Here is a 71,622-nt window from a genome sequence, read left to right on the forward strand (position 1 = left end):
TTCCTAATCTCGCGTTAGTTCGAAACCGATCCAAAATTCAAATTCGAAGTTTGGCAAATAACAAAAAGTTTTCAAAATATTAAACTAAAATGTTCGAAACGTGCCAATAATTGGCTAGAGGTTTATGGTGAAGGAACCGTGCTTTTATAAAAGGCCTAAATTTTTAAAGTGAAATAAGTCAGAAAAGAAAATAAATAAAGAAAAGAAAACACAAAACCAGAAAACAAAAGAACAAAAAAAGAAATAAAACAGAAACCCCCCTCCCCCTAGGCCGAATGGCCCAGCTAGCAGGCCAGCCCGCTGGCCCATCAGGCCCACCCCACTCCCCTTATCCCCTGGACCCCGAAACCCTAACCACTCCCCCGTCGCCCGACTCCCCCACTTTCCCCCCTCCCAATCTAGATCGGATCGGGATCGAGCTCGCCGCGCCAACCGTCGCCCAGCGCCAGGACGTCGCCGCCCGGAGCCCGCGCCACCTCACCGGCCTGCCTCCTCCTCCTCGCCGGCCTGCACCTCGTCACCGCGTCGCCGTCGTCTCCATCTCCTCCTCGCCCCCGTTGCCACGTTCCCTATGACCCCGCCGTGAGCACCGCTCCTTCCCCTCAGCCAACCGCCCTCCCGCGCCGTTAGCCGTGGCCACGCGTCGCCGTGACCCCGACCACTACTCCGCCCACACGACCCCGCCACCACCTCCACTATTGCGGCCTCCGCCTGCGTCCCGCATCGCCCCGAACCGCTCACCCACTCCGGCCGTGCTCTGGCCGTTCTTGAGCGTGCCCCCCCGCCGGTCTGCACCCTCCTGACCTCACCTCTGCCTCGCCGCGCGAGCACGCGCCGCTCCGTCCCATGGCCGCGCCCCCGACACGCCCGCGCATCGCCGCCCGCCGCCCATTGCCGCGCCCCTCGCGCCCGACCACAACCCCGCGCGGCTCACCGCCGCTCTCTGGCGCGGCTACCGTTGCCGCTGCCGCTGCGCTCCGCTCGCCGGCCCGCTGCTCTGCTGCTGCCACCGACCGCGGCCTGGCTCCATCGCCCACCCCGTCGCCTCGGGCAGCCTCGACGGGCGCTTCGCCCGCTGCCTGCATGCCCGTTCGGGCCACCCCCGATAGGCCCCCTGGGGGCAATGACACGTGGGCCCCAGCCCCCACAACGTTTATAAAAAAGGAATTAAAATAATGATAAATAAAAATATTAATTAATTAATTAATTAAAGAATTGATTAACTTAATTAATTCTGTATTAGATTAACCTAATCACTTAGTTAACTAATTAATCATGATTAGTTAGTCTAGTCAATGACGAACGGGACCCACACGTCAGTTTGACCAGTCAACACCTCTGTTGACTGCTGACGTCATGATGACGTCAGCATGCACTGTTCTGGATAATGTTGAATTAAATTAATTAAATAAATTCTAAAAATGATTTAAAACTTTAGAAAATCATGTAAAATAAACCGTAGCTCAGATGAAAATACTTTCTACATGAAAGTTGCTCAGAACGACGAGACGAATCCGGATACGCAACCCGTTCGTCCGCCACACATCCCTAACATATCGAAGTCGCAACTTTTCCCCTCCGGTTCATCTGTCCGAAAACGCGAAACACCGGGAATACTTTCCCGGATGTTTCCCCCCTTCGCCGGTATCACCTACTACCGCGATTGGGCACACCTAGCATCACGCTTTGTCATGTCATGCATCGTCATGCATTTGTTTGCATTGTATTTATTGTTTCTTCCCCCTGTTCTCTCGCTAGACATCGAGACCGACGCCGCTGCTACCCAGTACGACTACGGTGTTGACGACCCCTCCTTCTTGCCAGAGCAATTAGGCAAGCCCCCCCTTGATCACCAGATATCGCCTATTCTACTCTCTACTGCTTGCATTAGAGTAGTGTAGCATGTTACTGTTTTCTGTTAATCCTATCCTGATGCATAGCCTATCCTTGCTACTACTGTTGTTACCTTTACCTGCAATCCTACATGCTTAGTATAGGATGCTAGTATTCCATCTGTGGCCCTATATTCTTGTCCGTCTGCCTTGCTATACTATCGGGCCGTGATCACTCGGGAGGTGATCACGGGTATATACTTATATACATAATATATGATACATGTGGTGACTAAAGTCGGGTCGGCTCGTAGGAGTACCCGTGAGTGAATCTTTGTGGCGGAGGGACAGGGCAGGTTGAGACCACCTAGGCGAGAGGTGAGCCTGGCCCTGGTCGGCGTTCGCGGTTACTTCAAAATAACACGCTTAACGAGATCTTGGTATTTGATCTGAGTCTGGCCACTGGCCTATACGCACTAACCAGCTACGCGGGAACAGTTATGGGCACTCGGCGTCGTGGTATCAGCCGAAGCCTTCGTGATGTCAGCGACTGAGTGGCGCGCGCCGGATTGGACTGGAGCGCCTTCTAGGCTAGGTATGCTTCTGGCCGCGTTCGCAACATGCAGGTGTGCAAAGGGCGATGGGCCCAGACCCCTGCGCCATAGGATTTAGACCGGCGTGCTGACCTCTCTGTTGTGCCTAGGTAGGGCTGCGACGTGTTGATCTTCCGAGGCCGGGCATGACCTAGGAAAGTGTGTCCGGCCAAATGGGATCGAGCGTGTTGGGTTATGTGGTGCACCCTTGTAGGGAAGTTTATCTATTCGAATAGCCGTGTCCCTCGGTAAAAGGACGACCCAGAGTTGTACCTTAACCTTATGACAACTAGAACCTGATACTTAATAAAACACACCCTTGCAAGTGCCAGATATAACCCGGTGATCGCTCTCTAACAGGGCGACGAGGAGGGGATCGCCGGGTAGGATTATGCTATGCGATGCTACTTGGTGAACTTACCATCTACTCTCTTCTACATGCTGCAAGATGGAGGTGGCCAGAAGCGTAGTCTTCGACAGGATTAGCTTCCCCCCTCTTATTCTGGCATTCTGCAGTTCAGTCCACCGATATGGCCCTTTACACATATACCCATGCATATGTAGTGTAGCTCCCTTCTTGCGAGTACTTTGGATGAGTACTCACGGTTGCTTTTCTCCCTCTTTTCCCCCTTTCCCTTCTACCTGGTTGTCGCAACCAGATGCCGGAGCCCAGGAGCCAGACGCCACCGTCGACAACAACTCCTACTACACCGGAGGTGCCTACTACTACGTTCAGGCCGCTGATGACGACCAAGAGTAGTTTAGGAGGATCCCAGGCAGGAGGCCCGCGCCTCTTTCGATCTGTATCCCAGTTTGTGCTAGCCTTCTTAAGGCAAACTTGTTTAACTTATGTCTGTACTCAGATATTGTTGCTTCCGCTGACTCGTCTATGATCGAGCACTTGTATTCGAGCCGTCGAGGCCCCTGGCTTGTATTATGATGCTTGTATGACTTATTTATGTTTTTAGAGTTGTGTTGTGATATCTTCCCGTGAGTCCCTGATCTTGATCGTACACGTTTGCGTACATGATTAGTGTACGATTGAATCGGGGGCGTCACATCCAGCAAATCAGCCAACCCAACGTGAGAAGAGGAATGTGCCGAAGAAGGACTGGAAGAGTCCATCCCCATTTCAAAAAGCACGTCCTACGGCCCGCAAGAAGACGGCAGCCGAGAAGCGATCCAAGGATAACGAGGACCGAAAGTCGAAGAGGGGAAGGACGGATTGAAGTTGCTGCCGTGTCGTTGAACTAAAAACTTGCATATTTGCTTCGTGAACCATATGGATTTGCTCGTGAAACTGTTTCGTTAATTTGCTATGTATAACTTGGTGAAAACCTTTATGGATGTCTATTTGCTATGTATCGAACCTACCTTATTTATTGATTTGTGGTGTGTGCTTCATATATCATACATTGTGTGCTTCATATGTCATACATATGCTGTTTAAATGTTGTCTGCCAAAAAATGAAGACAAAAGAAGTTAGAAGGTGCAAAAAATGCTCACTGGGCCACCCTACCGCCACACACTAAGGCGGTAGGTCTGTACATCCTACCGCCATCACACCCGGCGGTAGGGTGCCTCCCCCCACGCCCCCTTCTGTGACCAAAAAATCGAGCAGCACAGCGGTAGGGTTGCACACCCTATCGTCGGGGTACTTGGCGGTAGGATGCTACCGCCTAGGGCCTCGGCGGTAGGGTGTGCAACCCTACCGCTGTGCTGCTCGATTTTTTGGTCACAGAAACTTAACAACATGCTCCCACCCTATCGACGCGCCCTATGGCGGTAGGTTGTGGTCTCCTACCGCCGCGCCCTATGGCGGTAGGGTTTGGGCATTTATAAACCCAACCGCCCCGCCCACCCCACCCCAACCCCTTATCCCCACCCACCCAGCCGCATTCTTCCTCTCGTCCATTTTCTCATCTCCTCCACTTCCCCACTCTGATCTTCTTCGTTGATTCACAGATTTTGCGGATCGAGAGGCTACGGAAAGAGGAAGGTAAGCTCCTCCAATCCCCCAATTAGTTTGAGTCAAATCAATCCGCTTTCTTATAGCCTAAAAAGGTTCATGTTCATGTTCAAAATCATAAGGATCCCTAGTTGATATGATGAACCCTAGTTAATATAATGAACCTAGATGATTGCAATGTGATGAACCTAGTTGATGAACCCTAGGTTTAGTCTTTTTTGACCATATGAGGAACCCTCTCTAGTTGATATGATGAACCCTAGAACCTAGATGATTGCAATGTGATGAACCTAGTTGATGAACCTTAGGTTTAGTCTTTTTTGACCATATGAGGAACCCTCTCTAGTTGATAGGATGAACCCTAGAACCTAGATGATTGCAATGTGATGAACCTAGTTGATGAACCCTAGGTTTAGTCTTTTTTGACCATATGAGGAACCCTCCCTAGTTGGAGATAAAATGTTGAACCCTGAAGATGAGGATGATGTGATGATTTCTTGTGTGAATATTGTAGATATTTGTTTTGCTATATATCTCCATTGATTTAGGTGGAATCTACCTATATCTGATGAATGCTTGCGTTAGAACAAATATTGATGTTTAATTAACTTTATCCAATCAATGCTTATATAAGGAAAATGGCGCCACCACCACCACTTGATGAGGATGATGACTATGAAGACCCACTTGAGGAAGCCATCTGTGCTCAAAGAGCGAGGCTGAGCGATCAGGAGGTGTGCAACCTATGGGACAACTTTCTGCCACGTGCTGACTTGGTCGGGGTGCCATTCGTGACCCGTCTGACAAGTACCATGATCGATCGACATGTCATGGTATGTTATTAGTGTAGAATCCAAGGAACTGTTAATAGTGTAGATAATCCATACTTATTAGTAGAATTCATGCTTAGTAGAAATGTGTGGTACTGTGTCTTTTCATAGTGTAGAAATCTATACTTAGTAGAAATATATTTGCAAGAGTATGTGCGAGGCTACTTATTAATTGATATGTTTTTCTTATTCAGAAATTGCCAATGAGCCTATCTCAGAGTTGTGGCATCGAGGCTGATGAAGAAGGCTATACTGGAATACGCCTTACCGCAAGGGGCTCCGTCACTACCTGTGTGTACGGCGTGGACACGGACGGTCGCACACACTTAAGCTCGGCTGGGTGGAAGAGCTTCCTCGTTGACAAGAATCTTCATGTTGGACAGGCCATCCTAATTACTATCAGGAACACCCACCGTTAAGGCTTGAAGATGATGATCGTCATCGATATCATCTAGAACTATATATGTGTGTGGCTGCTGATGATCATCATGTTTGATTGCTACCTATGGATGAAACCTTTTATGTGGTCGATGACCGTTGAACTTGTTAAACTTCTTATGTTGGCTTCGTGAAACTATTTGGATGTGATCAAACTATGTTATGTGATCAAACTATGTTATTTGGTACTTGTTTCTTAGTCCGTAATGGCAAAACTATTTGGATGTGATCAAACTATGTTATGTGATAAAACTATTTGAATGTGATCAAACTTCTTATGTCTATGAAATTGTGCTTATTGTTTCTTATGTCTATAGCAAAAAAATTGAAGACAAAATCAAAGCAGTTAACTTCATGCCACTATGATAACCTACCATCAGGGCTCTCGGCGGTAGGTTTGTGCTGGCTACCGCCGTGGCCTATGGCGGTAGGTCCGTAAACAGCCGTTAACGTCTTAACAGTCGTCAGCCACACCTACCGCCAGAACCTGCGACGGTAGACTGTGTAACCCTACCGCCTGAAGGCCTGGCGGTAGCAAAAGGGTCAGATCTCGAAAAACTTTTAAATAGGGGTCAGGTTCCGAATTTATATCACAAAAGGGTCAAAACACGAAATTTTGCCGTGTCTCGTCGTCTCTCGATGAAGAGACAAAAGGCATGCGGCCAAATTCAACGGGTTTCCCCCCTCTTTCTCTCAAATCAAATACAAGGAATTACAATTCTTCTGCAAAAAACGGCATGATGATATACGCTTAATCAGAGCGTGCACGTAGGATGAGGAAAGCATATGTGTGGTTTGAAATTATATTTGTTTACTAGCTGTGTACGGCCCAGTACGATGCGTCACACAGCGGTGGCGTCGCCGTGGTTGGTGTACGAAAATAGCGGCCAGATCTTCACGCATCGTTACATTTCTTTTTCTGGGGAGCATTGTTACATAAATAACTGCCCAGTGGCTCATTGTCTAAAAATAATGGCACTCTTTGGCTCTAAGACCACATAATCAGTGGACCCTTAAAATGGACACGGTATTCGTCCGCAAACAGTAATACGGAAGCCAGCCATCCAATCTTGCCCGCATACATTTCAAAACAAATTTGAACATATGATTTTCATGCAAACCAGATGATTTTTATTTACACCGGATCATATTCATTACATTTTCGATGTATTTCAACTAAACAGAAGCGGGCGAGACTTTTGTTAACCCAACCTAAAAGATTGCGGGTTGTGGCGAAGGCCGTGTCCCACGTCCTGCCTTCCCATGTCTGACAAGCTCATCGGTCGTGAGCCCCAGGAAGTGAAGCTGCAGGAGGGGAAGAATAAGATGTGGGGCTTGGCCCTCCTGGGACCCAAGCCATGGCGGCGTCCCATGTTCTACTCTCGAAGTCCACCGTGCCGACGACGCCAGCTGTGGGCGGGCCGGCCTCGTGATTGTGGCGGCGGGGCGTGAACCGCGGTGGCGGTGCAAGCGACATTGAGCTGGCACTGTCTGTGGTCGCCTGCGCCTCCTCTACGTCTGCCTCCATGTCACCTTGTGAACAAGGTGTCTCTCTCCGCCAGCAGGATGCCCAACCACCATCTATGGTGGCGGATCTCGTAGGCGTTGCGCATGGATGGTACATCACCAGCTACCCATCCAGGAAGCCCAACTCCACCACGACCAAGCGCGAAGTCATCGTCGCTCGCCTGCTCGCCGGAGATTTGGCCCTCCGTGAGGAGGTGCTCGTCGCGGAGCTGAAGATTGTAGCTTTGGTCCTCCTACGCCTGCTGGAACACCAACATAGAGGGTGACGCTGCTCTTCCACCATGACGGCGTCGAAGTTCGTCTGTGCGAGAGTCGGCTCGTTGCCGGGAGCCTCCTCCATTGTCTGGCCCTTGTCGATGAGTTTCAGTGAGCTCACCAGCAAGCTAGCCTCGGTCCATCACGCATTGCAACACTAGTGCAGAACCGGGCTTTAGCGCCGGTTCGTAAGGGCCTTTAGTACCGGTTCCGCAACCGGCACTAAAGAGTGGAGACTAAAGCCCCCCCCCTTTAGTACCGGTTCATCACGAACCGGCGCTAAAGTGCCACCACGTGGCACGAGCCAGGCCCGGGTGCGTGCAGGACATTAGTACCGGTTGGTAACACCAACCGTACTAAATGTTTGGGTGTGTTTTGGTATTATTTTTTATTTTTCCTTTAATTTTGTGTTTTCAATTTAATTTAGTGATTATTTTAGTTGTTAAATCATTAGGTGAAAGTACCGCAGATTAGTTTCGACTGGATACATGTGGATCCTAGCTAAGTGATCAAGTATATGCCATATCCATATTATACTTGATCACCTATAATTAAGTGATCAAGTATAATATGGACATGGCATATACTTGATCAGTTAGCTAGGATCCATCCAGCTGAAACTAATCTGCGGTTTCTTTTTATAAATGATATAATAACTCATCATCATCATCATCATATTAATACAAAAACTCTTGCATCATATCATCAACAACAGTAAATTAGCTAGCTAAAAATCATCATAGTCGTCATTACCACTGTTTAATCATCATAGTCATTACCGCTATCTAATCAGCACCAACACTAGCTTAAAGAAAAAACATTCACTTGTACCAGAAGCAAAGATATCATCGAGTTCAACATGGTCATCATATTATAAGCGTTCATAACACCACAAAAGCAAATCATCCTTTGAGATTAAGTTCAGGACGAAGAACACGAACATGAGAGGACAAAAGTACTAAGAGCATGAACTAGCTAAATCACTCCTGCTGCTCTCTCTCAGGTAAAATAGCATAGAACATGTATAGCTCTCCTAATTCATCATACTGGAGCACGCAGATGAACCTGTCTCCTAATCGTGGGCTGCGCTTCTCATTGCTGCCCCCTAGTACTTCTCTGCGATCGTTAACAATTTTGCTCCAATCTTTCACTATTAAGCATTCATCGCTTTTAGAAATCCTGAATGCACTCATGTGCAATGTAGAATATCTTGGCCGTAAGCTAACCATTGACATGTGACCTTTAGTCTTGATCCACTGAGGCACAACTGTCATCGGGAGTCCCTATTGAAGAACATTGTATAGTAATTAACATACTTAGCAATGAAATTTTAGCAAAAAAATAATGTATGCAAAAGATGCACTGAGGACAAATAGTAAAAATCTTACCATCTTTCGTAAATAAATATGACCGTAGTTCAATACGATCACTATTGGTCGCACGTTTTGAGTACTAACATTTTTAAGTGCAGGAAGAAATTTTTTCTTAACAATATGAAGATCCTCAAGCCATGAAACATAATGACTTATCTCCTCGCAATTTAGTTCAGCTCCGGGACAGTAGTAGGCCCTGTCTACCAAGCGCCGGACATGTTTGCTTGAATGGAAATAAGCTGTCAATAGAAATTAGTTGTCAACTATTTTTGAATAAACAATATCAAAGACATAAATATGGTTGAGAAACTCACATAATCGTAGAACTGGAGGCGTCTGCACATCGACCCAGATGTCTCTATTACCTTCAATATCATCTTCCGGACGAATATCAAAGGTGATAACCATATCAGGCTCAAATGCATAAGCCTTGCATAGTGCTTGCCAAGTTTTGCATTCAAAATAGGTGTACGTGTCTGCATTGTATAATTTGACGTTGAAAGTATAACCATGCTCGGTCTTCAGGTAAACTCTCTTTACCTCCATAGTTTCCATAGCACTGAAACCTATCTTATCTAGGACAAAAATTCTTGCATGGCAGGGGATGCGCTAGTAGAATAGTGAAAATTTAAAATTATAAGTTGAAGCAAATGAAGCATATATAAGTCATGCTTAATTACGAAAAAAGACTTGTCGTTGTGACTTACTGTATCCACTTCGAAGGTCTCATCCAGCTTGATGCTGAAGCGCCTATCATCAACAAGGAAATTTCTGTCGCACAGGCCGCGCTGGTCTTCACAGTATTCGCACTTAATGAAATCTTTTTCGTCGTCAGACGACATTTCCTATGTTCATATAGGTGAAACATTAAACACTTACTAGTTCTATTAATTCAACTAATTCAACTACTTCTATTAGTTCAACTAGTTCTATTAATTCAACTAATTCAACTAAGCATTTAATAAAAATAAACTTGTTCTATTAATTTTCTTACTAAAATAAAGTAGCTAGTTCTATATAGTAATATTTTAATTAGATCATCAAATCTCAGATATCTAAATTTTCTTACTAAAAATAAACTAGTTCTATTAATTCAACTAATTCAACTAAGAATTTACTAAAAATAAACTAAGTAGCTATATATAGTAATATTTTAATTAGATCATCAAATCTCATATACCTAAATTTTCTTACTAAAAAAAACTAGTTCTACTAATTCAACTAGTTCAACTAAGTATTTATTAAAAATAAACTAGTTATATTAATTCAACTAGTTCAAATAATCTCATATACCAAAATTTTCTTACTAAAAATAAACTTGTTCTATTAATTTTCATACTAAAAATAAACTAGTTATATTAATTCAACTAGTTCAACTAAGCATTTTCTAAAAATAAACTAGTTATATTAATTCAACTAGTTCAAATAATATCATATACCTAAATTTTCTTACTAAAAATAAACTTGTTCTATTAATTTTCATACTAAAAATAAACTAGTTATATTAATTCAACTAGTTCAAATCTCATATATATATACCTAATTAATATTAGCTAATTCATCGAAAATTAAAATTAATATTTAACATCTTTTTCATATAATTCATCTAACATTAACATTCTAACATTCTTATCTACGTAATTCATCTAACATTAATCTAAACAACAGAAAACAGAAAATAAGTAAAAAAATGTGTGTGTGTGTGTGTGTGTGTGTATGTGTGTGTGTACGAGCGGGGGGGGGGGCGGCGTACGGGCAGCGGCGCGAGACGGCAATGCGACGGGGACGGCGCGACGACGGGCGGCGGGCCGGTGGCGACGACGCGATCGAGACGGCGACGTAGTATGGGGCGGCGGCGACGGGCGGCGGGGGCGACGGCGTACGACGGTCGGCGGGGGCGATGGCGGTGACGACGGGCGGCGGGGGCGATGACGCGCGGCGGGGGCGGCGAGGGTGGCGGGGCCGGCGAGGGTGGCGCGCGATGGGCGTCGGTGGCGATGTCGCACGAAGAAGTTGGAGAAGAAGTGGGTCGATGAAACTGATTTTTTCGTAAGTGCCATATATATAGGAGGGGCCTTTAGTACCGGTTGGAGCCACCAACCGGTACTAAAGGCCAATTTTCGTCAGGTCAAGCGGCGGGAAACGGCCCCTTTAGTACCGGTTCGTGGCTTGAACCGGTACTAAAGGCCCACGCATTAGTACCGGTTGGAGCCACCAACCGTTACTAATGGTTGTGCGTTGCCACCAGTGGTGCACAATGTTTAGTCCCACCTCGCCGATCGAAGGGCAGCTGCACTGGTTTATAAACCCAGCCGCGGCTGCTTCTTCGAACTTCTCTATATAGCAGGCTTCTGGACCTAACTTCGGCGCGCTGCCCTGTGAGCCTGCTGGCCCTTGTGGGCCTGTATTTGCTAACCCTAGGTCTGGCAGGCCCACTAGGCAGCGCCCCAACAATTTTTTATACAATTTTCTTCTATTTATTTCCGAGTAGTTTTTTTTTGCTGTATTTAGCTTCTTTGTGAATATAACAAATTTTTATATAGTTTTTTTCTTTTCTGCATTATTTATTTTCTGCTATTTATTTTTTAGTAATTTTTTATATAGTTTTTGTTTTTTCTGTTTTATTTATTTTCTGTTTTATTATGATGCATACTGAACACAAAAATATGCTGGAGTTCAAATAAGTTTAAAAAACATTGAAGTGCCCGTGTAACAGATGAGTTCTCGTCCGAAACCCTGATACTCCGAAAGAGATTGTCCAGTTTGTACACGAGGTGCGTCCAGTTTTCGCCGTGACCCTCTCTACTCTTTTGCATATGCTATGCGGGTGAAATGATGATACCATGCCAAGTTCCAACATTTTCAGAGTTCATTTTGTAGTGATTTTCAATTTCACCGTCATTTAGCTCTCTAAACAAATCGGTAAATGACTGAAAAACAGCAAATGATGTCAGAACGTGTTGGAAATTGATGACGTCGCTTTGAATGATGCATACTGAACGCAAAAATAGGCTGGAGTTCAAATAAGTTTAAAAAACATTGAAGTGCCCGTGTAACAGATGAGTTCTCGTCCGAAACCCTGATACTCCGAAAGAGATTGTCCAGTTTGTACACGAGGTGCGTCCAGTTTTCGCCGTGACCCTCTCTACTCTTTTGCACATGCTATGCGGGTGAAATGATGATACCATGCCAAGTTCCAACATTTTCAGAGTTCATTTTGTAGTGATTTTCAATTTCACCGTCATTTAGCTCTCTAAACAAATCGGTAAATGACTGAAAAACAGCAAATGATGTCAGAACGTGTTGGAAATTGATGACGTCGCTTTGAATGATGCATACTGAACGCAAAAATAGGCTGGAGTTTAAATAAGTTTAAAAAACATTGATTATCATAAAAAAATACATTGATTATCAATGATCTTTTTGTGTACAATCTGAATTGTCAATATGAGTCCTCAACGGTTTAGAAACCGGTGAAGACTCATATTGCGACCACAAATTCTACACATAGAGTTCAATGAAGACCAAGTGCTTGTGATAGTTTGAGAAGTAACATATTTAAGATGTTAAAAATCTTGCTAGGGGAGCAAGGTGGGACTAAGAACAGCCTGCCACAACCTCTTTACTACCGGTTCGTGCCACGAACCGGTACTAAAGGTGCTGGCCAGGCCCCATTCTCTTTAGTACCGGTTCGTGGCATGAACCGGTACTAAAGGTTTGCCCCGAACCGGTACTAAAGATCTCCTCCCGCCTAGCCGTTTGAACCGGCACTAATGGACACATTAGTGCCGGCTCAAATGCAAACCGGCACTAATGTGTCTCACATTTGACCCTTTTTCTACTAGTGCAATGCCGACGGACTCCTGCTTTTGCTCCATCGAGAGACTCTCCCACATCGCTCTAGAGCTAGTGGCCATGGTGGATGTGGTGCAGTGTTGGTTGTGTCGGGCGGGGAGGGCACATTTAAATAGCAGGTGCCGGCCAGGCCAAGCGGCGGGCGTTGTCAATTCAGGCGTCAGAGCAGGTTTCTCGGCCGGCGCGCCATTGCAATGTCGGCTCCAGTGAGAGGTCGTGTCTGCTCTGGGCTGGCATGAATGTGGCGCCGACCGAATGCGTGGCAGCCGCTTCACGCGGGGTATCTTTATGGTTGGGTCTTGGGGACGAACGCGTATGTGGCAGCGGTCCGGATGCCCGCAAAGCCCTCTGATTTGCGTCCAATTTACGAAAAAACCTGCGGACGGATTGGGTACCATGTTGGATGGCAACAAAGTGCGTCCGGACCGCTTGGTCCGGTCGGTTGTGGGCGTTTTGACGATGCGTGTTGGGATGCCCTTAGGGGGTATAGAGCATATAATGGTGGCTTGTCTAAGCTGCTTCTATTTTCAAAGGGAGGGGGTGATGGATAGGCCGAATGAGAAAAAAGTCAGACATGAGGAAAGTCAAATATGGATGATGGAAAGCAGGATTGGTCGCAAGTGGCAGTCATTTTGGTTCACTGGCTGCACGCGTAAAGAGTGAAAAGCCAATGGACAATTATTCATGTGTTATTCCATCGCAGTACTTCTTGGGATCATCTCATCAGTTTTCTTAATTAAGTTTATCCTTGGAAAGGAACAGCTTACCCAATGAAACCGTACGTAAAGCCATTCCGCACGACTAAACACAACTTGTATACATACATCTGGTACTTGTACGTCCGTACGGACACAATACATGTACTGCTGAGCGAATGGCACAAACCGATAAAAAGTGATCAAAACGATTATATATTTCTTTACAGAAGGAATACAATTTAACCGAACAAACGTACGTTGATCCCAGTTTGCAAAGGTTGAAGTTCTTTCACAGCTAAATGGAAGAGCAAGTTTACGGGTGAGATAGAGATAGATAGATACATATCACCAACTGTGTGCGGCGGCTACATCATTCGCATGTGGGGTTACGGGTGGTAGCGGCCGGAGGGCTTTGCTGTTTGCTTTCTTTACATCCACTATGCAACCGTACGCATATGCTAGCACTAAACTTCACCGGTTAGGACATAGGGCAGGGCATCTCTTCTTTGTGAAGAAGAAGAAGAAGACGGGCAGCTAGCTCTGGTGATCAGAAGGCGAGGAAGAAGCGCTTGTTCCTGCTCCTGCGGCGGCCCATGGAGTCGGCGGCGACGAGGTTCTTGGCGATGAGCTTCTGGGCCTGCCGGCTCTTGATCTCCACCCTCATGCTGTCCGTCTTGCCCATCTGCTGGTATGCCGCCGCCGCCGCCTTCTTCTTCCCGCCGCCACCGGCCCGCATCTTGGACCTGAGCCCGTCCACCAGCTTCCCCAGCTGCCCCATCATCACCATGGATGGATCCCCCTTCCCCCGGACGAAAAACTCTACGCACGTACAAAAAATAAGCAAATTAGCTGAATTCCACCGGCAGCCGACGGCGCGACAAACACATGTTGGACATGGATACCAGAAACGAGCAAGCTAGATACCTGAGCAGGAAGAGGCAGATGAAAGCACGAAGCATACAGAAGTGAGGAGGAGAATACAGGTGGGTATCCGTGGTGGTTAAATAGAACCATGCAACGGAAAAGCCGGCGAGTTGGTGACGTAGCAATAGAAAATGACCTGAAATGGCTCTAGCTCTTGATTGGAGGGAAAGACAGACAAACGGACAGACAAACAGACAAACATGTTTTGAGTGAAAAGATCAACTTGTTTTGATTGATAGAAAGAGTACAGTTTATATATGGCCGGAAGAGATGCGTCGAATAGACTCGACGGTTCGAACAGTCATATCCTAGGTCGGTTGCTAATTAAAGGATGCAACGGTTTGAAAGAGAGACACGTCCCTTGCTATGCAACCGCACGGTGTTTAGGCAAAAATAGATTCCCTATTAATTTAACATAATTAATTAATTCTAATACTCTCCGTAATCTACACTTGTCCATGTAGAATATTCATACGCTTGTCTAGGTATGATCATCATCCCTAAGATTGTCCATTGTAGTATCATCACCTCGAAAAGATCCTTCTCAAAAATTCTTCAATAGGATCCTTGATGAGAACCTGCAACATAAACTCACAAAGAGAAAGAGTACAATATGATGTTTTTAAACAGGAATAGTTCAGGGAGAAACTCCCCCTGATACTTGCAAGTCCCGAAGTCGTCGCATACCAATTCTATGAACATATTTATGGAATGTAGTATTTGGTAGAGACTTGGTAAATAAATCAGCAAGGTTTTCACATGACTTAACTTGCAAGATGTTTATTTCCTCACTTTTCTGAAGTTCATGGTGGAAAACCCACTTAGGAGAAATATGCTTAGTGATATTACTCTTGATGTATCCTGTTTGCATCTGCGCAACACAAGTCGCATTATCTTCGTAGATAATGGTAGGTGATTCTATAGAACCAATTCCACATGACTGTTGTATGTGGTTTATCATTCTGCGAAGCCACACACATTCACGTGATGCCTCAAATAATGAAATTATTTCAGAATGATTGGTAAATGTTGCCACCAGAGTCTGTTTAGAAGACTTCCATGATATGACAGTTCCACCATGTAGGAACACAAAGCCGGGCTGTGATCTACCATTATGGGGATCAGATAAATAGTCAGCATCTGCGTATCCAATCATATTAGAGTCCTGATTTCTCTGGAACTGAAAAAATAGGCCACGGTCCTTTGTGTCTTGGAGATATCGAAAGATATTCTTGGCTCCAGACCAGTGACGTTTAGTGGGAGCTGCGCTATGTCTAGCAAGTAGATTCACTGCAAATGCAAGGTCAGGTCTCGTGCAATTTGCAAGATACGCGAGCTCTCCAACGGCACTGAGATATGGAACCTCAGGTCCCAATATTTCTTCTCCATCGTCCCTTGGCCTGAACGGCTCTTTCTCTACGTCTAGAGAGCGAACCACCATGGGAGTTTTAGATGGGTAGGATTTGTCCATATTGAATTTCTCCAATATTTTCTGGATACAGGCAGCTTGGTGTACCATGATTCCTGAGGGAAGGTGCTCAAGTTGAATACCTAAGCAAAATTTGGTTTTACCCAAATCCTTCATCTCAAATTCCATCTTTAGGTGATTGCGTGCTTCATCAATTTCTTATATGTTGCCAATGATGTTGAGGTCATCGACGTACACTGAAATGATACAAAATCCTATAGAGGACTTTTTGATAAAGACACATGGGCAATCACTACTATTGGAGTAACCTGTATGAAGAAGGAACTCACTAAGTCAGTTGTACCACATCCGTCCCGACTGTCTTAAGCCATATAATGACTTATTCGGTTTTACACAATACATGTTGCGTTTTGCGCTTGTATTCGGCATAGAGATTCCGTCAGGAACCTTCATATACATGTCTGAATCTAGTGACCCGTAAAGGTATGCGATCATGACGTCCATCAACTGCATAGATAGACGGTTTTGCACTGCCAAAGATATAAGGTATCGGAAAGTGGTTCCACTCATTACAGGAGAATATGTCTCGTTGAACTCAATGTTGGATCTCTGCGTGAACCCTTGTGCTACGAGCCTTGATTTGTATCTCACCACCTCATTGTTCTCATTCCGTTTCCGGAGAAAAACCCATTTGTATTTGACAGGGAAAACATTGGGAGGTGTCAGTATTGCTTCAGTGAATACCTTTCTTTTGCTAAGCGAGGCAATTTCTGCTTGTATTGCGTCCTTCCATTTAGGCCAGTCGGAGCGCTTTTGGCACTCAACGATAGTCTTTGGATCATGATCAATGAGAAGGATATCTGCAATTTTTTCAGCAAAATAAATGTCGACAGTCGTAGACTTACGATTGAAAGATTCTCCAGAATCGATATAGTTGATGGAAATTTCCTTCACCCCTAGTGACTCTTCATGATTTACCAATACGCCTAAGTCTAGGTGTTCCGATGGCCTAGCCAGCGTGTGCAAACTGAAGCTAGGTTGTGGTGGTTGCCCTTCCACTGGGTGTATACTACCCATAAGGTATTTGTCAACATTGAGATGACTTGCATTTACTGACTCTGAGGTTTTCCTCCTCGATTTCCTTTGTTGCTTGTTGGAAGCTTGTTCCAGGTCAGAAGCCGTATTACTCCCTCTCTTTTTAGGAACAGGGAGTTGAGTGGTTTTTATTGGCATCCCCACTCTTTCGGGCACATTTCTGGCCGGATTTAAGGACTTTGTAACACCGTTTAGATCAGTAAATGAATCTGGCAGGTTATTTGCAAGATGTTGCAAATTAATGATTTTCCGAACTTGGAGTTCAGTCTCTTGTGTATGTGGATCAGAGGACGAAATGGCTTGAGCATTCCAATCAATTTCCGGGCATTCTTTCTGGTACTTGAAGTCTCCCCTAATGCCGGAAAGTGTTCCTCATTAAAAATACAATTAGCGTGACGGACTGTGAACAGGTCCCCGGTAAGGGGTTCTAGCTACTTAATAATCGACGGCAATTTGTACCCCACATAGATCCCCAGTTTCCTATGTGGGCCCATGGATGTCCGCTGTGGTGGTGAGATCGGGATGTATGTAGCACATCCGAACTTACGCAGACGGGAAATGGTAGGAGGATTTCCACGTACCAATTGCAGAGGGGAAGTACTATGATATGCAGTAGGCCTCAATTGTATCAAGTGAGCAGCGTGTAGGACCGCATGACCCCAATAAGAGGTTGGCAAGTTGCAATTCATTAACAAAGGTCCTGCAATGAGTTTGATCCTCTTAATCAATTATTCAGCCAAATTTGTGTGTGAACGTATGGAACAGAGTGTTGAACTTCAATCCCCAGGGCCAGGCAATAATCACTGAAAGCACGCGCAGATGATTCTGCAGCATTGTCCATGCGAATTGTCTTAATTTGAATTTCTGGATAATGGGTTTGTAACTTAATTACTTGCCTTATTATCTTGGCAAATGCATGGTTTCGCGTGGATAGAGGACACACGTGTGACCATCGTGTAGATGCATCAATTAATTAAGACCATGAAATACCGGGAAGGTCTGGATAATGGTTGGATGGGACCACAAATGTCTCCTTGAATACGTTCAAGAAACTGAAGTGGTTCAACTTGTATTTTGAGGTGGGAGGGCCTCAAAATTAGCTTTCCCATGGCACAAGATGTGCACACAAAGTCTTGAGGAAATTTTGACTCAAGCTTATTATGACCAATGGAATTGCTAGTAATTTTTCTCATCATCCTGATCCCGCGATGGCCTAGGCGATCATGCCAGGTTTGAAATGTGTCAACATTTTGAAAAATTACTTTGTATGCAACATGTTCTACGGGTTTGATGTACGTATAGTGCAAACCAGACGATAGAGAAGGAATTTTTTCATGTACCTGCTTGCCATATCCGTGATCTTTGGTGAAGAGTAGATACTCCTCTTTGTTGTCTTCATGGGTTTCAATGTGAAAGCCATTTTTACGGATATCTCGATAACTGATCAGCGTACGTGATGAGTCGGGATACAACAAAGCATCCTCAATTTTCACTTGTGTACCGCCTGGGAGGGTAAATATGGCACGTCCAGTGCCAACGATTACCGTATCACGTCCAGCGATAGTTAGAATATCTCCATTCATCTTTTTCAGAGTTTGAAAATATTTCATCTCCCTCAGTATGGAGTTTGTGGTTGCACTATCCACAAGGCATAATTCCTCTTCCATCGGATTGTCACCGTAGAGAACTATATATAAGACAAAGAACTATTTCAATAAGAAAATCTCATGTAAATACATAGAATACAATCTTATTTATATCAAATATGTTGGTACAATTAAAATCTTATTATATCAAATGTGCTGATACAATATAAAGATAACAACAATACTTATGTTCTTATTACAACATCACAAATGGACATAGCTAAATAGATCACTAAGGAGATTGTGGGACTAGTAGAAGTCTCCAAACACGTCATTTGAGGTATACTCAATCATCATGTTCTCCGTGTCAGCAAGGTCCTCTGGCTGATGGAACACAATGGTGTTGCTCGGTCTAGAAGGAACATCGTGCGAACTACCGGCTCCATTGGCGCTGTCTGAATGAAGGTTGAAGTTGGCTTTGAACCTCTTCCCTTGAGGTGCTTTGCGTCCCTGAGATTGCTGGTACAACATAACCAGATGCTTTGGGATCTTGCACTTGTCAGTGGGGTGCTTGTAGCATCCACACTTGTTGCAAAGATGAGCTTTATCATGCTTGGGCTTTGCAGTGCCTTTTCCCTTGTCTGAGTTCCCAGACCTCCTATTCCTAATGCGCTTTCGCTTGTTCTGGAAATTTGATTGATTGCCCCTAAAGGCACCATCAAACTTCTGTCTATTCGTGACATTCATGTGAACTTCAGGTAAAGGTTGTGCCCCAACTGGGCGTTGAGAGCCATTCTTAGCGAGTAGCTCATCATGCTTTTCAGCCTGAAGTAACATATGAATAAGCTCAGAATAGACAGTATAGTAGCGAGCACGGTATTGCTGCTGGAGGATCCTGTCCGAAGGGAGCATAGTAGTTATAGTTTTCTCTATCTTCTCCGCATTAGTAGGTTCCTTCCCGCAAAAGGCAATTTAGAACTTATCTTATGAACCTTGTGGTTGTACTCATCGATGGACTTGAAATCCTGAAGACGAAGGTCAGTCCAATCATGGAGTGCTTCTGGCAAGACAACTGCCTTCTGCTGTTCATATCTTGTTTTGAGGGCTAGAAACGGAGTACTGGGAGATTCCTCCTCTAAGTACTCAGACTTTAGATCTGGGTGAATATGATGCCTTATGATGTATAAAGCTGCATAGTTTTGCTGTTCGGTCAGCGGCGTGGTTCCGGCCGGTAGAGGAGTCTCCGGGTCCTGGATTGCACGCGCTATCTCACGGGAAGCAAGACTGATCTTGACGTCCATGGCCCATCAGCCGGCGCTGGAGGCGGAGGCGGAATCCGAAGGGGAGCCGTGAGCGTGGGCTCGGGAATGTCGTCTCTTGCGCGAGCGGGGCTGTCCACCTTTGGGGTGTGGTTGCCGCGAGCAGCGGCGCGATGGCCGTGTCCAGGGGCGCGGAGGCCACATCCAGCGGCATGGTGGCCTTGTCCAGTGCCACGACGTCCAAAACGGCGGAGGCGGTGTACGGCCCGGTGAAGTCGACGGCGCCCGCCTGCTCCATGATGGAGACGGGCGGCGAAATGGCGACGGCGGCCATCCTGGCGGATGAGGCTGAGGAAGAAAAAGCAAGGTTAGGCATCTCACCGTCGGCGAGGCCTTTCGGTGCTCTCGGCAGAGCGTGCGTGATAACGTGTTTTGAGTGAAAAGATCAACTTGTTTTGATTGGTAGAAAGAGTACAATTTATAAATGGCTGGAAGAGATGCGTCGAACAGACTCGACGGTTCGAACAGCCATATCCTATGTCGGTTGCTAATCACAGGGATGCAACGGTTTGAAAGAGAGACACGTCCCTTGCTATGCAACCGCACGGTGTTTAGGCAAAAGTAGATTCCCTATTAATTAAACATAATTAATTAATTCTAACAAAACAGACACACGCTGGGTTTTGAGTTGACGAGATGAATAATAACCACTGATGAATGAGAAACGAAATAGGCGCGAGGAATAATATCTTGGATTGCGTGGGGAATATGGATGGTGCAGCTGCTTCACCAGACCTACAAAGCGTACCGTCACAACCACACACTGTCCCGGCCCAACCGAAGGCAGCTTGATAGACCGTCAGGGCTGCCTCCTTCGGCGGAGACAATGCAGCGACACAGGCGCGCTCCTCCTCCTCCTCTTCCTCCCGCTTCCTCTGCATGCGCTGCTCGGCATCTGCGCGCTTGTCCGCCAGCCGGAGCTGCCGCCAATGTTCGAGGTACATGGCCTCCTGCGCCGGCGTGGCACCAAGCCAATTGGGGGGGGGGGGGGGGGGCTGACGAACTCGTGCACCAAGCCAAATGATGTCTTTAAGGAATATTTCAACTTCTCCACTACCAAAAATAATTGGCATTACTTATTTGCAGGGGTGGAAAGTAATGCGGATAGGAAAAGTTTCTAGTACTATGAACGCTGGAGCCATGTTGGCAATTGACTGTGAGATGGTCCTTTGCCACGATGGTACAGAAGCTGTTGTCCGAGTATGTGTTGTAGACAACAAACTCAAAAAAAAAAAACTGGAGGTAACATATTGTTTTGCTAAATAAAGTGTATTTAGATTTGTTTATCCAGTCCCGCTAACATTCATTTTTTCCCAGGTGAAGTTGGATACACTTGTAAATCCCCTCAAAGCTGTTGCAGATTACAGGACATACATCACTGGTGTATCTAAGAAGGATTTAGAAGGAGTCACATGCTCATTACTTGATATTCAGGTTTTTTTTGCGAGGGAGTTGATATTCAGGTATGTTGTCTGTACGAACATCTTGCATATTTTTTCCCCTTCTTGTGAGTTATATTTGTGTCCTTTTCTTTTGTAGAAATCACTGAAGAAAATATTGGCCAAAGGAAAGATTTTGGTTGGCCATAGCTTATATAGAGATCTATATGGTAAGGTGTGACTGGATCATGTCTGATCTTCTTGAAGTAGTTATATTCAGTGCTTCTATTGTGTTTGTTAGGCATGTTTTTTTCTTAGATAACATTTAACTCAAGGTCCTATTGTTCCTCTCTCTGATTTCAGCTCTGAAGTTTGATTACAGTCGAGTCATTGATACGGCATACATCTTTAAGTATGCGAATTTACCTACTACTTCATCAGCTTCTTTGAACAGCCTTTGCAAGGTATGGTCACAGGGGCACCATATAGCAGTGTTTTCGCTTCTGCTAAATGAGAAACATTGTGCACGCAAGACAAATATAATGACATAAAAGTACTCCTTTGGGATCTCATGCCCCCCTAAACTGTCTAGAATAATGTTTGATTTCAAAATTACAAGATACTTCCGTTCTTTTCTTGGTTTATTTTTCCCTATTGGTGCTGCAAGCCGGTCCTCTTAGATTTTCAGATAGAAAACCCATGGTATGTATCTATGAATGCTAAATTGTTTACTTATGTTTTGTGCCTGTAGTCTGTTTGTGGGTATTCCGTTCGGGAAGACGGAGAACCACATAACTGCTTGAAGGATGCAGAAGCTGCGATGAATCTAGTTACTGCAAAGCTCAAGCATGGATTTAATGATCCCATCGAAATTGCGGAGAATAGTGTAAGAGTTGAAAGGAAGTTCTTAGTCCTTCCCGTTGTTATTCAAGTTGCAACATGACTTATTTGTTTTTATTTCTTAGGTACCTGAACCTAACCAGATGAAGTTGCTTGCTCAAAGAATTCCAGTCTACCTTCCTTGTCAAGTGCTGCTTAAATTTTTCTCTGGGAATCCCAGCATCGATGAGAAGGTTTTCTCAGAGCTTTTGTTGCTTGTTTGATAAACTTATATGCATAAATTAGTGATTTATTCCCTTTCCTTTTCAACAGATTGATTCAAGGATTCGAGGCGAGTTTTACTCTATGTGTATTTCTTTTAATGACATAGATGAGACATATAAAGCCTTTGATGAATTAGATGGCCAAGAGACTAAGGTACGCGTGACATCATAGTTTGGTTCCTTACCATAGTTTGCTTATTCAACTCAATTTCTGGATAGCACCAGTCTGAATTGCTGACACATGCAGCGGCACACGATTAACGTTTGTACTTTATACTTTTGCTAAAACATTCAGGACTCCAGTGTGCGACTCCAAAAATCAGTACTCCTGAAGCGTGACAATGGAGATGTCGCGGGCTTCTTTGTCCGGAAGATGGTATATGGTTCCCGACTCAGCAATTCTGAACTTTTGAAGAAGAGGCCACATCCTACTCAGAACACGGAGCAAAAGAAAGAAGATGCCAATGGGGATAAGCGAAAAATGCAAAGAACTAGCAAGAAGCATGTGAAGAAAGCAAAGGCACCGGTTGTCGAGTGAAGAGCTTCAGGGGTGGGCTGATGCTGAACCCGTCTTGTTACAAAAGGACGCCAATCGATTGGATGAGGTGTTGTCGGTGAAGGATATTGAGATCAGACACGCTGGAAGCACTCGATGTCGAGAGGAACGGTTTTTTCATGACTCGGCAATCATTTTTGGTGATCTCTAACCTCTAGGTCTTGCCCATCTAGGCGGTTGATAGCTAACCAAGGATCATGAAATTTTATTCGTATGGAAGGGTTTGCTAACTGACTTAAACTTGAGTGTACTTTCAACTGAATGTCGTAAGGGTTTAGGAAGTCTGCATGATTGGACTATTCTTGCGCCATGTGATATTGTTGTTTACAGGTAGCATTTGGAGATCCACTAAATTGGAGGTTGGTAACATAAAAAAATCACTAGCAGGCTATCAACATTTGGAGGTTGGTGGATTAATTCCTAGATAAAATTGTGGTTGTGTTCAAGGTTCATTAGCAGAATTTTGCATAAGTAGTAAGATTTCATTATATCGTAAGTGTTCAATGTTTAGAATATCCTATAAAAGAGATTCTTATTCTTCTCATTGTTCATGAAATGTGGTAAACAACCTTTTTTTTAACAAAACTAGCTAAAATCCACATTCCTAGAGGAGTTAAATGTTGGTGTATAGCTATAGAGGATTTTTTTGCGTGTTTTTTTGCAGGTAATATTGCACGTTGTTTAATGCTTGTGGCATCATACAAAAAATATCTCAAAAGATCGAACATACCGCTTCCAACTCAAACCTCTATAAGAATATTAACAAAATGAGATAGTGTCTTTCTACGTTTATCCAAGAGAGCAGAAACCTCCCATATTTCAAGCAAAACATGTTTCATCTCTACATTATCTCTCTCTTAGCTTGAAAACACATCTCACCCCACCACCTTTTTCATAACAACGTGTTTGGCTACAATGGGGAAATGGAATTGGAGTTAACATGTGGGAGTTTGGTAGGGGATTAGGCATGGGAAGTTGATTTTACTCCCAATTCCAAGTTTGGTGTGTGGTGGGAACTAGTAAAGAGAATTTGAGAGTACCCTAAAAAAAGAGAGAATTTGAGAGCAAGTAGCTTTCCAGCTTATCTCACCCCCATTGCAGTATAATAAACTAAGTAGAGAGAGAGAGAGTGAGAGAGAGAGAGAGAGAGAGAATTGAGCCTATTATTGAGAAAATTATCAAAAAAATCTAGCTGGACGGAAAAATACCTTTATTTTAAAGGGAAGTTGATTTTACTTTGCACTTGTGTGGATAGCATCCCTGCTTCTCTAATGTCGCTTATCAAGTTTCCTAAATGGGTCGCGAATGCTATTTTTTTGTCAAATGACTCACTGGCAACCTTGGAGATGTTTACAAATGTCATGTAGCCCATTGGGGCCTTGCGGCAAGAAAAAAGTTTGTGGTTCGGGTGTTCCTAATTTGTGAGATTTTAGCTTGGATTTGTTGCCTTCATGGGGGAATAGATATGTTGTTGGGGGATAAGAGTTGGCAAAAACTTATAGATTTTAAATATGGGACCCCTAAACCCGACATTTTTTGGGTCTAAACCTGGTGTATATTATCTGTTTTGGAAGGGCTTAACATGGGCTTTGTCTGCCTCTAAGTGTTATTTCAAATGGAAATTTGGAAATGATTGTAGTGTTAACTTTTGACATGACATCTCTATTGGGGATTGATCCCTCGGGGTGCAATTTTGGGAGTTGTTTGTAGTTGCAATCAACAAAATAATACAGTTGCAGAGGTTTGGGATGGCTCTGTTCTACGCCTTTGTTGAGAAGACACGTAGATTTGGAACCGTTTAATTCAATAGTAAAAGTTAACAAGAAAATTACAAACAATATGGTAGAGGAATATGTAAACTTGCATGAAAGTAAGGAGTTAAGTTTAATGGATACAACACAAGGAGCTTCACGATGTTTTTCCCGGGCTCATATAGTTGGTGTTATTCTACTTCATGGTGATGCATGCTTCAAATCAAATGGTTCAAAGATCACAAGGACTCCTATTGCTTCACTCATCAGGTGGTCGGCCAAGCACAATCAATATATTTCACCATGGTCTGCACCAAGAAGCCTCATTAAGGGCTGGATCTTGACAAAAGTAAACAATCTTTGAGCCATCAAAAACTTTGAATCCTTCAATACGGAGATGAAGAAGGCTCTCAAGTGATTCATAATTATCTAGGGGGCGCACACCCTCCAAGAGTTATAAGCAAGTCCTGAATTACATTTGATTTTGACTAATTGGTGAAATTAACCCATGTCACAATGGTCGATTTCTGAATTACATTTGATATTCATAAGTTATTGAAACTAATGGCAAAAACACTTTTTCTAAAGAAAAAACTTCCTTTAAATTTTCCTCCAACAACTCTATATTGTAAATGAAAATAAATCACGAGAACTGATATAGTCACAGTTTATTACGTTCCATGGGTTGATTGGTGATCATGATTGGTTTGAGTTGTATTTTTTTGGTGCTGTCCTATGTTGTCCTTCGTTTCGCATAAACGTGCGGGGTTACCGTTGTAGTGTGTTGCAATATGTTTATAATTCGCTTATAATGGTTTTATTGCAGGGTCACTTATAATTGGTTGCGGGAGTGATAGAAACCTAAGCCCGAGTAAGTGAGTTGTTCCTATGAGATTAAAGGGGACTTCACAGTTAATACTATGGTTGGGCTTTACTTGATGATCTTTAATAATTGTGTATACTTGCTAGAGTTTCAACCATAAGTACATGTGATCCAAGAACCGAAAATATGTTAGCTTAAGCCTCTCCCTCATATAAAACTGTAATAAAGATTATCGGTCAGTTGTTAAATACCTAGGGACAAACCTTTTTCTCATTGTTCTCCAAAAACTCTACTAAAACAACTAACTTTTATCTTGCAAAGCTATCTTTTTATTGACGTAAAGTAGTTTTATTTCTTGTTCTAGGTAAAGCGAGCGTTGGTGTGTGCAGAGTTGTATCGGTGGTCGAAAGAACCTCGAAGAATATTAATTCTACCTTTAGCTCCTCACTGGGTTCGACACTCTTATATTTATCAAAAAGCTACAACTGATCACCTATATTTTGGGGTCATCAAGCAGCAGACTCTGAAGGCTGCGGTGGCCTATGAACGGGCATTCCCATGGGCTAAGCCGCCGGTGTTCTTCGATCTCACCCACTCCGACTCTGAGACGACGCCTAGGGCTGCGGGCTAGGGCCGCTAGGCAGTTCTTTTATTAATGTTTAATTATGTTTGAAGTGGATTTTGGCTGCCAATTTAAACATTTTATTAATTTGCATGTTCAATATTTAAATATTCTGTAGTTTTTTGAAGACCACACGGACTAATGTGTCGGTTGAGTTATGCGTACTAATGGACCAAATCAAAACCGGACTCACGCGTCCACTCAACCAATCTAAACAGGCAAAAGCGCACAAAAGCTGCATCCAATTGCGTCGACGGGTTGAAGTTGCCCTAACAGAGCCGAACTCTCATTTGGGAATTGGGAGGTGTATGGAGAAAAGAAATGCCGCCAACAGTTCAAGCAAACTGACGGGGCATTGCAACCAAACTATAAATCCTAGGAGTACTTGATGCCCTCGTTAAACACGAGTAGATCAGTTAATGAAACCAGATTCGAGGCTATGAATTATGTAATTAATTACAGTTTGACAAAAGAAGGCTATTAATTAATCAATGTGGAACATAGTCAAGTTTGCACATGGCGGATCTGTTGTGATGCCCTGTCTTACCTAAGGGTAGCGGGGTCTGCTTCTGAGGGAAGCAATGTCTGATTTAGCATCCATAATTAATCAAGAACGCCATGGCGCATGTGTTCCTCATCGCCGCTCGATGGGGAGAGGAAGACATGTAGCCAAATATTTTAATAAGGTTTCGCGCATCCGTCAACGCACAGGCGAGGTTTTCACCCTTCCTTTTAAAAGAAAATTCTTTTGAAAAATACTGCAAGATATATATACAATCTTGGCTTAATAAGATCACGCACGTCATGCACTGATAATGTTTACCTGACGTAGGATGAGGAAAGCATATCCGTAGTTTGAATTGTTTACTGGCTGTACGGCACCGTACGTTGCGTCACACTGCGGTGGCGTCGCTGTGGTCGGTGTATGAAAATAACGGTCAAATCCTCTCGTATGTTTTCATGACTGTATAATGGCTCATTATCTTGGCTGTAAGCCCACAGAACTAGTGACACCTAACTAGCGAAATTGTAATCTCTTGTATATATTATTCTCTTTTCTACTCCCTTCGTCCGGAAATACTTGTCATCAAAATAAATAATATGGGATGTATCCAGATGTATTTTAGTTCTAGATACATCACCTTTTATCCATTTTGATGACAAGTATTTTCGGAGGGGGGAGTATAAAGTTAAGGTACGCCATTGGCGTATACTCGAAAAAAAATGCCCACAGAATTAGTGGATTAGGTGGGTAAATAGACTATATAGAGCATATAATGGTGGCCTGCGTAAGCTTCTTGTTTCAAAGAGAGGCGGTGGCGACTGACGACGGATAAGCCACATGAGAGAAAAATCAGACACGACTGATATATGAGCAAAGTCAAATATGAGGACGGGCGATCAGCCGCACTAATCCGCTTCAGTTTTGTGGCCACAGTGAACTGCAGCTGCCAGTCAATTTGGTTCACTGACTGCAAGTGGCAGTCAATTTGGTTCACTCAGTGCATAAAGAGCATAGTTTTAAATAGCGGATTATGTCAAATAGCACTGGCCCTTCAAACCAGCATAACTTTATTGTATAATTGTACATAAATGATATTTAACGACACCCTGCTCAAACAGCTATAACCAAACTATAGCCGACTATTAAAAACTTTATGAAAAAAGTCAATAGACAATTATTCATGTGTTATTTGGTTGTAGTGCCTCCTAGGCTCATCTCATCTGTCTTTCAAGTTTGTCATTGGAAAAGGAGTAGTGAGAAACCCTTTCTTCGTCCCGCGCCTCTCCTGCAAGAGGTTGGGCGAACCCTAGTCGACACCCACCTAGCCCCCTCCCTCGGCCCCTCCACCTCGTTGTCGCTAGGAGGCACCATCGGGAAAAGCCTGGTCGGCGTCGGCGGTGGCAGAGGTCTCTCTTTCTCCTCTCATGGCGGATCGCGGGACGGGGCGCAGACGCCTAGCAAGGACGTCGTGCATGGCGCAGGGCATGGCGGCGGCGACCGGCATGCAGTGTTGTGGCGGCCGGGCAGGCACGGAGCGGGGACGAGGGTCGTGTGGTCTAGCTCAGCTGGGTGTGCCCTCATGGCGGCTCGCTGGAGATCCGGATTTGGTGTTTGGTCGATCGACGCAGGTAGCGCGAGCCGACGGCTGCGGCCTTGGTTGTTTGTGGATGCAGACAGTGCTCGGTCCTGGCAGCGTGTGTACCAGCGGCCGATGGCGGTCGGGGGTTGTATTTCGCTCGGTCCACCGGGACTGGCTGAGGACGCATGCGTGGATGCCTCCTACCATGGAGGTGTCAACCCAGATTCCGTGATGGATGCCGGAATAGGAGTGAAGGAGACACCTTTTACTCTTCCTTCTGTTGTGATGCATGGTGATGTGGACGGAGGGCGGCAGCTCCTGATGGCATCCGCATGGTTGATTCTCAAGCAGGCACCATTGTGGTGGTGGTGGCTGCCCCTCTTGGTTGTGTGGGTGGTGAGTGGTGTAGTGATGGATGGCTCAGGATCGCCTCTTTCTTTGGCAGTGGGGATGCCCCGATCCACACCTGGGGATCTAGTCTCGTCACGCTTGTCCTGGAAACCTCATGGTCGCACGGGGGAGCTGCCGAGCAAAAGCTTCGAGCTTTGTCCTTGACGACAATGCCACTCGTGACGACACTCTCTTCCCAATGACGTTGTCGTGGTGCTCCTTTTCATGTCAGGGCTCCGGGTGAAGACCCTTGTCCATCCTGGACTCGGCAGCGGTGATGCTTAACACCGTTCTCCGTCCTGAGGGTGTTGTCATGGAGCTTAGCTGTTATAGGGCGTAGCGTGTCGTTGTACTCCGTCTTCATTTGTACTCTTTCGGTACCGTGGTCGCTTGTGCTCTGTGTGCTCCGGTTATTCTGGGATCGGCGTTGTATGAGGGCTACCTCACCATCTCGTATCGGCAAGCCGGGTAATTTTTCGGTTGTTCCTTTATATAAAGTAGGGCGAAATCCAGTTTTGAGAGAGTCCATAAAGTCATTTCGTACGACTGAAACAACTTATAATTATATATAGCCTGTACTTGATAAAAATATATGTATCTAGAACTAAAATAAGTCTAGATACATCCATTTTTCCGATAAGTATTTTTGGGACTTTTGTATATAATTGTTGAAATAATTCCTTTTTTTATCAATTTTTTGGTTATGCGAACCAAAAGGAAGGTAAAGAGGAAAGGTTTCACGAGACTCTGCTTGGGAAACAGGTGGATTACTCGGGGTGCTGTCATTGTTGTGGGTCCTTCACTTTCATCACATCAATATGAATTACCTCTAAAGATAGCAATACAGATTTTTCAGCTGTTTGTAATTCATGATTTAATCACGAAAGGCGTCACTTCTAATGTCAAGATTGCTAAGTGGCAAGTTCACGGGTAAGACAGATCATAGTACTGCATGTGTGGTTACAGGTGGTAACAGAGAGCTTCCCGCTGTATGCGGTTGCTTTCTTGAGGTTTCTTTACATTCACTACGCAACGGTACGTACTATCTAAAGCTCACATGTTAGAACAGGACATAGCTCTTCCTTTTGAAGAACGGCGACAGCTAGAAGGCGAGGAAGAAGCGCTTGTTCCTGCTCCTGCGGCCTATGGAATCGGCGGCGACGAGGTTCTTGGCGATGAGCTTCTGCGCCTGCCGGCTCTTGATTTCCACCCTCATGCTCTCCGTCTTGCCCATCTGCTCGTAGGCCGCCGCCCCCGCCGCCTTCTTCCCCGTCCCCTTCTTCCCGCCGCTGCCGGCCCGCATCTTGGACCTCAGCCCGTCCACCAGCCTCCCCAGCTGCCCCATCATCACCATCGATCGATGTTCCTTCGCACAGGTTAAATTCCCTGCAAGAAAGGCAAAAAATAAGCAAGTTGCCAGTAGCTGAACTAGCTGAATTCTAAACAGAAACAAGATGGTACCTATCTGAGCAGGAAGAGGCAGATCAAAGTAGCTGGCGCAAAGGGATATAGAACTGGAGAGGAGAATACGGGTGGGCACCAGTGGTGGTTACATATATAGAACCATGCAACGGAAAAGCCGGCGGGGCGACGTAGTCATAGAAAACGACCTGAAATGGCTCTAGCTCTTGATTGGAGGGAAAAGACGGACAGACAGACACAAACACACACCGGCCGTTGAGTTGACGAGATGAATAATGACCACTGATCAATGGGAAATGAAATCGGCGCCAGGAATAATATCCTGGATTGCGTAGGGAATATGGATGGTGCAGCTAGCTGCTTCACCAGCCCTACAAAGCGCTATAACCACGTCGTACCGTCGCAACCACGCACTGTGCCGGCCGGTGCGAGGCGTATGCAGCGTTCAGACTTGCGAGAGATCAGCCGATGAGCGGCAGCTCGATGGCTTCTTTGGTATCCAGGCAAATCTGCGAGGATCGGTTGATCTCTCTCTGCACGAGACAGTGACGCGCGGCCATTATTTTCTCTTCGGTTTGAAATTGGGACGGGTTGATTGGATGGGAGCGAGGATGCCGTGTGGCGGGTCAAAACAGGAGGATGCAGACGCTTGTGGGCTGTGGATGATGTTGGCCGTCCTTGGACAAGTGTGCTCGGACCCTTGTATGTGGCGCCTACTCGCAAGGGTATGGTACGTGCGCGCCATTTGTCAACTTCCTGCCGTTTCTTTCTCTGATCTGAAGTTTGATTACAATCGACAATCGAGTCATTGATACGTGTACATTTTAAGTATGCAAAAAAAAAATTACCTACGTCTGCATCAGCTTCTTTGAACAAATTTTGCCTTCCGCCCCACCTCTACTCTTTCCCTAATACATGTATGTGGAGCATATACACATTTCCAACTTTTACAGAAATGATTGTAGCATTAGTTTCTATTAAAGCCAAATTACCGAGTACATTTAGGCCTTGCTTGGATACACTGGTTTAGCCGAACTGGTTTTCCGTAAACCCGTCTAAGAGTCTAACAAACTAAAACCATGTTCGGGCCCTCCAACAAAAACGTGGATAAGAAGAAATCTGTTTCCACAAAGCCAACAAACTATGTTTTATCAAAAACTACTATTCCTAGGTTAAAAAAAACCACTATTACTCGTTTTGAAATACGATTACAGAAAACTGGTTTTCTCTCTCTGCTCCTTCCTTAACAAACTCAGTAGTGCCAACTTCGCCTTCCCACACCAACCTCCTTCGGCCATTTTTTTCATCGCTCTTATATATACCTGATTCTGGTAAAACAACAGCAGGAAGCAAATCTGGAAACCAATCTTTTGTAGTTCATCGACAGCTGGCTGCTAACACCAAATGGGGATGGAGGAGGAATAACTCCACAGAGGGACGACGAGCCGCCAGGAAGTGCTCGTGGTGGCAGCAGGCAAACGGTTGCAACGAATCAGAGATAGCTGCCGTCCGACCAAATTTTGGGGAAAATGGCCACCAGCTTTGGAAGGCCACGAGCCCACGGGAGAGAAAAGAAAACCATTTTTCCTTGGTCAACCGGTCTCCAAACAAGGAAGTAGATAAACCGGTTTCACGCTTTCCTAAGCCAAACAAAGTTTTCCTTAAACTGATTGTGTGGAGAAAAAGTAGTAATACCGATTTAGCAAAAAAATCAGCTTAAAACTTGGTTTTCCTAAAACCCGATGCTAATACTCTTGTCAGAACCTGAGCAAGGTAGGAGAGAGAGGTTTTGTGCAGCACTAATTACATTGATACAACGAGTTACACGTATATGTAGATACAATGCTCAACTAACTCACAGAAGGACTAGCCGTAAGAATAGGTCGGCACTAACACCACTAACAACACTTCATATACAAGCATCGCTAACAAATCTCAATCCAAACAATCACTTAACTTTGGCGGGTTTCCTAATTAGAAGGCATACAAGACAGAACGACTATCAGGGTTGAACGTGGCCCTGTGGAGAGTTAAAAATGGGAAATACTTTATATCACGCCTCTGATCCTCACAATTCGTCAGACCGATCCATTGCCGTTGATGACTATTTGATCGCATGGCCAGAGATCCCTCAAAATCTCTCTTCCAAAAATCGTTTTTCACGCACCATAATGCCACAACTCCCCTAATCTAGCTAATTCTCTCTCTCTCTCTCTCCACAAAAAAACTCCCCTAATCTCGCTAGCCCAATGGAATCAGGTGTTCCATTAAAAAAAAGCAGTTCTTGCAACGAGCTCTCATTCTGCTCCCCATGGATGCACCCACTCGCCGTACTCTCCTACACCCCGCCGGCCGGCCCTCGCTTTCGTTCTGCTCCCCGTCATTGCAGCTGCTGCCTATCTCCCATGCGCTCCGTTCCGCCCCAATCGCGGAACCTCCCAGATCCAGTGTGCCCCTCTGCTCCCACCCCCACCCCCTTGCCCCCACTCCTGATCCAAAGCACCGCATGGCTTCTCTACTCTATGATGCGACATCCATCTCCAAGGAAGCAGCACTCTCTTGCTGCGGTTCCCACGGTGGGGTCGATGGAAAGTCCGTCTATGTTCTTAGCCCTGCACGATCCACGTATCACATCCTCAACTGGCTAGGTGACCATGCATCTATATTCCGATCTGTTTCAAAATTGAAACCCTTGTAATGAAATTATATGATCTACTCCCTCCGTCCCATAATATAAGAACGTTTTTGACATTAGTATAGTGTCAAAAACGTTCTTATATTATGGGACAGAGGGAGTAGTAATTTCCTAATTCAGTTGTGCTACGGATTGATTGTATTTTGTTCTAATTGATTTATATCTATATTATATGTCATGTCTCGGTTTAGTGTGAGAAAACTAGATGCATTATAATGCAATTTCTTTGCACATCACATGATTATGCATCCAAATGTTGGTGGCAATAATTTATGTTCACTAATCTGAGAAACATATGCTTCCACATGGTATTAGTTATGTTGTGATAACAATAAATCGATGCTTCTAATATCCATGCTTCTATTCTCATAATAAAAATAACATCGATTATTCCTAATCATCATATATTTGTTTCTTCAATCTACACATTTTTGCTTCAACAGACTCATGCTTCTACTTTTATTAGCATGGCATTTTTAGTTGTCGAAAGCATTGATGCACCTAAATCTTGTTGGCAAGAACGAATTTTGGATTTCAACTTTCAATGCTTCTACGACGACTCATATACGCTGTGAAAGCATCAATTCCATTCGACTAGAAAATTGCTTCTACTCATCAACCAAAAATCAGCTCAATTTGTTTGTTGACAGGCATATTTTGAATGGTCTATGCTTCATAAGAAGATTAGTTATGTTGAGTTTGTATTGTTTGTTAACTTTTCTCATCAATTACCAAGCATAACTTCAACCATTACCAAGAATGCTTCATTCTTCCTCACATTTTTATTTCCAACGGGTCGTGCTTCTATTGCTTCATACATAAGCTTTTATTGTAAAGCCATTTTGCTGCATATTGTGATATACATTCTTCCTTTACCTGACATGTTTTAGGTTATTTATCTTTCTATATACGGTTAATTAATATGTGTTGCTAGCACTACCAATGTAATTATGCTTCACTTTTATTTCACATGTGCACCAATGGTTGTGAAATTTTGCATCACCATTGTTATTGTGTGTTCCTTACTGTCCATACATTTTCCATGAACCATGTGCGCTTCAACCACTGCGAGCATACCGTCCTCTGGTAAACTTTCAATGTATTAATATTCTTCTTATCATGATAAATTTTCCATTGCAATTGTGTGTCTCCTTGTTTCTTAATAGTTTTCAACATGCAGACATTGTGCTACAGGTGACTGCAACCATGCTTTGTTTCTGCAATATGCCAACAAGGCTACATTGACGTAGAGTGTGATGTGAATAAGAGGAAATCGCCATCCGCCGATGTATGCTATGTTGGCAACATGGATCTTGCATTGTGTGGAATGCTTACCATTCAACAGGCATTGTAATGTCGGCTGGGTGAAAGTGAAAATAGTGTCTCTGTAGTCATGTTTCTTTTTTTTATTAAACAAGAGATTTGTAGTTTTTTATTCATACTGACTGGATTTGTTCCAATTCTTCTTATTTCTTGTTGGGCTTCCACACCTGCTTTTTTGCTATTAAGATGTTCCATCTCGCTACAAAGTGATGCTTCTAAAGCACTAACGAATGTATTCATCGAACAGAAAGTTTCCTGCCATGCAAACAGTTTGTTCCCATCACACTAGAAAATGATGCTTCTGTGTATCAAGAAGAATGCTTCCGTGGTATAAAATCATGTTTCCATAAGTGAAAAAAATGAACAGAAAGTTTTCGGCCATGTGAACAGTTTTGTGCATCAAGAAGACTGCTTCCGTGGTACAAAAATCATGTTGCCATAAGTGAAGAAACACATATTTAAAAAGAACTTAATTAATTGCTAAATTTAATCGTACGCAAAAAAGGAATTTGACGACATTTCAGGAAGCAATTTTAGGATTTGAAGCAGTTTTAGGAAGCAAATTATTCGAAGCAGTTTTAGGAAGCAAATCAAGGATATGATGAAGCAGTTTTAGGAAGCAAATTGTGGCTGTGAGGTTACGATTAGGAGGCAGCTAGATTTACGGGAGTAATTAACAGGAAACAAGCAATTAATAAGGAAACTAATCAGACGGTTATGATGATTCTAATCCTACGGCTTCGGGCTAGTCTGATCCCTAGCGGCTCGCACCTATTTATATCGAACTTTTATACTTCATCATAACTCATAAGGTCCAAGCGTTCTATTGATATACATCATTTGATAACCTTCAATGCTATTTTTAGGTATAATAAGCAAAAAAACAACGTGAACATGCTCATGTATATTTGGCACATATTTCTTATACCGTTCCAATATTTATCTTTAGCAATATATTATCACAAAAAGTATTTCTCATTGATTTTGGAATTTTAAGAAACCCTTGTTGTTACAACAAATTTCATTCTAAATCAGAACAAAACCATAGCACAAGATGTGTGTGTATGTCCTGGTCGTTAGATACCTCAAAAGATGGTAGAATGTTTAAAATTTATGCATATTGCTAACAAAATTATCAAGCTTTGGTGTGAATAAATAGATACTTCTAGATTGCATGAGATGTCAACTAGTAGTCTGTTTTTTAATCCCATGTTCTTCTTTTGCTTGGTCTGTGTGTTGTCTATGTGGTTGGGGGGGGGGGGGGTACGCACTCTATAACTTTGCATCGGAATAATACAGTTCGTAGTACACACTCTTACATATAATTAAAGATGCTGCTGTTGTGCTATATTTTTTGCATCAACTTAGATGGACTAATCCTACCAAAACTAACTCAACCTAGTAAGATTAGTGAATTCATTAACCAATGTAAAAATGACATATTCCACAAAATAAATTATTTTTTGAGCAAAACGATCTGACTCCATGGATTAAGCAAGCAAAGTGCATGTATGTAATAAACTAGCACAGAAATGAACAACTAAGATTCATGATAAAACTAAGAGTTACATAAATGTCAGTTGAAGCATTTATCTTAAACTTCAACTTTTGCCTCTCGAGCTTCTACCATGATGCTGGTGAGTGTACTGCAGAAATCCAAATTTGCACAAAATTGATAATGTCAATGATTTTGAAAAGCAACATGAGCAATCCACCCCAATAGGTGAAAACCTAGTACTACTGAACATGCCATGGCCGAGGGCACATGCCATAGTTTCCTGACTCAATTTTTTTGAAGTTTCAAAGAAGAGGCGATAACCTACTGAGAATAGGGAGTGGAAGAAAGAAGATGTGAATGGGGATCAGGGAAAAGGCAAAGAATTAGCATGAAGCATGTGAAGAAAGCAAATGCACCAGCTTCAAGTAAAGAATTTCAGGGTGGCTGATGTTTTCTCCATCCTGCTACAAATGGATGCCAAGTGATTGTATGAAGTGTTTTTGGTGAAGGACTTTGAGACCAGACGTGCCAGAAACACCAGATATGTCGTCATGCTGAAAGGAGCATTTTTTTCATGAGTCAAAGACATTTTTGTTGATCTCTAACCTCTAGGTCTTACCCATCTAGGTGATTGATAGCTAAACAAGGATCATGAATTTCTTTTTGGGTGGAGGCATTTGCTACTAACTTAGACTTGAGTGTACTTTCATCTGAAAGTGGTAACGGTTAGGAAGCCTACATCATTAAAATTTCATTGACCTATGTGAAATTGCTATTTTTTTAGTCTCATTGCCCTGAGGGTAGTACTGTTGTTGGATATGGCTTTTAGCGATATGCCATCATGCTATATGCAATGCTCCAGTTACTTAATATTGGAGGTGTATATGAGGATTTCAACCCCCTTTGGTGTAGTATTAGCCGTCAGATTTGGCGTGTGTCGATCTAGTGGATTGTGGACATTCTGCTTACATAAAATAATCCCAACCTATATCCTATTTTATGATTATTTTTATAGAACAATTACATATGCCTATGCTTATATTTATGTGTCACCGCTTTCATGAGAGGTGCTACTAGTGAATCTATGAACCCCGATCCAATTTCCTTCATAAGAAACCTCCAAATAAATATCATTAATTGCACTTTTATTTTCAGTTATTATCTATTATGAAAATAAAGTAAGTACCTAGTACCACATTATCTATTATCTAATATATGTAATGTGCAGGTGTTATATAGGCAATACGTCCATACATTTATAGACCGAGACCCTCTCTTCATCTACAGCTAATAGTCCATTGTTTGACCAAGATTCTCTCTGCATCATCCAAGTATTAAGTATAAAATGGATAATCGCCTTAAGCAGGATGACATATTGTTGATTGCATAATTTCATTAGAGGCATTATGCAACCATTTACCCTTAGTGGAAATCATAAAATGCAAGCCTTTTCCATTTACTGTCACCATGGTAGATTACCTGGATTAAACCGAACTAATGCACATTGCTCCCTATACTGATTATCCATCTAAGTTGGCCAAGAGAAGACAAATAATCAGAGAGAATATGCATCTATAACCAAACATAGAGCATCAACACAATCTGAACATATAGAAATAATTCATCACATGATACACATTACCACTGGGTTTTATATCAGATGGGCGACAATCATGATAAGCAGCCATGAACCCTTAGTTCACAGGGGATATATTACATCTTGGCTACCGCCATGAACCCTTAGTTCACGGGGTGGACTACAGACAACTAATCTTGGAGCAGAGAGGATCGAGTTGATAAAGATGGTGATGAATTCTCCTTTCAACAGAGTATGACATTAGTTATGAAAAACAAAGATCTCCTTCAAACGCAAAGTGGCGGTGGCGAAAAAATGCTCAATAAATATGATGGATTTCGGGGGTATATATAGGCATCCAACAAAATTAGGGAATATGACGGTCCTAGTGGGCCAAGGCAGCCTAGAATTATAGGCGCCTAGAGCTGGCACTCGCACCCGGGGCATCCTAGGTGGCCTGACTCCGGCACAGTACCACCTGTGGATATTATTGAACTCTATTTTTTTCAAATTTTCTGAGCTGCATAGGTATTTTATTTCCTAGAAAAGTCAAAGATAGCATACAAGAGAAAATAACTCTCGACACTAAATTAATAGGTTAGTCCCAAAAAACTTCAAAATTTTGCAAAAATGAAGGATAGTAGGCATGAAACATTAAAATTTATGGACATGTTTCTCACGAAAAGACACCCAAAGACATCTTACATATGATATTTATCAAGGTCGGTACAGTGGAAAGATAACTGGCAAAACGGCCAGTAAAAACTATAGTCAAACCATACTAGCCTTGTTTTTTCTCCAACTGTATGCCACCTGCTAGAGATTGAAAATTGCACTGAACCAACAGTAAAAGAAACGGACACCTACAAATGTCCTCGCCTTACAAGGCTTGAAAGACCGCAATAACCACTCGCCGCTTGGAATGGGATCTAGAAATCGCTGGAGAACATCAGTTGGAGCATTACCTGAGATAGTACATGCTTGTGATTCATAACTACTGGTCCGTAGAGTTGGAGAAACAATACTATGTCGTAGAACAACCACATAAGAAGATGTCGAAGTCGCCGCACCAATAGCCAGCCAATTTCTCTCCTTGATAGACATGCCAACCGCCAATATCCGAAGGGAGGCAACAGATCTGGCGAACAAACTCTCACAAACCCTTGGCTGGCATCAGATCGGATGTCATCAAGGTAGGAAGGACTGAAAAGATTGTATTCCACCACCTTGCCAATACCATCAGGGAACACAAAACTTAAGGAAAACAAAAACAAAACGAATAGGCCCCCACTACTCTTGTCACCTATGAGGCCACCGGAAGGGCAGCATAGAGGAGACCAGTGGCCGCGTCTACCGGGAGGGGGGGGGGGGTCGTCTAAATTATAAATACGTTGGAGATGTATCAAACCTACATTACCAGAATTTCTTCAAGCCGTGTGAAACTATAGACACGTGGGATTAATGAGTACACCCATATAGCCCACTTGTCCCATTTAACTTATTATGTCGATAGCGCTGCGTAGGAGCATCCGGAGAACCACGGGGGTGTCATTATGTGTCCCATCTTGCGGTGTGGATGCCACACTTGCCTACAACGTTCCTGCACATGGGCCAGGCCTAGCATTAGAACAATACGCCCGTGTGTCCCTGATAGCGGCGCAGGAATGCAACGCACAATTTTTGTTCCGTATGTTTTTCTTTTACTTTTTCTCTACTCTATTGTCGAAATCTCTACTCTATTGCGTAAAATAGCTGAAATTTTCATCATGTTTAAAAAAAATTCATCAAGTATATAAATGATTACCAAAATAGCATTAAAACTTTCTTAAAATTATATGAATATTAAATTGCTTAATACATGATTGAACAGTTTAAAATACATGATGAATTTTTTAATACATAATGAATACTTTATAAAAAATATGATGAACATTTTAAATGCCTGATGAACATTTTTCAAAACTCAGCAAGAACATTTTTAAAACTTGCATGATGAAAAAATAATAATACATGCTGAATTGCTTTTCGATACCATGATGAACAATCTTTAAAAAATGAGAAACATTTTTTAAGAATATGATAAATATCAACGCTTCTTCCCTCTCACTACCTGTCCGACCGAGTCATGGGCCGAATGCATGATGCACGAGTGGGCTCCTTACTTCTTCTGTGTGTTGGATGGACCTCCGATCGGAGTTATCGGCCAAGTGACACGCTGGTAAGCTCATATGGTCTGTTTCGACTGGCTTCAGACTGCAAGGGAGTGGTAGAGGAGGTTCACTCGGGAAGTGGTTCCGCTTATGGTGCAATTATTCAGGAGATCAAGATGACATTATCCTCTTTTATTTCTTGTAACATAATTCATGAATTTAGGAGCTCTAATGTAGAGGCTCACAATCTAGCGAAGCATGCTTTAAAGTTAGGGCCGGGCCGCCATGTTTGGTTAGGCCAGCCGGTCGATATTCTCTTCGTTCCTGTAAACATTGTGACGGATTAAATAAAGGCTTCGCGAGATTGTCTCAAGTCTGTTTCGACCTTGACATGGACCTTCTCATGTCGATGAGGCGTGATATTCAGTGCAGCAACCAACTAGACAGGCACCATATGAATAGCTCTCCTCCCGTTCACTATATCAAGAAAACTAGGGCGCGTGTACGTGTACCCTGACCACTCATGCTACAATCCAAACTCAGTCAATACGAGTAGTTAGTTACTCACAAAAGGTGTTAACATGTTTTAATTGTTTTTGTGCCGTTCAAAATGCGTATCTGACTTTTGAAAAATGTTATGTTTTAAAAATAGTTCATGTATTTTAAAATATTTTTGTAATATTAGTAAAAATGTTGACGTATTAAAACAATGTTCGTACAATTTAAAAATGTTCACCCTTTTTATATGTTCATGTAATTTTAAAGAGTGTTCCTGTGCTAAAACATATGATCGTAATTTTAAAAATATTCATGCTCTTTATAGAAGTGCATGTGATTTAAAAAAGTTTTATGTGTTTTAAAAAACATTGTTGATGCATAAAACAAATACACAATTTAAAAGTGACTGGGCATATGAGGATGGGTGTGTGGACTGGGTGTAGGTTGTATCTCATGAAGGACAATCGTCACGTCCAACTCAGGGATATTAATTTTAAAAGTATTAAACATTCGCTTGATGGCACTGCGATGATCGATATCATCCTTGAGATTGACCATGTTCTGACGTATTGTGCTTAGGTGGACATCGCGGCCATCGTTGGTGAGGACAGGACGTATGGAGGGTAAGGACAACACAAGTGAGGCAATATGTTTAAATATATAACGTGGACTTGTAAAAGGGTGGAATCGTTCTGATTGCGCTTGGAGCATTTAATTTTTCTCTATCGTTGCAATGCACGAACATGTTTGCTAGTGAAAATAAAAGAAATATAAAACAAAAATAGGAAAGAACCAGAAGTTAAAGGAAAACGAATATAAAAAGTTGAAATAAGATAAACAACTCATTGAACAAAGAAAACTAACCGGTCCAGGGAGTCCCATTCACTTATTAAGGAACTGGCTATAAAAAATGAATTAATCCTTTATCATTTTTTTTAAATACCCCTCAAGAAAAGGTAGACAGCGAAGTCCGGCACAAGCAGCAACCACAGGGAAGAACAGGAGTTACATGAAGCTTATATCCAAACTACTACTAGTTATGTACACGAAAATTTTATCCACAAAGCTGCTGGGCAGCCCTCGAGTCATACGTTTCTGCGGTACACTACACTCTACAGGTTCAAAAACTTCCGCAGGGCACAGAGCCTAACGTCATCCCGGCATATGGGGCACGTCGTCTTCTTGGAGAACCACGTGGAAATGCACCGGCGGTGGAACGCGTGCGGGCAAGCCGGCAGCTCCACGGCGGGCTCTCCCTCCAGGCCATCCAGGCAGATCGCGCAGTCGTCCGTCGTCCCGGCGCCGTCCAGGTCCAGCTCCCTCTCTTTGCACGCCATCAGCAGGGCCTCCTCGCCGTGTATGATCCGCCGGTGCGCATTCATCGCGAAGCAGAAAGTGAAGCCGTCCTTGGCGTCCTCGCCGCGCGCCACGCGGACGATCTGCGGCACGATGTCCGCGGGCACGACGGCGTCCCACTCGTCCTCGTCGAGGTGGAGCTCCCGGAGCTGACGCAGCTCCGCCAGCATCCCGCGGAGGGCCCCCTGGCAGGCGCCGTCGCTCTGTAGCACGGACAGGTCGCCGACGGGGAACGTTATGGCGGAGTCGCAGCCGGCCTTGGTGTACTTCTGCAGCACCACCTTCGGGTGCCGGCCGCTCCTGCGGAACTCCAGGGACCGCGTCACGCTGCACGTCACACGCAGGGCGAACCGGTGGCTGCCGCCGTCGGAGGCTGCCGGCGCGGGCTCCTCGGAGAAGCATATCGTGGTCGCGTCGAGCCGGCGGTCGACTACTGCGCCGTCCGCGTCGTGCTTCGGCATCGCCATTGCTGCCAACCTAGGATCCGAACGTGCAGATGATTGCGGGTCTGGTGTTGATCAATCGGCGTGTGGTGCGCTATATGTAGGCCGGCTGGGCGGCGCGTGCGCGCCCTCCAGTCGGAAACGGCTTCCCAATTTGAATTCCGGTGGAACGCGATGCCGACTCGTGCCTCCTGGACCGAACGGACCGGAACGAAATAGATTATTTATTTTTTTAGACACAGACCGAAATAGATAGGCTAGTCCCCTAAAACAAAAAGATGTTTTTTTTGGGATTTTTATTGCTTGATCCTTCTCTCCTTGTGCTGATGCAGCAGTTTTTTATACTTTGTTTCTGGTCGTTGGTTGTTGCTCTTTCGAATTCTGTACTGGGTTCCCCTCTTTTTTTTGATAAACTTTCGATCTATTCATCTTCAATCATGTTAGTACAACGAACACTAGAAAAAATAAAAATTACATCCAAATTCGTAGACCACCTAGCGACGACTACAAGCACTGAAACGAGCCGAAGGCGCGCCGCTGTCATCGCCTCTCCCTCGCCGGAGCTGAGCAAACCTTGTTGTAGTAGACAGTCGAGAAGTCGTCGTGCTAAGCCCCATAAAACCAACGCACCAGAACAACAACTGTCGCCCATGAAGAGTGTAGATAAGAAGGATCCAACCTGAAGACATACAAATAAAGACGGACGACGAACAGATCCAAGCAAATCCACCGGAGACACACCTCCACACGTCCACCAACGACGCTAGACGTATCACCGGAACGGGGGCTAGGCGGGGAGACATTTATTCTATTTTCAGGGAGCCGCCGCCGTCTCGCCTTCTTGAGAAGGACACAGACCCTAACAATTAAATCTTGAAGAAAGATCTAAAAACGGAGCTCTCCCATCGGCAAGGGCTGGGATCCACTCCGCCCCTATGGCCCTAAGGCCACGGAAGACGAGGCGGACCGACGCCAGCGGCGGCGGGAGGAACCCTAGCTTTTTGGGTAGGCGGCGGCTGGCTAGCAATGCCCTTTGCTCACCCTTTTTCTTGTGGTTTTGTTTGACTGCACGCTTGGCAGAAACAGTTCCCCTCTTTCTTCTACTTCTAATATATTTACATGCAATTGTCCTGCATGTTCTAAAAAATGTGTGATGCAAAATAATGAACTGATTAAAATCCTATTGTTGTACAATAGCACTATAGAGGCAGTTGTTAGCACGTTAGGGCATCTCCAACGCTAATCCGCAAATCGGACACCGCATCCGTCCGCGAACACCGAGGGAGCTGGACATCCAACCGTAGCCGCATACAATTCAAACCACGTCTCAACAAACCGGGCGAATCACATGCAAACTAGATGATTTTCATATAAACCAGATGAAAACATTTATATTTCGGACATATTAGCTAAGCTATAATGAACTAGGCTAGGCTATTCTAACCTAGTCTATCACCAGCCGCGGAGGAGCCCTATTCCCATGACATGTCTTCCCCATGTCAGACAGCAAGCTCATCGGACGGTCGTGAGCCATGACGGGATATGCTTCAACGGAAGGGGAAGAGTAGCCTCTGCTTTCATGAAGCACCGATAAATGTTGGTTTTTGGGGCACGGGAAGAAGGTCACCATGGGCCCGTGGCCTACGCCCCCGCGAAGCGGGCAAGCCATCGGCTATGTAGGTTGGCAAGACGGTGGTGGTGGCCTTAATAGGACCCAAGCAGCAGCGGCCTCCCATGGTCTACTATTCCTCGCTATCGGCGGCGCTGGCAACGGGTGTGGTCGACGCGAAGTTGGCGACACCGTCGTCGGTGCCCAAGTCAAATTCCTTCGCCGCCACGTTAACCTCTGCAAACATGGCTTCTTTCTCCGCCTATCGGATTTGTTGCCGCCATCGCCCGCGGAGGATTTGCCGAGAAACGACGTTGGACAGCCTGGACGGGCGAGGACAGTCGGGCGATGGCGGTGGTGCCGGCTCCGGAGAGCTTGCCGGCAAGCCAGCCTGTATCTGGCTGGCTCATCGGGCCACCTAGTCGGCTGCAATGCTGAGGAGCTCCTTCTTCTTCTCGCTGGAGAGGCCGTCCCATAAGGCTTTGGAGCCGGAGGTCATGCCGGGTGTGGTGCAAGGAGGATATGGAGAGCGGAGGTGTGCTGTGGTTTTTGCCCGGTGCCTACCGGAGTAGGTTCCTTGGCACACGCGCTAGTTTAATAGAGGTAGGCGGGCAGAGGATGTCGTTTTAATGTGGAGAGAAGGCGTGCGCTGTGAGCATGCAGTGGATGGCGCTCTTGGTCGGTGCGCCGCTTTAATGCCGGCTCCAGTAAGTGCTAGTGTCTGCTCTGGGCCGGCATGAATGGACGCTGACGCTCTGGCAGAAAAGAGCGCGAGCACGGGAGAGGATTTTTGGTGGGCCAGGGTTGTCGGACTCGTGCGTGTTAATGGTCTGGGCTCCCACAAGGCCTCACCCCCGTTTCTGGGAATAGGACGTTTGAATCGGTCCGCGAACGGATAAAGGCTCGCGTTGGATCATAAAACACATTTGAACCGCGCGGTCTAGATAAATGCGGACAGTTTGATGGTCCATGTTGGAGATGCATTTACATGGCTTCCCACGAATTCCAACGATTTGAAAAATCGCATCCTCAATCGGACAAGCCAGTAAAAGATAGGGGACCGTAGCAGCAGAAATGGACCCTAATAAGCATTTGACATACCCAGTTTGAGAGCACAAGCAATTAATCAGGAAAAAAGAACAGGAATCACAGTTTCCACAAGCTGCAGGAGGAGATAATCCTTGCAAGATGAGCCCAAGCTACCCTTATTCCCATCAAGTGGCTACTCCGGGCAATGTAAGTAAGCAGCGCCTAGATAAGCAGCACGCCCTGTCCTTACCAAGGAGGATGAGAACTTGGTGTCGGCCGGCGTAGGTGGATCTGGAGAGCGGGAGGAGACGGCACAGACAAGCATTACCTAGTATGGTTTCCCGAGGAAGCCGCCATTGGAGGCCATTGGAGGCCGGAGGGAGAGGCTCACAAGGGTTGGAGGAAGAGATCGATGCGATGCGGTCGAGGTTACGTATTCCCAACAGTATTGCAGACGGTACCTTTGAATATACAGTTCAGGAGATCTTTAATAGGGGAGCGATGGAACTCCTGGTTACACCTGGTGTGGAGGTTGATGGACGTTTAACTCTCAGACCAGGGAGACACCTTGACCTGGAAGCTAACGAATAATGGAGTGTTTTCAGTTAAATCGATGTATTTAGACCTTATTAATGATTGATACACATCTCGAAAGTTAAGGTTCCCTTGCGAATCAAATTTTTTATGTGGTTTATGCACAAGCAAGTGATCCTTACCAAAGATAACTTACTAAAGCGACGATGGGTAGGTAGCTCTCGATGTTGGTTTTGTGTTCACGATGAAACAATTCAACACCTGTTTATTGATTGCCCTCTCGCGAAGTTACTTTGACGATCCATACATATAGCTTTTAATATTACCCCTCCAGGTAGCATTGATGCGTTGTTTGGGACATGGCTAAATGGAGTGAATCCTGAGATTGTGTCAAGTATTCAGATTAGAATATGCGCACTTCTTTGGGTTATATGGAACTGCAGGAACGACATGATCTTTAACAGACTTTATATAATTAACTTCTTGCAGGTTATCTTCAGAGCTACGGCATGGATCCGTACGTGGTTGCTACTCACGCTTACGGGCTCCAGGGAGCATTTGGCTACTGAGTGCAACCAATAGGAGATTGTCGCACGGGCTATCTTCAACCGGTTTGGATGGCGAGCGCATAATAGGATAGGTCCTTAATGTCTTTTCGTCCAGCCGTTTGTGGCTTTGAGTTGTTTTATCTTTTTGAGCTCCGTACTATGCAGACCAGACTATTTGTTTTTGTTGAACTGTTTTAATAAAGTGGCCGCATGCATCTTTTCAATGTAGAGGCCGGGGGAAGTCCTCCTTTTTTTTTAAAAGATATGGGGGTTCATAGAATATGCGTCAGTGCTCGACTCACGGGTGTCATGAAAATGCGTTTGGTGGTGTTTTCTGTTCAGAGTAAAGCGCCGCTGTACTGCTGGTTCCAACTTGGCGTGTAAATTTGCTGTCAAACAAGCAATGTCATCAATTTTGGCTATTGGTGACCTCTTGCACAATCCCATTAATAAGTTGTTCATTGGTCAATTTTGGGTTATCGATAAGCATTCCAAGGCAAGTAAAAGGAAAGCTCCTCAATTTGAAGTTAAGCATGTTAACTGCCCAAATGCCACTCCTCTAAATCACATGCCACAATCGTAACTTCACTCTTATGATAGTTGATATACATTACTGACACTGCTTGCAAGAATTTCAAATGATATTTGAATCAGATGGCTCCACTATGGTAACAGTATCAACAAATTAGGCACCACACATATAGTAAACGCACCTTGCTTTGCGTTTTCTAAAATCAGGGCTAAAGCATTTACTGACAGATTGAAAAGCAGGGCAGCTGCCTCCTCATTTGTGATTCATTTCAGAAACTTTGAAAGGATGGATCATGCGCGTTGTTAGCGGTTGGGCATATATATAATCCCATAATTTTGGTCAACCAAATTTCCCCAAATACCCGAGCCTGTAATGTTAGGGTGTGGGAGATGTTCTTTTGTAAACTCCGTTTTCAGCTCCCACATGTACCTCGATGACTTCTGGGATCCAGCAAATATGGTCTGGGTGTATGGCCAATTAAGAGAGAAATGATCATCAATCAAATATCTAAAGGACAATGTGAGCTTAAGACTTTGACAATGTAGCATCCAATTTGTCTGCAATCATACCAATCCATGCCTGCAAGGAAGATCACTGGATGATGAGTAACTGTCTGGCAAGTCTAGTGTTCAATGTGTGATGTTCTTTAGCTTGTAAGTTATAGACTGGAGAAATTATTAATTCAACTATTCAACACAAAACATACTAAAAAGCTCATGTTGAACGAAACAGTATACCTGATCAAGATTGGTGAAGCCCCTTATAGTGTCACCACCAATTACTGCAATTCCTTTGTCACCAATTGGCTGCAATATTAGAGCCTGTAGACCAGAAAAATTGTAAAATGCTATGCATTCGCATTTTTAGATAAACGAATTATTTGCATTTTGAATACAAGCATCTGTAAACATGACGCGGAGTTTATTTTTCTGGTATCCAAAACAAAAGGGAGCTTCAGGTCATCTACTGCTCAAATGATACTGTGAGATGTAACCAAGTTAAATCGTCTGAATGCATCCTGACATCGAATAATTTATCCAAAATTAAACGAATTTGCACCTGTGTGTTAGCTGGTAGAAATGGCAACTCAGTCCTTCCAGGATATAAAGCAAGATTTGCTAGATAAGATTCTGCAAGAAGACCACGATGAAATTTCTAAAAACAAACGTCGAAGCTTCTAAATAACAAGCGGCACTCACGCTTCTTGGATTCCATGGCACTCTTGTAAAGGGAACCTTGCATGAACTTCTGTGCATCCACATTAACAGCATTACCATCTTCTGGAGAGGCAGCAGCAACCCCAATTTGAAGTTTGCAATTACCTCCATACACAACAACCAAGGATTTGCAACAAGTTGCAGCCGTCAGGGAGTCCCATGTCCTATTTATAAGAAAATAAGTTTTACCTAACTTCACAACACAAATTCCTTCACACAAAATAAGTACTCAACATGAAAATGTGGATACGCAGATTGTTTGGTTCAGGTTCTATGAAGTCAGCTTCACAACAGAAAATCTAGTTTGTTTCTTGTGTAAAATGAAGATGGATTTTTTTAATCAAAGTAAAATCAAACCATAAACTGCGCGTGAGTAGAATTTAGTTACCAAAGTAGTTCACGAAGAGCAGAACTTGATACATCCGCATCCACTCGCTTACAATCGACACCTCGAGGAACGACCTGGCATAATTTAACATGGAGAAATCAGTATACTAATTAAGTCTAGGAATCCCACTATGAGACAGATCATACTAGAAGATACATAATTCTCACCGGAGAAATGGTTTTCGGGCGGATTGACAGCCAAACAAGGCCGGCAAGGATGTCAGTTACAGAGAGCGCCAAGGTGAGTATGTCGGCCCTCGACTGCGAACTGTTTGGAGAACAAGGAAAGACCAAATGAGCAATCTTGGGTATCTACAAAGACCGAGGACAGAATGGAACTGCAAGCACAAAGAAGAGAAAGCAATTTGGTAGTGCAGGGAGACCTGGAGGCGTCGGAGACGGCGGCGATGCCGGAAACGGCGCGGTTGAGGAGGACGGCGAGGAGTGACGCGCCGCCGACGAGGATGGGGAGGGCGCGGACGAGCGTGTCGTTGCTCCGGACCCAGTCCCCCACCCACTCCTGCCGCTGCCGCATTGCGCTGCTGCACGCCCTGTCCCCTCGCTGCAGATAAGAAGCGAAGAGTTTACGCAGCGGGGGAGAAGGGGAGCAAGGAGAGGCGAAGGGAGGGCGGCACCCACGCTTGGCGGAGGAGGCTGCGGCGGGAAGAATGTTACGGAGGGAAGCCGCCGGCGGCGGCGGCGCTGGGCGGAGACCGGCCGGGGCGTCAATGGGAGTGGAGCGAGGGTCCGGCTTCTCAGCAGGCTCATCTCCATGTGGGTCTGCTCAATCAGAATCCAGTGGAGTTTGCTCCCGGATGTCTTTGGTACGAGTCTGGTTTTTCAGTTCACCAGACGGCGGAGCAGGAGGGGGGCGCATGAGAGACAGGCGAGGTGCGACGGCGAGCGGAGGCCCCCGGTGGTGCTGGGGACGTGGAACGGCTGCGGCCGGTCGTTCCATTGGGTGTTGGATTTTGTAGGATGATCTGGGTGCGCCGCGCCCAGCAACTGTGGCCCAAGCGCTACGATTGCTTACCCGGCCTAGAAATTAAAAGGAGCCCACTCAGAACTAAGCTCTCGTCACTCATTCATACGATTTAGAAAGTAAAAAAGCAAACAAGTTTTGAATTTCCAACATTGTTTGAAACTTTCAAACATTTCTTTGACGTAGTGAGAAACTTTCAAGTATTTTTGAAATTCCAAACATTTATTAACAACGCAAACAAATTTGGATAACATGAATACCCATTTTCATTCCAAATATTTTTTGAAATTTTCAAACATTTTTTTTAATATTACGAACATTTTTTTTAAAATAGAAAAATATCAATTTTGAACTATTTTTAAAAACACGAACAGTTTTCAAACCGTTTAGATTTTCAAACTCCTTTTTTAGAAATGAATATTTTTAAAATTCTAGACATTTTTGGAGAATTTTATATTTTTGAATTTGTGAAAAAGAAAAAATATGAAACCGGTAAAATTAAATATTCAAGAACCTTCCAGAAGGTTTCCAAAACCCGTAGAAAATCAACCCAAAAACATATGTTGCGCTAGCTAAATGGGCCAGCCCACCCAGAGCGCTTGTCTTGATTGTCTGTGCAAAAGGGCGTTTATTGGATGCAGTGAGCGTTCAATAAGATTTGCCAAAAAAAGGGACAAACTTTCAAACAGAGAAAAATTGTCACAATATTTTGGACGGGTTTCGGAATTCTGTGTGAACTTCCACAACTGCTTGCACATGAACTTTCTCAAGATTTGGGGTTAAACTTCTTGAAAAATAACTTTCAGAAAGGAAACTATTGACCACATGACTACGTCTACAGTCACTCATCGACAACAACTCCAGTCAACAGCGTCTGTGTCGTCACTACCATCCACGCCACTCCCGCTGTGAATGCGGGGGGGGGGGGGGGGATAGAGGAGAGATGAGAAAGGCACAAGAAGGGGATGTAATCACCGCCTTAGGTGTCAACCCATCAGAGACGCAGTTTATGATGGCGCAACGGAGAAGATAACAAAAGTGCAAGACTTCAAATTCAGTCGTAATCGTTCGCTTCGCTCACGCTACGACTGACGGGGGATTTTAGAAGTATAAAAGTGTTTGTTAGCGATTAGGAGAGATAAAGATAGATTTCATTTAAACTAACAATGACTTGCCTTGTGCTACAATCATCTTCCCCCGTTGTACTCCTATATATACCTCATATGAGGGTCAGATCAATAGAACACAACAACAGAGATATTATCATCCCACAATTTTCTACAATATTGAAAAAATTTCATTTCTATTTATGTAATCCATTCTTCCTAACATTCTGCAAAACCAATTTAATCTCTGTATACGAAGCAAATGATGATGATGATGATAGGGGAACCTCGAGTTATTTTTAGATAGGAGAGGTGAGCAGTTAAGATATTCACACCAATTTATACCGAACATTTCTACTTCGTGATAACTTATCTTATGGTCAAAGATATGTTTTTTCTTTTTATTTATGTATACAAGCTTGAATACTATGTTTCGATTTGTTTGTTAAATATATTTTTCAACAATTATCATTTAAAAATATTTTCTAGTGCTAAACTGGAATGGTATTTCTTGCAAACTTTTGTTTCATTCACTTTGGATGTTTAAGAAAAACTCTATAATTACATTGGATTTCGCTGAAAATTAAAATAGACCAATATTATCACAATATATGTTTGTATGTATGTATCCTTTTTCATGGGATCATAAGATATCTACAAATTTGTTTTTGACTGTATGATATTGCAAATAAAAAATTCCAGAAGTTTCTAGAGTACAAGACTATCAAGCTTGTATGTGAATACATAGATATTTTCATATTGCATCAAATGTTCGCCCTCAAATCCCATCGTCCGCTCTTGTTTGGTGGGAGACAATAGTTTGCGACTGGCACATACATGTTAATGTACTTTCTTGTGTCAAAATCATTCAATTCGTAATATGCATGATTATTTAGCATTCAAACTTCTGAAAACTTGTAGTGTTGTACACTACATTTTAACATTGATTACATCAAAAACTATGCAACCTACCTAAACTGTGTACCTGTTCCGTACATACCCACTTGATCTCTCCTCAACTCACCCGATACTAATCCTAAAAGAACGAACCCATCCCAGTAAGATATGTGGATGCACTAACTAATTTGTAAAAAACACATACAGTGTAAGAAAAAATAGATTTTTACATCAAATCCAACTTTACTGATTAAGACAACAAAGTATATTCAGATAGACCAAACTGGTAGAAAAATGAACAACGAATTCAAAATAAACCTATAAGTTATATCAAGTTTATTTGAAGCCTTCATCTCGAGATTCAACTTATGCATCTCGATGTTCCACCATGAGTGAAGATATTGCAGAATAGCAAACATGCACAAGCTGAACTAACCGCAATGGCTTTTAAAGTAATCTGAGGCATCCGCCCCAATAGGTGAGAACCTAGTATCGTTGAACACAGTGTGGCCGCCGAGGTGAGACGGCGAGCGGAGGCCGACGGTGGTGCTGGGACGTGGAACAGTTGTGGCCGGTCGTTCCATTGGGTGTTGGATTTTGTAGGATGATCTGGGTGCGCCGCGCCCAGCAACTGTGGCCCAAGCACTATGATTGCTTGCCCGGCCTAGAAAGTAAAAGGAGCGCACTCAAAACTAAGTTCTTGACGCTCATTCATACGACTTAGAAAGTAAAAGCGAACATTTTTTGAATTTCCAACATTTGATAAAATTTTCAAACATTTCTTTGACATTGTGAAAAAATCGAGTATTTTCTGAAATTCCAGACATTTATTAATAATGCCGACAAATTTGGAAAACATGAATACATTTTTTGTTCCAAACATTTAAAAATTTCAAACAGTTGTTTTTAAGATTTTGAAAAACACGAACAGTTTCCAAAACCGTTTTTATTTTGAAATTCCATATTTTTATTGAAAAATGAACATTTTTGAAAAATTCTAGACATTTTTAAGAGCTTTTTTAGTTGTGAATTATGTATTAAAAAATGAAACCAAAAAAAATAACTTACTCAGGAACATTCCAAAAGGTTTCCAAAACTGGTAGAAAATCATACCAAAAATGTATGATGCGCTAGCTAAATGGGCCGGCCCACCCAGAGCGCTCGCCTCGACTGCCTGTGAGAAAGGGCGTATATTGGATGCAGTAAGTGTCCAAGGATTTGCCAAAAAATATGGGATGAACTTTCATACAAAGAAAAATTGTCACAATATTTTGGACGGGGTTTCGGAATTTTGTGTGAACTTCCACAACTGCTTGCACAAGTTTGATGAAAATTGAACTTTCACAAGATTTGGGGTCAAACTTCTCGAAAACAAACTTTCAGAAAGGAAACTATCGAACTAAGAGCAGGTCTGGGACTGCTCCACTGCATCAAATTCACTTTGAAGCAGTTCCACAGCTCCATCATAAAATAGTTTAACATGTTTAACTTCCAGCTAGCTTAAGCTTCAAGAGTGTGAAAATTGGTGGGAAAGGTCAACTATGCCCCAAATTATTTTATGGATGATGTTTTGAATGCCCAACATTTGGGCCCCTTGAGCAATTGATTTTTCCAAGTTTTGTACCTACCAAAAATGTCTTATAATTTGGGACAGAGGTAGTACAATATTACACATGTACTCGTGTGCATACGGTTTGAGTGTTGTATGCATGAATATACATTGGATTAACAATATATAAAATGGTGTCAACAAATACAATTAGTACATTGAAATGATTAAAAATGATGTCCAGCGGTAGATAATTTAAAGTTTCACATAAATAGGCAATGATGGATAATTAAAAGGTTTACATGAATGCCCACTGGTAGATAATTACAAGGTTTAAATGAATGTCCGCGGATAGATAATTAAAAGGTTTCCAGGAATGCTGAGATAATATAGTACGAGACCACATACTAGTTCCAACCAATTGCAAGAGTTGTGGCTATCTCATCACGGAATGTATCCATCCTTTGATCATTGGGTGCCCCAACTGAGGCAATGGAAAAGTTATTATACCCTTCTGATATTGCGGGCACATGGTCAGGATCACGGTCGAACCAAGCAAAGTCCAAGTATTTGCTCTTATGCTTACAAATTAAGTTGTGAAGAATCATAGTATTAACAACAATCATATTTTGCTTCAACATCAGGTACGTTGAATCTTGTACCGAATTTGCCACTTCATTTTTAGCACTCCAAATGATTTCTCAATAACGTTGTGGATAGACGAGTGGATGTGATTGAGTTTTTTATATGTACTGGCTAGTGATTTGTCCAAGATGTAAATCATGATTGTGTGTTGTAAAAAAATCGTATGTAACAAAAGCAAGTGCAAAAAAAATTGGTATACCTGCTCTTCCTTAGGGGTTGCACATTTCTTGGTCGGGGCAGTGGTCTGGTCGGTGTTGCTGTCCATGATGGTGGTGTGCCCGACCGACGCTGGAGCTTGGGCCTCCATGGTTGTCGCTGCCTCCTGGCCAGCAGCAGGCATGGTCGGGAGGCCCTAAGCTCCTCGTCATCTGGCTAGGAGAGGTAGTCGCGACCGCGACTGGGGCTGCCGCCATCTAGTAGTGGTCGGGCCAGGAAAGGCCGACCTTCATTATTGGCCTGGTCATGGCTAGATGCTCGAGGGGGCGGATAAATTGGGGGTTGGAGGAGGAGGAGCCCCACTAGGTCTCCATTCTTGTGGTCTCCTCGCCGGCATGGACGTCGTGTGGTAACTGGATTTTGTGGTGTCGACGGTGCTAGGGGTGTCGGGCGGCTGCCTGTCTGTGCGTCTGGAGAAGAACGGATGGGTAGGGATGAGGAGGGGCTGCATGTGTGAGGAAAATTGACATGGTATTCATTGGATAATATTGCCCCAACTCCACGAGGACTCTTCGAACTACAATTGAAGCACCCCCTGAAGTGCTTCACAAAAAATAGGAAGTTGTACCCCAGATTCAATTTTTTTACGGAGCAGGACATAATGGATGTTGGAAATATGCCCTAGAGGCAATAATAAAATGGTTCTTATCATATTTACCGTTCATGATAAATGTTTATTATTCATGCTAGAAATATATTAACCAGAAACTTAAATACATGTGTGAATACATAGACTCCATCGTGTCCCTAGTATGCCTCTACAAGACTAGCTCGTTGATCAAAGATGGTTAAGGTTTCCTAACCATAGACATGAGTTGTCATTTGATAACGGGATAACATCATTAGGAGAATGATGTGATGGACAAGACCCAACCGTAAGCTTAGCATCAGATCGTTTAGTTATTTGCTACAACTTTCATCATCTCAAGTATCTGTTCCTTAGACCATGAGATCGTGCGACTCCCTGACACTGGAGGAATACTTAGTGTGTATCCAAGCGTCACTCCATAACTGGGTGATCATAAAGGTGCTCTACAGGTATCTCTGAAGGTGTCTGTTGGGTTGGCATGGATCGAGACTAGGATTTGTCGCTCCGTGTGACGGGGAGATATATCTAGGCCCTCTCGGTAATACAACATCGTAAAGAGCTTGCAAGCAATGTGCCTAATGAGTTAGTCACGGGATCTTGTATTACGAAACGAGTAAAGAGACTTGTCGGTGACGAGATTTAACTAGATATGGAGATACCGACGATCGAATCTCGGTCAAGTAACATATCACTGGACAAAGGGAATTGCATACAGGATTGACTGGATCCTTGAGATCGTGGTTCAACCGATAAAGGTCTTCATGGAATATGTAGGAACCAATATGGGCATCCAGGTCCCGCTATTGGTTATTGACTGGAGAGGTGTCTCGGTCATGTCTACATGATTCTCGAACCCGTAGGGTCGGCACGCTTAACGTTAGATGACGCTAGAGTAGTATTGGGATATGTGCATTGGTAATCGAATGTTGTTCGGAGTCCCGTATGAGATCCCGGACATCACGAGGAGCTCTGGAATGGTCCGGAGGTAAAGATTCATATATAGGGAATCCTGTTTTGGTCGCCGGAGAAGTTTTGGGCATTATCGATATTGTACCGGGAGTGCTGAAAGGGGTCCAGGGTTCCACCTACCCCGGGGGCCCACATGGACTGTAGGGGGTGCGTCCTAACCTACATGGGCCAGGGGCACCAACCCCAAGAGGCCCATGCACCTAGAACAAGGAAAAGGGGGAGAGTCCTAAGGGGGGAAGTCACCCCCCCTAGGTGCCTTGAGGAGGGAGGATTCCTCCCTAGGCCGGCGCCCCCTCCCTTGGAGGAGGGGCCAAGGCTGCGCCCCAATCCTTCCCTTCACCTCCTATAAATAGTGGGGGAGAGGGAGGGGCTGGACACATCAAATCCCATGCCCCGGCGGCAGCCCTACCTCTCCCAACACTCCGTTTTCTCCTCAGATTGGTTTCAGCAGCGTTTGGCAAAGCCCTGCCGGGATTGCACCACCACCATCTCCACCACGCCGTCGTGCTGGTTGAGATCCCATCTACTTATCCTCTCTTGCTTGCTGGATCAATAAGGTGGAGACGTCATCAAGCCGCGCGTGTGCTGAACGCGGAGGTGTCGTCCGTTCGTTGCTAGATCAGATTGGATCGTGAAGACTACATCAACCGCGTTATATACTCTTCCGCATTTGGTCAGGGTATGTAGATACACTCCCCTCTCGCAGCTATGCATCTCCTAGATTAGATCTTGGGTGTTTCGTAGGGAATTTTTTTTATTTTCATGCTTCGTTCCGCATCAGTGGAGGCACACTATTTCGCTTGCGTTTTGGAGTGGAGCTAAATTTTAAGGAGAGGAGTTGTCCCAAATAGGCTTGGTGGACTTTCAGATGACTAGATAATTGCCCGTGCCACCGTGCATAGCAGTAAGATATTAATATTCTATTACGTTAGCCCCTAAATTATCTGTCCATATTAATTTGATTAATTAAATATCAATTATAAAATCCTATCCTTGATTTACCTACCTAGATAAATTTTAGGGTTTCATTTTTAATCACTTATTTGGTAAGAAAAAAATGACGTACAACTAAGACGGTTTTCAAAGACCAATTAAAAGAGAGAGACTGGGGGAACATACATAAGGTTGGAAGAACAATATGCCTAACGGGAAAAGAAATGATATCCGTTATCTGTTACTCCCTCCATTCCTTTATCTAAGGTGTATTATTTCCACGGTGACCAAGTGTAACGCCCCAAGACCGACGCTGCAGAAGACTTCCATATTTTCGTGGTCACCGTGTGTTTCTTTTGTGCTTGCTCTTTTATTTTTGCATTGCATCATGTCATCATGCCATCATGTCATTAATCTTTGCATCTCAACTCAACTAATAAATTGCATGGACCTTCGATCCATTTAAATCGAGGGAAATGCACATGGTGATTTCTCTTTACAACATATAAAATCTCCCAATATTATTAGGGAGCTATATTAAAATATTCCATTAACTTTGGAATTAACCATAACACACTTGCAAAATAATTCTGTGCCTTTTCTGCTTCAAGTTTGGTCTCCAAACTTTGCCCTAAATTCTTTCTTCACATTCCGGAGCTCCACCAAAAATCTCAACATTTTGGCCACTCCTAAACCTTGTCCTAGTTCAAATCATTTGTATTTAAATCAAATGAGTTTGAATTTAAATCTTTCAACCATGGCCTTTTCTATTTTCTCGGAACAAGCACATTTTTGTCTGTCCGGGAAAATTACCCGCATGCGCAAATTCTTTCCCTAACCCTATCTTTCTTTTTCTTCTCTCTAATACTTTTCTGCTAAAAGGAAATAAGAGAGAGAGAGAAGAGAAGCCCAGCTGGCCACTTGGTCCTCCCAGCAGGCCGACCCATTTGCTCCTAGAGGCCAAGCCCCCGCTGCTAACCCTAGCCCGATGCCCTCACCCGATCTCCTCCTCTCCCTCTCATCCTCCCACACCGCCGCTACTCACACACGCAGCGCCCGAACCCGTCGCTCGCTAGCCACTCTCCCTCCTCTCGATCTCTCCCTCTCGCTTCCCCGCAGCGCCGCCATCTCTCTCTGACCCCTCGCTGTCCCCCTCTCGTGCCCTCCCGTGCCGCCAAGAAGAGAGAAGGAGCGCTCGCGCCCGATCGCCGCCGTGCTCGTCCCCTGGCGCCGCTTCCGCAGCGCCTCGGTTGATCTCCGCCCTCGCGCAAGCCGCTCTAGCGCCGCCACCATCGTCGAAGATGGGCTCCCGCCGCCCAGATCTGCGTCTCGTCCTCGTCCACGCGGTTCCCCTCGCCGCACCCCCCGAGCTGGAGCTCCGCCTCCCCTGCTTCGTGCCAAGGCCGACGCCGGACACTTCGTCCTTCGCCGCCCCATTGAGGCCTAAGCCGCCGACCTCGTCGGGCCTCCACCACCGTCCTGCGCCCGCATCCATGCTCTGGATCGAGAGGAGCTCGATCACGAGCGCCTTCTGCCCGTCCATGCCGCCCATGAGCCCCGGCGCCCCCTTTGCTCTGTTGCACGCCCATGCCATTCCCACCGCTCAAGCCTTGCCTCGCACCCTGTTGCTTTCGGTTGCTATTGGTTTGTTTGGCCATCATGGACATGTTGATGCGGACGCCAAGTACGACTACACCACGGTGATACGTGAACGACTACACGGCTACGACAAGTGTACCTCTACATCCTGCAATCGCTAAGTACCGCACCGAAACGCAAGTACAACAAGGAACCCGACTACTTCCACCACGGCCGTGTACCACTACTTCCACTACCATCGCGAGAACGACTACTTCCAATACCGTCGCGACGTGAACAACTACTTCCCACGATGACCCGTGAACGACTACTTCCTCTACATCGTACCGAACTTGATCCGTTCCGAAATGCACGCTTCGAAGGTATAACCCTGAGACGACGCCCGTGAACGAATGCATGCATGTTGTATGAGATGCTCGTGTTTGCACCGTGTTCGAATTTGTCGCTTGCACGGTCCTCCTCGGTTGCCATGCGTCGACCCGTGGGAACCCGGTAATCGGGATCACCCCACCATCTTTTGCATGTTCTGCACATCCACACTTTCATTCGCACCGACATCTCGATGAGTTGTCGGATCATCGGGATGTTGCCGTGGATCCATTTCCGTTTCGCCGCCGTGGCACCCTTTCCCTTCCGCCATGGCGACAAATGTCTCATATCATGCTCATGTCAACATTCTCATAAAATTGCTTAAAACTTGCATTGTCATCCGCATCATGATAACAACATTTAAATGTTTAAAATTGTTGTTTGCTTTAAATTGCTAAATGACATATGGGGATTTTCCGGAATTGTTGTTTGTTGTTCCGGCCTCATTTAAACTTGCCTAGATAGATAGTCTTACTATGCTTCACCTCTTGCCATGTTTAATAACATTTAATGTTGTTGGATACATAACCGAGAGAGAACTAAATATTTGAATGTGGTGTTTCATCAATATGCAACTCATTGCATATTGAGCTCCACTTAATTTGTAGTGTTGTTTGTTGCACTTTGCCATGCCATGCTCATTAAATCGGACATGCATCATACTTGATTGTGCATCATGCCATGTTCATGTGATGGTTGTTTACTTTGTTGTTTGCTTCTTTCCGGTTTGCTTCTCTCGTTAGCTTCGGTTTCGTTCCGGAGTTGTGAGGATTCGTCGACTACGTCCGTTTGTCTTCTTCATGGACTCGTTCTTCTTCCTAGCGGGATCTCAGGCAAGATGACCATACCCTCGAAATCACTTCTATCTTTGCTTGCTAGTTGTTCGCTCTATTGCTATGCCGCGCTACCTACCACTTGCTATATCATGCCTCCCATATTGCCATGTCAAGCCTCTAACCCACCTTTCCTAGCAAACCGTTGTTTGGCTATGTTACCGCTTTTGCTCAGCCCCTCTTATAGCGTTGCTAGTTGCAGGTGAAGATGAAGTTTGTTCCATGTTGGAACATGGATATGTTGGGATATCACAATATCTCTTATATTATTAATGCATCTATATACTTGGTAAAGGGTGGAAGGCTCGGCCTTATGCGTGGTGTTTTGTTCCACTCTTGCCGCCCTAGTTTCCGTCATACCGGTGTTATGTTCCTTGATTTTGCGTCCCTTACGCGGTTGGGTGATTTATGGGACCCCATTGACAGTTCGCTTTGAATAAAACTCTTTCAGCAAGGCCCAACCTTGGTCTTACATTTGCCTCACCTAGCCTTTTTCCCTTGGGTTTTCGGAGCCCGAGGGTCATCTTTATTTACCCCCCCCCCCCCGGGCCAGTGCTCCTCCGAGTGTTGGTCCAAACTAGAGCCCTTTGCAGCGCCACCTCGGGGAAACTTGAGGGCTGGTTTTAGTTGTACGGACTGCTCATCCGGTGTGCCCCGAGAACGAGATATGTGCAGCTCCTATCGGGATTTGTCGGCACATTCGGGCGGCTTTGCTGGTTTTGTTTTACCATTGTCGAAATGTCTTGTAACCGGGATTCCGAGACTGATCGGGTCTTCCCGGGAGAAGGAATATCCTTCGTTGACCGTGAGAGCTTATAATGGGCTAAGTTGGGACACCCCTGCAGGGTATAAACTTTCGAGAGCCGTGCCCGCGGTTATGTGGCAGATGGGAATTTGTTAATATCCGGTTGTAGAGAACTTGACACTTGACTTAACTAAAACGCATCAACCGTGTGTGTAGCCGTGATGGTCTCTTTTCGGCGGAGTCCGGGAAGAGAACACGGCTTTTGAGTTATGTTTGACGTAAGTAGGAGTTCAGGATCACTTCTTGATCATTACTAGTTGACGACCGTTCCGTTGCTCCTCTTCTCGCTCTTATTTGCGTATGTTAGCCACCATATATGCTAGTGCTTGCTGCAGCTCCACCTCACTACCCTTTCCTACCCTTAAGCTTAAATAGTCTTGATCTCGCGGGTGTGAGATTGCTGAGTCCTCGTGACTCACAGATTCTACCAAAACAGTTGCAGGTGCCATTGATGCCAGTGCAGGCGACGCAACCGAGCTCAAGTGGGAGATCGACGAGGAACTTGGTCGTTACTATGTTTCGTTTCCTGTTGATCAGTAGTGGAGCCCAGTTGGGACGATCGGGGATCTAGCATTTGGGGTTATCTTCTTTTTATTTGGATTTGACCGTAGTCGGTCTATGTGTGTATCTTGAATGATGTATGATTTTTTATGTATTGTGTGAAGTGGCGATTGTAAGCCAACTCTTTATCCCATTCTTGTTCATTACATGGGATTGTGTGAAGATGACCCTTCTTGCGACAAAACCACAATGCGGTTATGCCTCTAAGTCGTGCCTCGACACGTGAGAGATATAGCCGCATCGTGGGTGTTACAAGTTGGTATTCAGAGCCATCCCCGACTTAGGAGCCCCCTGCTTGATCGAATCGCTGACGTTGTTGAGTCTAGAACAAAAATGTTTTAGTCTTAGGATTATATATATAGGAGAGTAGGATTCTTTTTTACTCCTCGGTCCCTTCGTCGCTCTGGTGAGGCCTCCTGACGTAGAAGTTTTGACTCTTCTCTCCTCAAATTTCACCCCAAAAAAATTTATGATCGCGCGGGTATCTTGGAATCGTTCCGATGGTTTTGTGACGAGAACATTGTTCTTGGTGCCTCCTGACATTTAGGGGTTGTGGCAGTGTCCCGGGGAGTTGAGCTCCGAGGTGTTGTCGTCACAATTTTATCGTTGCAGTTCTGGAATACCTGAGTTTCGCCGACATCGAAAATCTCTTTTATGCAGTTGTTGGTGAGATCACCTCGACGCCACCCAGTACTGGGGCGGGAGTTCGGGAGTATTGCCATAACTCGTATAACGGATGCTTTTCGAAGGTTGAGGTACACGATTTCCGAAGATTTCTTGGTTATGTGTTGACGGATGGATACAGCTGGATCTAGGTATTGTTAGTTTGGGTGATATATTTTGTGTCCCCTATATCCCCAACACCAGATTGCATAACCAGAAAGTTTCGGGAGTTTATAAGTGGGAATTCAAGTAGCTCCTAGGATATCTTTCCGACAGATGCATGATATGAGATTGGGGTTCGACGTCTAGTGGTCCGCCTTTCCACGGTTGGTTTTACAGTGGTCTCATAGTGTCTTAAAGAGTCCTTGGCTATGCCGACTCGGGGACGCTTCGTATGTCATGTGCACTACCTTGTACATGATGGTGCTGTACGATCGAGCCCGTGTGGGCCCCACCACAAAAATTTCGGACGAAATCTCTATCATATGTTTGTTCCGGCTTATTCTGCAAGCCAAATCCTTTGTTTTGTTTTAAGTTGTGGTATTCGAGTTGCTTCATTGTCAAGTGTTGATTCCATACCTTATTCTAAGCGGTGTTCTCATATTTCTATGTGGATGCTAATCCTTCTTGTTCATCAAGGTTGTCTTTTCAATTTTTTCCAACCGGTGTGTTTCTCTTCAAGTGGATCGATCATTTTCAACATTCGCGAGATCAATTCTCAGTTCTTTGCAACGGTGTTTGCTTCATCCGTCCCAAGTTGTCTTTGTTTTCCCGCCCTCCCACCCTTTTTCTTCAAGGACTCAGATTTCTTAATCAAGTATCCATTTTATTCATGTGAAGTCCCTTCATTCTTTTCAATCAATGTTCTTACCCGGTGGTTCTCATGAAGATGTTCTTCAAGTTTATCATTCTTCGTTCTTTTTCTTCTCCGGTGGACTAAATTCAAGCCTTCAATGTTGGTCACATTCCTTTCCTTGTTTCAAATGCTTTCTCATGCCGGTGTACCTCTTAATCATCCACTTCTCGCCATTCATTTGTTCTGGAGTGCCGAAGATATCTCAGAAGATTTGTGTCTCCATTATCAATCCGTTCAAGCTATTTCGAGGTTGTTATCACATTCAAGCCATGTAATTCAACTGGCGCAATCTCTCTTCCAAGCGACCTTTTTTTAACGGTATATCTTTTGAGTGGGCCCTAACCCACAGGCCTTTTCCCATGATCTTACCTGACTCCTAATTCTTTTCGGAGTTATTCTCAAATTCATTACAAAGTTTGACGTAAGAATGAATTGTCACCAGTCAAATGTCTTTCTCCAAGATCTTTCAAATCATTTTCATCGTTCGTTCAATCTTTTCTAATTTTCATCCCGGAGTATCTCAACAACTCAAGGTGGTGGTTTCTCGTCGTCATTCTCGGATTTTGAAGACCGAAGAAGAGTTTTTCCTCCAAATCCTTACCCATTCTTCCAAAGATTCATGGTTCAAGCTTGATGCCATCCTCTCATAATTGTTTTTCGATTGTGAGAATTCTTTTCACCCATCCAGAGCAATTCATGAGTCTTTTCAGTTTGATTCTCCGAAGGCCATCATTTCAGAAGACTTATTCGTTCTCAACATTCAACTCTCGTTCTCCAAATCTTACCGGTGTATCATTCAAGTATTCTCTAATCAGCTCGGGATCTCTTTGTTCACTTGTATCTAAATTCTCTCAAGTATCTTCATTCGTTTTCCAATTCTTCTCGGTGAATTGTGCCTTTGCTACTTTCATTTTCAATTCTTACGGTGGTTCATTCAGGAATTCTCTTCCATTGTTATCGTATCAATTCATTCGTTCTTTTCCAAATTCTCTTCCGTTGTTACCGGTGGTTCGTTGAAGACCTTCCCAAGTTTGCGCAATATCTATCTTAATCCTTTCTACGAGAATAAGTAGTATGCCAAAATCCGTTGCTTGTCATCAATTTAAATTGGTGAAGGATACGCATAACGTAATTCTTATTATTGTTTCATCCAAGTGATTAATTCCTTCTTCCGGAGTTCGTAATGGTATCAATTTCTCAGTTATATGTGTTCATCTTCTTCCGGAGCTCCAAGTTTTCCGCATTATCTCGTCGCGAAGCTCTATCTAAATCATTGCAAGGCTTCACCTTGTGTTGTCAACTTCTCTTTCTTTTTATCATCCTTTTTTTACCGGAGTTCTTCATGGAGGCTCTACATGGTGCTTCGTCAAGGATTCCTTTCATTCTTCAATTGTTCGTCAAGATTTCTCACGGAGTTAAGATCCGCCAAGCTATACTCTAAAATAAACATGGCGTTCAACACACGTTTTGTTTTGGGGAGTTCAAGTATTCTTCATCTTGCATTCCGAAGTGCAATTCTTTCTCCCTTATCTTTTGAGGTGGTGTTATGTCATTGTTGATAATTTCCCTTCGTGTTTCATGATTCGCAAGTTGTTAAGAATGAGATATTTAAACCCATCATTTTTATCTTCGTTCAGGAGATCCTTTTGCAACCTATCAATCCCTCCATTGGAGTTATCTTGGTAAAGATTTCACCTAAAGCTTTCCCTAAGGAATGTTGCTATTATGGTGCTTATCAATGATCCAAGTTTTCTCAAATCCTCTTGGTGAAAGAAGTTTTTTTCATCTCGCTGGTGTTATCAATTATATTATTGTTTCCGTTAGTGGCTGGTCTTCACCTCATAATTTTGAGTTGTTTTCCATAAGCCCACACCAAGCTTATCCTTTCGTTGTTGAATTTTCCAACAATTCCGTTCAATCCTACTTCGTAAGGATGCTCTTTAAAATTCATTTATGGTAGGAGATGTTGATTTCATTCTTCGTTCTATTCACTCCAACTATCTAACTATCATGCATTGTTTCTGGAGGCTTTGTGATGTTGCTCTCTTCGACCAATCATCTTGTTTTGTCAAGATCATGTTATTTTTCCTTTCTTATCCGTTTAGCCGGAGTGTCGTGTTTTCATTCGAGTTCTCTCATCTTATCAAGTTTTGTCTCCTTCCTCAACCGGAGTGCTGTCTGAAATGTTTCTTACCCCTTGTGCCATTCTTTCATTAGTTCCGGAGGCAATGTGTTGTTAATTTCATCGAGTATCCTCTCATCTTGTCAAGATCATGTTCAATTCCTTCCATTTTCTATCGGAGTGCTGTCCAAATTATGTCATTCTTGTTTCTTGTTTCTCTTTTCTACCGGTGTGCTTTCATATTAATTCTGATCCGGTAAGCTCTTGTTTCATGTCCTTCAACCTACAAGGTTCTCGCAATGTCCCTTGTTCATCTTGCTGAACGGAGTGTTTTAAATTATGTTCGCTTTCATTGTGTCATTTCTTCAAGCTTTGCAACCTCTGAAGGTTCTTTGATTTCACTCGTTTGTCAAAGAAGCAACTTTGTTTTACCTCTTCCTCTTCTGCTTTTCTCTCTGGTGCCATCTTAGATCTCGGGACGAGATCCTCTTGTAGTGGTGAAGTGTTGTAACGCCCCAAGACCGACGCTTCAGAAGACTTCCATATTTTCGTGGTCACCGTGTGTTTCTTTTGTGCTTGCTCTTTTATTTTTGCATTGCATCATGTCATCATGCCATCATGTCATTAATCTTTGCATCTCAACTCAACTAATAAATTGCATGGATCTTCGATCCATTTAAATCAAGGGAAATGCACATGGTGATTTCTCTTTACAACATATAAAATCTCCAATATTATTAGGCAGCTATATTAAAATATTCCATTAACTTTGGAATTAACCATAACACACTTGCAAAATAATTCCGTGCCTTTTCTGCTTCAAGTTTGGTCTCCAAACTTTGCCGTAAATTCTTTCTTCACTTTCCGGAGCTCCACCAAAAATCTCAACATTTTGGCCACTCCTAAACCTTGTCCTAGTTCAAATCATTTGTATTTAAATCAAATGAGTTTGAATTTAAATCTTTCAACCATGGCCTTTTCTATTTTCTCGGAACAAGCACATTTTTGTGAGTCCGGGAAAATTACCCGCATGCGCAAATTCTTTCCCTAACCCTATCTTTCTTTTTCTTCTCTCTAATACTTTTCTGCTAAAAGGAAATAAGAGAGAGAGAAGAGAAGCCCAGCTGGCCACTTGGTCCTCCCAGCAGGCCGACCCATTTACTCCTAGAGGCTAAGCCCCCGCTGCTAACCCTAGCCCGATGCCCTCACCCGATCTCCTCCTCTCCCTCTCGTCCTCCCACACCGCCGCCACTCACACACGCAGCACCCGAACCCGTCGCTCGCTAGCCACTCTCCCTCCTCTCGATCTCTCCCTCTCGCTTCCCCGCAGCGCCGCCATCTCTCTCTGACCCCTCGCTCTCACCCTCTCGTGCCCTCCCGTGCCGCCAAGAAGAGAGAAGGAGCGCTCGCGCCCGATCGCCGCCGTGCTCGTCCCCTGGCGCCGCTTCTGCAGTGCCTCGGTTGATCTCCGCCCTCGCACAAGCCGCTCCAGCGCCGCCACCATCGTCGAAGATGGGCTCCCGCCGCCCAGATCTGCGTCTCGTCCTTGTCCACGCGGTTCCCCTTGCTGCACCCCCCGAGCAGGAGCTCCGCCTCCCCTGCTTCGTGCCAAGGCCGATGTCGGACACTTCGTCCTTCGCCGCCCCATGGAGGCCTAAGCCGCCGACCTCATCGGGCCTCCACCTCCGTCCCGCGCCCGCATCCATGCTCTGGATCGAGAGGAGCTCGATCCCGAGCGCCTTCTGCCCGTCCATGCCGCCCATGAGCCCCGGCGCCCCCTTTGCTCTGTTGCACGCCCATGCCATTCCCACCGCTGAAGCCTTGCCTCGCATCCTGCTGCTTTCGGTCGCTATTGGTTTGTTTGGCCATCATGGACATGTTGATGCGGACGCCAAGTACGACTACACCACGGTGATACGTGAACGACTACACGGCTACGACAAGTGTACCTCTACATCCTGGAATCGCTAAGTACCGCACCGAAACGCAAGTACAACAAGGAACCCGACTACTTCCACCACGGCCGTGTACCACTACTTCCACTACCATCGCGAGAACGACTACTTCCAATACCGTCGCGACGTGAACAACTACTTCCCACGATGACCCGTGAACGACTACTTCCTCTACATCGTACCGAACTTGATCCGTTCCGAAATGCACGCTTCGAAGGTATAACCCTGAGACGACGCCCGTGAACGAATGCATGCATGTTGTATGAGATGCTCGTGTTTGCACCGTGTTCGAATTTGTCGCTTGCACGGTCCTCCTCGGTTGCCATGCGTCGACCCGTGGGAACCCGGTAATCGGGATCACCCCACCATCTTTTGCATGTTCTGCACATCCACACTTTCGTTCGCACCGACATCTCGATGAGTTGTCGGATCATCGGGATGTTGCCGTGGATCCATTTCCGTTTCGCCACCATGGCACCCTTTCCCTTCCGCCATGGCGACAAATGTCTCATATCATGCTCATGTCAACATTCTCATAAAATTGCTTAAAACTTGCATTGTCATCCGCATCATGATAACAACATTTAAATGTTTAAAATTGTTGTTTGCTTTAAATTGCTAAATGACATATGGGGATTTTCCGGAATTGTTGTTTGTTGTTCCGGCCTCATTTAAACTTGCCTAGATAGATAGTCTTACTATGCTTCACCTCTTGCCATGTTTAATAACATTTAATATTGTTGGATACATAACCGAGAGAGAACTAAATATTTGAATGTGGTGTTTCATCAATATGCAACTCATTGCATATTGAGCTCCACTTAATTTGTAGTGTTGTTTGTTGCACTTTGCCATGCCATGCTCATTAAATCGGACATGCATCATACTTGATTGTGCATCATGCCATGTTCATGTGATGGTTGTTTACTTTGTTGTTTGCTTCTTTCCGGTTTGCTTCTCTCGTTAGCTTCGGTTTCGTTCCGGAGTTGTGAGGATTCGTCGACTACGTCCGTTTGTCTTCTTCATGGACTCGTTCTTCTTCCTAGCGGGATCTCAGGCAAGATGACCATACCCTCGAAATCACTTCTATCTTTGCTTGCTAGTTGTTCGCTCTATTGCTATGCCGCGCTACCTACCACTTGCTATATCATGCCTCCCATATTGCCATGTCAAGCCTCTAACCCACCTTTCCTAGCAAACCGTTGTTTGGCTATGTTACCGCTTTTGCTCAGCCCCTCTTATAGCGTTGCTAGTTGCAGGTGAAGATGAAGTTTGTTCCATGTTGGAACATGGATATGTTGGGATATCACAATATCTCTTATATTATTAATGCATCTATATACTTGGTAAAGGGTGGAAGGCTCGGCCTTATGCGTGGTGTTTTGTTCCACTCTTGCCGCCCTAGTTTCCGTCATACCGGTGTTATGTTCCTTGATTTTGCGTCCCTTACGCGGTTGGGTGATTTATGGGACCCCATTGACAGTTCGCTTTGAATAAAACTCTTTCAGCAAGGCCCAACCTTGGTCTTACATTTGCCTCACCTAGCCTTTTTCCCTTGGGTTTTCGGAGCCCGAGGGTCATCTTTATTTACCCCCCCGGGCCAGTGCTCCTCCGAGTGTTGGTCCAAACTAGAGCCCTTTGCAGCGCCACCTCGGGGAAACTTGAGGGCTGGTTTTAGTTGTACGGACTGCTCATCCGGTGTGCCCCGAGAACGAGATATGTGCAGCTCCTATCGGGATTTGTCGGCACATTCGGGCGGCTTTGCTGGTTTTGTTTTACCATTGTCGAAATGTCTTGTAACCGGGATTCCGAGACTGATCAGGTCTTCCCGGGAGAAGGAATATCCTTCGTTGACCGTGAGAGCTTATAATGGGCTAAGTTGGGACACCCCTGCAGGGTATAAACTTTCGAGAGCCGTGCCCGCGGTTATGTGGCAGATGGGAATTTGTTAATATCCGGTTGTAGAGAACTTGACACTTGACTTAACTAAAACGCATCAACCGTGTGTGTAGCCGTGATGGTCTCTTTTCGGCGGAGTCCGGGAAGAGAACACGGCTTTTGAGTTATGTTTGACGTAAGTAGGAGTTCAGGATCACTTCTTGATCATTACTAGTTGACGACCGTTCCGTTGCTCCTCTTCTCGCTCTTATTTGCGTATGTTAGCCACCATATATGCTAGTGCTTGCTGCAGCTCCACCTCACTACCCTTTCCTACCCTTAAGCTTAAATAGTCTTGATCTCGCGGGTGTGAGATTGCTGAGTCCTCGTGACTCACAGATTCTACCAAAACAGTTGCAGGTGCCATTGATGCCAGTGCAGGCGACGCAACCGAGCTCAAGTGGGAGATCGACGAGGAACTTGGTCGTTACTATGTTTCGTTTCCTGTTGATCAGTAGTGGAGCCCAGTTGGGACGATCGGGGATCTAGCATTTGGGGTTATCTTCTTTTTATTTGGATTTGACCGTAGTCGGTCTATGTGTGTATCTTGAATGATGTATGATTTTTTTATGTATTTGTGAAGTGGCGATTGTAAGCCAACTCTTTATCCCATTCTTGTTCATTACATGGGATTGTGTGAAGATGACCCTTCTTGCGACAAAACCACAATGCGGTTATGCCTCTAAGTCGTGCCTCGACACGTGAGAGATATAGCCGCATCGTGGGTGTTACAAGTTGGTATTCAGAGCCATCCCCGACTTAGGAGCCCCCTGCTTGATCGGATCGCTGACGTTGTTGAGTCTAGAACAAAAATGTTTTGAGTCTTAGGATTATATATATAGGAGAGTAGGATTCTTTTTACTCCTCGGTCCCTTCGTCGCTCTGGTGAGGCCTCCTGACGTAGAAGTTTTGACTCTTCTCTCCTCAAATTTTACTAAAAAAAAATTTAGGATTGCGCGGGTATCTTGGAATCGTTCCGATGGTTTTGTGACGAGAACATTATTCTTGGTGCCTCCTGACATTTAGGGGTTGTGGCAGTGTCCCGGGGAGTTGAGCTCCGAGGTGTTGTCGCCACCATGGCACCCTTTCCCTTCCGCCATGGCGACAAATGTCTCATATCATGCTCATGTCAACATTCTCATAAAATTGCTTAAAACTTGCATTGTCATCCGCATCATGATAACAACATTTAAATGTTTAAAATTGTTGTTTGCTTTAAATTGCTAAATGACATATGGGGATTTTCCGGAATTGTTGTTTGTTGTTCCGGCCTCATTTAGACTTGCCTAGATAGATAGTCTTACTATGCTTCACCTCTTGCCATGTTTAATAACATTTAATATTGTTGGATACATAACCGAGAGAGAACTAAATATTTGAATGTGGTGTTTCATCAATATGCAACTCATTGCATATTGAGCTCCACTTAATTTGTAGTGTTGTTTGTTGCACTTTGCCATGCCATGCTCATTAAATCGGACATGCATCATACTTGATTGTGCATCATGCCATGTTCATGTGATGGTTGTTTACTTTGTTGTTTGCTTCTTTCCGGTTTGCTTCTCTCGTTAGCTTCGGTTTCGTTCCGGAGTTGTGAGGATTCGTCGACTACGTCCGTTTGTCTTCTTCATGGACTCGTTCTTCTTCCTAGCGGGATCTCAGGCAAGATGACCATACCCTCGAAATCACTTCTATCTTTGCTTGCTAGTTGTTCGCTCTATTGCTATGCCGCGCTACCTACCACTTGCTATATCATGCCTCCCATATTGCCATGTCAAGCCTCTAACCCACCTTTCCTAGCAAACCGTTGTTTGGCTATGTTACCGCTTTTGCTCAGCCCCTCTTATAGCGTTGCTAGTTGCAGGTGAAGATGAAGTTTGTTCCATGTTGGAACATGGATATGTTGGGATATCACAATATCTCTTATATTATTAATGCATCTATATACTTGGTAAAGGGTGGAAGGCTCGGCCTTATGCGTGGTGTTTTGTTCCACTCTTGCCGCCCTAGTTTCCGTCATACCGGTGTTATGTTCCTTGATTTTGCGTCCCTTACGCGGTTGGGTGATTTATGGGACCCCATTGACAGTTCGCTTTGAATAAAACTCTTTCAGCAAGGCCCAACCTTGGTCTTACATTTGCCTCACCTAGCCTTTTTCCCTTGGGTTTTCGGAGCCCGAGGGTCATCTTTATTTACCCCCCCGGGCCAGTGCTCCTCCGAGTGTTGGTCCAAACTAGAGCCCTTTGCAGCGCCACCTCGGGGAAACTTGAGGGCTGGTTTTAGTTGTACGGACTGCTCATCCGGTGTGCCCCGAGAACGAGATATGTGCAGCTCCTATCGGGATTTGTCGGCACATTCGGGCGGCTTTGCTGGTTTTGTTTTACCATTGTCGAAATGTCTTGTAACCGGGATTCCGAGACTGATCAGGTCTTCCCGGGAGAAGGAATATCCTTCGTTGACCGTGAGAGCTTATAATGGGCTAAGTTGGGACACCCCTGCAGGGTATAAACTTTCGAGAGCCGTGCCCGCGGTTATGTGGCAGATGGGAATTTGTTAATATCCGGTTGTAGAGAACTTGACACTTGACTTAACTAAAACGCATCAACCGTGTGTGTAGCCGTGATGGTCTCTTTTCGGCGGAGTCCGGGAAGAGAACACGGCTTTTGAGTTATGTTTGACGTAAGTAGGAGTTCAGGATCACTTCTTGATCATTACTAGTTGACGACCGTTCCGTTGCTCCTCTTCTCGCTCTTATTTGCGTATGTTAGCCACCATATATGCTAGTGCTTGCTGCAGCTCCACCTCACTACCCTTTCCTACCCTTAAGCTTAAATAGTCTTGATCTCGCGGGTGTGAGATTGCTGAGTCCTCGTGACTCACAGATTCTACCAAAACAGTTGCAGGTGCCATTGATGCCAGTGCAGGCGACGCAACCGAGCTCAAGTGGGAGATCGACGAGGAACTTGGTCGTTACTATGTTTCGTTTCCTGTTGATCAGTAGTGGAGCCCAGTTGGGACGATCGGGGATCTAGCATTTGGGGTTATCTTCTTTTTATTTGGATTTGACCGTAGTCGGTCTATGTGTGTATCTTGAATGATGTATGATTTTTTTATGTATTTGTGAAGTGGCGATTGTAAGCCAACTCTTTATCCCATTCTTGTTCATTACATGGGATTGTGTGAAGATGACCCTTCTTGCGACAAAACCACAATGCGGTTATGCCTCTAAGTCGTGCCTCGACACGTGAGAGATATAGCCGCATCGTGGGTGTTACAAGTTGGTATTCAGAGCCATCCCCGACTTAGGAGCCCCCTGCTTGATCGGATCGCTGACGTTGTTGAGTCTAGAACAAAAATGTTTTGAGTCTTAGGATTATATATATAGGAGAGTAGGATTCTTTTTACTCCTCGGTCCCTTCGTCGCTCTGGTGAGGCCTCCTGACGTAGAAGTTTTGACTCTTCTCTCCTCAAATTTTACTAAAAAAAAATTTAGGATTGCGCGGGTATCTTGGAATCGTTCCGATGGTTTTGTGACGAGAACATTATTCTTGGTGCCTCCTGACATTTAGGGGTTGTGGCAGTGTCCCGGGGAGTTGAGCTCCGAGGTGTTGTCGCCACCATGGCACCCTTTCCCTTCCGCCATGGCGACAAATGTCTCATATCATGCTCATGTCAACATTCTCATAAAATTGCTTAAAACTTGCATTGTCATCCGCATCATGATAACAACATTTAAATGTTTAAAATTGTTGTTTGCTTTAAATTGCTAAATGACATATGGGGATTTTCCGGAATTGTTGTTTGTTGTTCCGGCCTCATTTAGACTTGCCTAGATAGATAGTCTTACTATGCTTCACCTCTTGCCATGTTTAATAACATTTAATATTGTTGGATACATAACCGAGAGAGAACTAAATATTTGAATGTGGTGTTTCATCAATATGCAACTCATTGCATATTGAGCTCCACTTAATTTGTAGTGTTGTTTGTTGCACTTTGCCATGCCATGCTCATTAAATCGGACATGCATCATACTTGATTGTGCATCATGCCATGTTCATGTGATGGTTGTTTACTTTGTTGTTTGCTTCTTTCCGGTTTGCTTCTCTCGTTAGCTTCGGTTTCATTCCGGAGTTGTGAGGATTCGTCGACTACGTCCGTTTGTCTTCTTCATGGACTCGTTCTTCTTCCTAGCGGGATCTCAGGCAAGATGACCATACCCTCGAAATCACTTCTATCTTTGCTTGCTAGTTGTTCGCTCTATTGCTATGCCGCGCTACCTACCACTTGCTATATCATGCCTCCCATATTGCCATGTCAAGCCTCTAACCCACCTTTCCTAGCAAACCGTTGTTTGGCTATGTTACCGCTTTTGCTCAGCCCCTCTTATAGCGTTGCTAGTTGCAGGTGAAGATGAAGTTTGTTCCATGTTGGAACATGGATATGTTGGGATATCACAATATCCCTTATATTATTAATGCATCTATATACTTGGTAAAGGGTGGAAGGCTCGGCCTTATGCGTGGTGTTTTGTTCCACTCTTGCCGCCCTAGTTTCCGTCATACCGGTGTTATGTTCCTTGATTTTGCGTCCCTTACGCGGTTGGGTGATTTATGGGACCCCATTGACAGTTCGCTTTGAATAAAACTCTTTCAGCAAGGCCCAACCTTGGTCTTACATTTGCCTCACCTAGCCTTTTTCCCTTGGGTTTTCGGAGCCCGAGGGTCATCTTTATTTACCCCCCCGGGCCAGTGCTCCTCCGAGTGTTGGTCCAAACTAGAGCCCT

General features: G+C 44.4%; 5 protein-coding genes across 5 annotated transcripts; 1 reads left to right on the plus strand and 4 right to left on the minus strand.

Moving 5' to 3' along the window:
- Positions 1–13,682: 13,682 nt before the first annotated feature.
- Positions 13,683–14,171, minus strand: LOC123050357 (uncharacterized). Its single transcript, XM_044473164.1, has one exon. The coding sequence runs from the start codon at positions 14,156–14,158 to the stop codon at positions 13,919–13,921; it is 240 nt and encodes a 79-aa protein (XP_044329099.1). The 5' UTR covers positions 14,159–14,171; the 3' UTR covers positions 13,683–13,918.
- A 6,052-nt stretch (positions 14,172–20,223) lies between these two features.
- LOC123050358 (small RNA degrading nuclease 1-like) lies at positions 20,224–22,744 on the plus strand. The gene is made up of 10 exons (XM_044473165.1): positions 20,224–20,231; positions 20,446–20,662; positions 20,811–20,976; positions 21,076–21,158; positions 21,264–21,333; positions 21,467–21,567; positions 21,855–21,989; positions 22,069–22,176; positions 22,256–22,360; positions 22,502–22,744. The coding sequence occupies exons 1-10, from the start codon at positions 20,224–20,226 to the stop codon at positions 22,742–22,744; spliced, it is 1,236 nt and encodes a 411-aa protein (XP_044329100.1).
- A 6,611-nt stretch (positions 22,745–29,355) lies between these two features.
- LOC123050360 (uncharacterized) lies at positions 29,356–30,183 on the minus strand. The gene is made up of 2 exons (XM_044473166.1): positions 29,894–30,183; positions 29,356–29,818 (listed from the first exon to the last, which is right to left on the minus strand). The coding sequence occupies exon 2, from the start codon at positions 29,784–29,786 to the stop codon at positions 29,535–29,537; it is 252 nt and encodes an 83-aa protein (XP_044329101.1). The 5' UTR covers positions 29,787–29,818; positions 29,894–30,183; the 3' UTR covers positions 29,356–29,534.
- Positions 30,184–40,706: 10,523 nt separating this feature from the next.
- On the minus strand, positions 40,707–41,450 carry LOC123050361 (uncharacterized). The gene has a single exon (XM_044473167.1). It carries the CDS (start codon positions 41,415–41,417, stop codon positions 40,707–40,709), a length of 711 nt encoding a protein of 236 aa, XP_044329102.1. The 5' UTR covers positions 41,418–41,450.
- Positions 41,451–45,697: 4,247 nt separating this feature from the next.
- On the minus strand, positions 45,698–48,181 carry LOC123050362 (protein COFACTOR ASSEMBLY OF COMPLEX C SUBUNIT B CCB4, chloroplastic). Its single transcript, XM_044473168.1, has 8 exons — positions 47,889–48,181; positions 47,633–47,811; positions 47,418–47,517; positions 47,251–47,324; positions 46,845–47,026; positions 46,705–46,775; positions 46,383–46,466; positions 45,698–46,224 (listed from the first exon to the last, which is right to left on the minus strand). The coding sequence occupies exons 1-8, from the start codon at positions 48,021–48,023 to the stop codon at positions 46,171–46,173; spliced, it is 879 nt and encodes a 292-aa protein (XP_044329103.1). The 5' UTR covers positions 48,024–48,181; the 3' UTR covers positions 45,698–46,170.
- Between the last annotated feature and the right edge of the window lie 23,441 nt (positions 48,182–71,622).

The sequence above is a fragment of the Triticum aestivum genome, chromosome 2D, assembly GCF_018294505.1.
Source record: "Triticum aestivum cultivar Chinese Spring chromosome 2D, IWGSC CS RefSeq v2.1, whole genome shotgun sequence".
In the NCBI taxonomy this organism is placed as follows: domain Eukaryota; kingdom Viridiplantae; phylum Streptophyta; class Magnoliopsida; order Poales; family Poaceae; genus Triticum; species Triticum aestivum.

Bases quoted from the DNA above. Each gene is read 5' to 3' on its own strand.
- LOC123050361 (XM_044473167.1), bottom strand. From the start codon at position 41,417: ATGGCGATGCCGAAGCACGACGCGGACGGCGCAGTAGTCGACCGCCGG.
- LOC123050358 (XM_044473165.1), top strand. The intron at 22,177-22,255 runs GTTTTCTCAGAG...CCTTTTCAACAG, and splicing joins ATCCCAGCATCGATGAGAAG to ATTGATTCAAGGATTCGAGG. The intron at 22,361-22,501 runs GTACGCGTGACA...TAAAACATTCAG, and splicing joins TAGATGGCCAAGAGACTAAG to GACTCCAGTGTGCGACTCCA.
- LOC123050362 (XM_044473168.1), bottom strand. From the start codon at position 48,023: ATGGAGATGAGCCTGCTGAGAAGCCGGACCCTCGCTCCACTCCCATTG. The intron at 47,325-47,417 runs GTGAGAATTATG...AAATTATGCCAG, and splicing joins GCCCGAAAACCATTTCTCCG to GTCGTTCCTCGAGGTGTCGA. The intron at 47,027-47,250 runs GTAACTAAATTC...TCTTATAAATAG, and splicing joins GCTCTTCGTGAACTACTTTG to GACATGGGACTCCCTGACGG.
- LOC123050360 (XM_044473166.1), bottom strand. From the start codon at position 29,786: ATGGTGATGATGGGGCAGCTGGGGAGGCTGGTGGACGGGCTGAGGTCC.
- LOC123050357 (XM_044473164.1), bottom strand. From the start codon at position 14,158: ATGGTGATGATGGGGCAGCTGGGGAAGCTGGTGGACGGGCTCAGGTCC.